We start from the raw sequence: 72,089 nt of genomic DNA on the forward strand, positions 1-72,089 counted from the left end.
TAGAAAGCGAGAGAGAGAGAGAGAGAGAGAGAGAGAGAGAGAGAGAGAGAAACAGATCCTATCATTAATATCCTAGCTTATCAATGAAAAATCCATCAGGAGAGAAAGAGAGAGATCCATCATAAAATCCGTGCGAAAGAAACGGACGGCATTTGTGTCGAAAGACAAAGAAGTCGATTAGAGCACGCACGTTCGTTGCGGAAGCAAGGTATGGAAAACTTTGGCGCCGTGGCTAAATGAGTCTCGCGGCTAACCCGGAGGAGAGGTCGGAGGTTGCAGGTTGCCGGGGGTTGCGTCAGTGTCGCGAGGGAGGGTGAATGAGAAAAGGGAAAGGGGGGTGGGGAGAAGCGAAGGGACGGAGCGACCACGAGGCCGTGGATACGGTGGACAGAGGGGGTCCTAAAGGGCGAAAGGACCGTCCGACGCAGTATTTCTTGCCCGCTCTACGCTGTGTATGCTCCCTGGTCAAACGCTGTGTCGCCTTTGGTATTTATCGGGCAAGTTCTCACCTCAAGCTCATTTGTCTTCTCGCCGCGGGGAGTTATCCAGGAGGGCTTCAGCCAAGAGGTGAGTCTGTGACGGCGCACGGCTGAAGCGGAGTGACGAAGGCCGGAAGGGTGGAACGGAGAAAGGGAGGCGGAAAGAGATCGTTCCACCGGGGCTACCAAAGGCTCGCTGATCGCAGTGGTCGATCGAAATTTTGCTTTATAAAGAACTAGGTTTACAAGAGACGTAGGTGAAAGTCATCGCATGGATAAGTATATTTAAAGTAACGTTACGTTACGTTTCCGCCAAAAAACTTGCAACTTTGCGCGTACTTTGATTGCGTAAGGTGGCCCATTTGGCAACAAATTCCTCGCTCGTTTCGCTCGTAATAATTTAAACTATTTAATAATTTAAGAGCTCGTATAACGAGCGGAATTGTAGAGGTACCAAGGACGCGATTTTTCTACGGATTTGGTAACGGAGGGTGTACGTGTATATAATGTATATATACGGTGTTCGCGCGCAAAGAAAAAAAGATTGCGTAGCACGGCTCGGCGTTATTAATGACACGTTCTCCGGCCGCATAATATTCATTACCACAAATAGTTGATTATGTACGTTGGCTCATATTTTACGAGTGGCCGACAAAGGACGTTGCTACGCTGCGAGGCCATGACGAATTAATCTACTGATTAAAGCAATCCCCCTGACACCAACGGGCGCTACCACACATTTAATACGTCACCGAGAATCAAATTCCGGCCGCCCTTACGGCGGCCTTCGTCTTCTTTTTGTAACCATCTGCATCGCTCACTTTGATATCTCAAGAAAATTTCTCGTCGAACATCTCTCGTGTTTATCCACCACGCAAGCTGGCTACAATCGCGTCCTTAACAATTTACTCTCGCGCGTTATTGAATTAGAATCGTTGCAAAGATGTTTTTATATCGATTTAATTGAAGACCATTTTTTTATTTGTGCACAAATTTATTATTATTAATAAATTTAATAAATTATTAATAAATTTATTATTATTAATTGTATAGAACATATTGCTTGTGCGTGACGTAATATCTTGAATTTTATAATTTTACGAAAACTTAAGAAAATAATTAAATTGTATCAAATGTACCGAAGTGGAAATTGATGAAAATCTCGCGAAGAATGGTAGAATATTTATTTTTAAATATTCTACCATTCTTATATCCGTTTCAAGGCGTATAATATTCATGAACATTATGTACTTGAAACGGTATCTCCAACGCTAGAGAAAGAGCGAAACAGAGAGAGAGAGAGAGACGCATGTTATTAAGACACGGTACGGGATAACTAAATAGGATACACGTAACAGATTCTGTCAATGTTTATAGGCAGCGATATACCATCCATCACCATTTTTCAGTGTATCTGCGATCATCCATCACCAACACTCCGGAATCCTGGGGTGGGCCTGACGCGCGCTGCCCTTTCGGGCTAACAACTTGTTTCTGTTGACACTATCGAATGAGTTACCACTTTCGGATGGTTTTTGTTGACACTATCAAACGCTTTACAGTTTACGAACAATTATGCGTGATTTATCACCGCGTATCAGCGTACCAGCGCCAATTCGACGATGCGCTTCCGACATTCGCGCTAGGCGTATTGTACGATTTTTACCGAGAGCACGGTCGTTTTACGTCCGCGAATCGAATAACGAATCATGTAATGTAATAACCGACTCGAAAGCGTCAATTAAATCTCGTTTCGGGATCAGAACTTTCCTCTACAGCGCTGATAGTAAACTATCACGCGCCCGTGCATGTAGATCTGGAGATTGGAGACTGTCGGAACAGACGAAATTTCCTTCTGGCGGTTACAAGTGCTGTCCCTATAACTTCGCCATGAGAAACGACGTACACGCGAAGGCGTACTTAGCATCGCGAATTGATATCGAAGCCGGACGGGTCACGTGACCTGAAACATCAAAGGATCTCTATGCGCGAGGTATAAATGTACCAGGGTGAATTCTGTAAGCCGATTGGCCGACGTTGCCGATCGACATAGCGTGTCATGTGACACGCCTACGAGTCACGCGAATCGTCTTTTGTTCTCATGCTGAATTTCAAATCTCCGAGTTTGCTTAACGCGAAAAAAAAAACTGTCTAGGTAGTCTCTTAAAATTGAATCAATCTGTAGTAATCCGCGAGGAACTAATGATACTTGAGTTTTATGGGAGTCTTTCTTACGTAGGTGGAATATATTCTGATGAATTTTGAATATATTACGATACCAGAGAGGAAAAAGCAAATCGATCACCTTAATATCACCTTATTCCTTTCGATATCGTCTCTAATTATTCGAAAATATATGATTAGATTATCACACGTTATAATTTTTACAAAAGCGAAAATATTTATTATTGTAGAAAATATCGTTGATTTTGTTAAATATTTCGATTTTATCCGCCAACACACACACATTATTCCTAAACTGTCTATCGCACTTAATCATCCGACATTATCTCTCGATCGAAGGCACTGTCTCGCTTCTTGTCGGCTCGACTTGGTGGTATAATAAACGACGGCCGACTCGTTTTCGCGGTTGCCAACAATGGCCCAATAGCGCCTAATATACGCCTACCTACGAAACAACCCTACAACGATACGCACTTAATTACATAGCGACCAGAACTCACCCCCACAACATGTAAACGCAAACAAACGCATGCGAATTAGGAGCGCAATATAATTCGATGAAAAAAAGAGAAATATTAAAATCATCATATATATCATCAAACAGATAGAAGGACGGATAACAGTGTCAGAAGACCTAACCTTGATTGTAATCGTCGGTTACAACCGATTGTTACATTAACGAGATTCGATTTATGTGTGTTTTTCACAAATCATGTCTCTATTTTATTATCGATATAATAAATTACTGCTTTTTACGATTGTTCACGTCACCTTGATTCGATGAATATGAAACTCACATTGTTTGATAGAGGTAAGATTGAAAAAATTAAGTACGCTCCTCTCGAAACAGTTGCATTCACCACACAATAAAAAAGGACATTCTTGTTTTGAAAATATATTTAGTTTTAACATGGAAATCTTGAAATGAGATTATATTACGTTAATTAAAGAAAAATATAATTGCTTGAATAATTGCTTACTTGAATGAAGCCATCTTATATAGTTCAATCAAGAAAAATATTTTCTTATGATTTAAGATTTAATTTGAATGGAAAGGAACAGTGTTAGATAGAAAATAATATTTTTAAATCAAAGATTATAACTTTCTTAAAGTAGAATCAAATAATTATATATTCTTGAGGTGACGATTACAATATTAAAATAAGACTATAATATTGTTAAAATTTAAAATTATTAAATCCTTCTAAGAAGATTATAAATTATTGCGTATATACGAAACAATGAACGTGTTAGTTTAATTATATAAGTTTTGATTTGACACTTATTTTTTTCTGTACAATATTAACGCAACGACACGCATATTTAAATCTCTATAAATTCTTGAAATTTTCGCAATCGAAATGTTTATCGCGCATTTACAATTTTCTGAAGCTTTCGAGACTCTCAAGTCTTGTGAATTTTATTTTTAAATTTAACGCGGTTGAATCCACTTGCCTAAAAGAACTCGTCCTTGTAATTATCGTCGTCGCATCTGCTTGTCCGAAGTCGTATTTATCGCGCATCCCTTCGCGCCATCCCCCGTCATCATGATGTCTCGCAGCGATCGTCTCCGCGGTGGATGTCTTTATCTCGTATACGCATGAAATCGTCTTAATAACCCCCGACATGCGCTTACGCACTCACGGCAAACTGCCCCTCGTAATACGAATCTCGCATGCGATGCGTTTCCTTCGAAAACGGACATCTGCTGTCAAATTATATATTACGCGAATAAAAACTTGCAATCCACCTCATACCATATTATATTATACCTGCACTCGTCTACCATCAATTGCGCATGCATTTGATATTCATCTACAAGGGTCCGATCTTTTATACGCGTAATTCGATAGAATCAAAGAGATATTGAACTTGACAGATTGAGTTTAAAATTTTTTTCAAGTTTTCATGTAATTACGCAGCCAGTTCGACGAAGCTTCCTTTATTTGACGTGTACGCTACAAGCGACAGGTAGCTAATAATCGCGAAATAATTATACATTTGCGTACTGTAGGGCCGAGATTACCTCGATCACATCTTAAAAATTTGTCGGCGTACGATAGCGGTTTCCGTGACAACCCTTATCCGAGCGGTTAATAGAATAGCTCGTAGTCGCGGCTGCGTCTTCGAAAAGTTAAGCGGACCGCCTCGGGCTGTTCCGCCGTGGCTTTCCGTCCCCGTTTTGCGGCATTCGAATTGCAAATACCAGAATGTTTGCATGTTGTTGTCACCGCATCGGTACCCGGAGGGGAAAAGGTAGAATGCCGCGAGACGGCGACGCTCGGAGGCGACGCGAGGAGGCGGGGGAGGCGGAGGAGGAAGAACTCCTCAAGAGGAAATGGAGAGGAACCGACTCAAGTCTCAGATAAAGACGAATAAAAATAGGCGAGCAAGCGAAGAGATAGAGGGTGCAGGATGGAGACGGCGTTTCCTGCCTGGGGAACATTAGCGCCCTCGATACTCCCCCGCCCCCGTTGCTCAGACCGTCCAACCACCCACGTTAGGAAAGGGGGGGCCACCGCACATTCCCCTACCCGACTATTCACCTCTTTCGTCCATATGACAGACATTGTGGGTAAGAATCGAGCAAACATCGCCGAAAGCGACTGTACAGCTCGTGTGTGACTTCCTTTCGATCAAGGTTTAACATATGTCGCTAGTTCGACCAGTATCGGTCATCTCGGTAATAAAGAGAGAGATATCTGTCATTCGTACTTGTTTTATTTAAAAGTTGGCGAGATGAGAGAAAAACAAATAAAAATCTTAAAAATGGGGAAAATGAAAAATATCTGGAATATTTCCTTAGCGTTCAGTATACCTAGAAAACTGAATACTATACATGTCACGAGATTCTTAGCCGCGATATCTCTTAGCGTTATGAGACTTCTTATCTCTTTGGGAATATACTTTGTTCGCTTTGTATCGCGAGTCTTGATCTCGCGTCATGCGAAAAGAATGCCGGGATAAAGATCTATTCGTCATAATGCAGATGCTCGCGGCGTAACACGAAGCAGTATAAAAAACAGCTGATAGACCTCGACCGAGAAAGAAGGAAAGGCATAACGGAAATTTCATTTCACTTAAGCTTTTCCCAGCTCAATGCAATGAGTTTAACCTTCAATTCAATTTCCATAAACTACGAGGAATACTAAGCGTCGCGTTCTTAAACACCACGGGCCGCTCGAGGACAAAAAAAAATCATCACGCGATAGGAGAAGCGAACCGATAGAAAGAAGAGAAGGAGAGAGACAGACTCGTAGACGTGATTTCGCGATCATCGTACACGATGATTGCGCGCGAGGATGCTGGGAGGTAAATGTCGGATCCGACTGTCCCTATTATAGAAGCCATTTCGTTGGCTCCGGACATGGTGGATGGCGCATTACGATAATACAGCCTAATAATAGAGTGCCGAGAGAGAGGTAGAAGCCTGAGAAACTCCGATTGGCCGCCTCGGGCATCGTAATTGCGGCCGTCCGATGATTATTGGTGGCAGAGGGGGCTCGATCACGATCGAGAGTCCGGCGTCTCCGGATCGCCGACTGGCTCGAGACCTTCGGGATACTCGATCGTGCTTCTCCCCTCGCGCCTTCCTCGCTTGTATCTCCCTGATCTTTCTCCGTCTCTCTCCGACAACTTGGACTAAACACACCCATTATGCTGAAAATGCGACTTTGATGATTGGGTGCGCGGCATCTGAAGCGAACGCCGTTCTCCTTTAAATGCGGTTTCCTCAAGATGTCGGACGTCAGCCTATAGATTTTGTCTTTTTTTTTCCTCTTTTTTCTTAATTCGGCTGCTGATCGCCGCTTACGACTATCGCGAGGGAAGTCGAGAAGTTTGAGGCTGAAAAATCTTGTCGATTTTTGTCGGATAATTACATATGTATGTGTGCAATTAATCTCGTGCTTTAACTCATCAAAAAATTTTCCAACTCACGATAGAAAACTACTGTTTTTATTATTAAAACTCTCCATATGTTATTAGTATAAAAAAAAATCAAAAAGAGTTTCTCTCCCTTTCTCTTTCATTACAAATTATAGATATGAAAATGTAATACAAGTATTTTTTTTTTAATTTTCGAATGAAATCTTATGTCTTCAATTCGACTAGATTGTTGCATGTAGGTCGCGAGACGCTAATGAGGAGAGCTCTGAGATGCATTCTAATGAATCTAAGCAGGTTTTTTGCATTATATTACTTACACGAGGGGTAAGTCACCATACGGTCTCGCTTCGCTTCCATTTGTCCGTGGGGCGACTTCTGGCATTTCTACTTTTATTGCGGGTCGCGCAAGCATATGTGTGCTACGGTGGTCTCAACATGTAATTAATTTCAATTATAAAAATATTATTGTCCTTTATAACGCTGGCAGGTGGTTTGTGGTCAAAGGTTAGTTTTCATCGCCGGAATTTCATGGTTGAAATTTCCTTCGTATCTTCAAAAACCATCTAGGTGATATCGTTAATCACCTCGAAAACTCATCGTGTCAAACCCGTCGTATCGTTTTCTAACTTTCGAAAATTATCAAAAGACAAACACACTTCAACGTGTGTTTGTCTTTTACACGCGATAAGGTTTCGGTTAAATCCGGTTGAATGGTATAAATTGCGATAATATTCAAAGAAACTTACGGATTCGGTTAGCGTTTACGGTTACAAAGGCAAAGCTGGAAAGGGATATACTTGTGCGCTTTTCGCGCCCGTGCCGCAGATATTATTCAAAATTAGCGGAGCAGCGAAAGTCGGAAGTCCCAATTTCGCGGAGGCAGCGAAGACAGCGGAGCCCTGCCAACGCTTTCTCATCGTCATTACTTCGGCGAGTCCGCCCGCACAAAAGAGCGAGAAACTTAATTAGGATTCTTTTATGATCCGATTTAACCGATCACCGGTCTTGTAAAGCGCGATAGCCTCGCGCGCAGAAACGTCTGACGTGAAATTTCGCACAATGTGTACGGGCAAGTGTATTATCGACTATTAGCAAACGGACAATGGCAGTGCCCCCCTTTTTTCCGTCTACGGAAAAGGCGCGATATCATATATTCCGACGAGTTATATGCGAATGGAGCGCATCGGAGAGACGTAATTTACAAATAGGGCTCCTTTCTTGACAAATTGCGGCGAAACCCGCGGTTACGTTGCCCGATGAGAATACGGTATCGTTTAACCTACAGACTGCGGGAGCCTTAAAACAACGAAAAAGAGCCGTCGAGCTATTGGGAGCTCGGGAGCTATTTAAATCTGTTGAATGGAAGAGCGGAGCAACCTTCTCTTTCAGCACGGGGATTCGGCAACAAAGGCGGAGGTTTTACTTTTAAATTTAGTACATGGGACCGAGAGCCTCTTCCCCTCCTCCCCCTTCGCCCCCTCCCCCCCTCCCCGTCTTCATCCCTGCCGTCCTTCGGTAAATAAAATAGGGATTTAGTTCCACCTTGAGTTTATTCCGAAGTCGTTCACGAGAGAGGACGGCGGGATAAATCAGCCGCCAGAAGAGTCGCGTGTAATGATCCGCGCGCGATTAACGTAAACCGCACTTAAGGCCAAACCATAATTGGATGACGAAAATCTGAACTAACGCGAGCTGATTCTAAAGAGAAGCTTCTCATTCACGATAAAGTATATATGATGCCCGATGATTTTGCAAGAGAGAGAAAAGGGACACGTTAGAGGGGGAGGGGGGGGAGGTAGAAAATATCGCGCGACAAGCAACACGGCGTTTCGAGCGTGGATTTCAGCGTGGAAAGGTAAGCGCAACTTTCGGAAGTGTGCTGGATTGCTCGTGGCACAAATTACCTCTTTAACGGAGGGCTACCTACTTCTCTCCGAGGATCCGGTTTCGGGGAGGAAAGATGGAGTGGTCCCAGGAGAAAGAGGGGAAAGGGAAGACTCGCCGGTAAAGAAAGACCTACGTACGACGTGGTGTCGGACTCTGGCCAGGCGTCACGACGTCCCATTGTCTTTCCAAAGACGGTCTGCTACGAGGCGGTCCACAAGTGACAAATAGATGTACGTCTTGACCGGACGATTTACTCCTTGCCAGAGGATAAAAGGTTTCTGACAAAATTCTTGCTGCGACAGCGTTATCCTATTGTTTCTTCATAAGCAATCGATTCTTCAAATGGTATTTTTGTAGTTTCCGTGCATAATTTGTGTGATTTTTGCTTAAAAGGATTTGCCGCTTTCTTTTGTTCAATTATGTTGTATTTAAAAGCATAAGTACAAAAGAATAAAATTTATTTAAAATAAATCCTATGTTTGTTTAAAATCAAGGAAAACCTAGAAAAAGAAAATTCGACAAAAAGAATATTTTTTTTAAAAATATGTTTTGTAGCTTCATTGAATATTTTTTTTCTACAAAAAGAATGAAATTCTTATTTATTCTCTATCTCTATCATAGTATGATAAATAATAAAAATGATTTATAAATATATTTTGATTAAAAAGATTTACTGCTTTCTTTTGTTCAATTATGTTGTATTCAAAAGTATAAATACAAAAGAATGAAACTTATTTAAAATCCTATGTTTATGCGAGTCTCAAATGTTTTATGCCCAATAAAAATATTTAATTGAAGTCAACTCCTAAAATTTTATGATAAAGATACATCTCGTTACACATGTGTATCTATTCCAAAAAAGCATTTATTTTTATTTACATCTGAGATATAAATGTTTCTGATTTTCTGAAATAAGATAAAAATTCTTACAGCAGTTCTCTTCGATCTCTCGATAAGTTTGACGCCCTTTTCTCCCTTTTTACATCAGTATGGGGGAACGGGCGTCTTCTTCCGGGACTCCCGCCGGTATCCTCCCACCTACTGCCAGCCTCACTTCCTCATACCCACTCTCATTATCTCAAGGAAATTAAATATGTCATCTGATTCTTAAAGTTAATTGAAGTTTCGGTCCGCCGTGAATGCTCTCGCGACCAATTTCTAATTCATTAAGGTAATGTATTGAGTACGTGCCAAGAGCATCCTAAGCAAGAAGAAAAATTTGAGTACGATAGAGTAATGAAAATCTGGTTTATTCTTACTCATATTCTTCTCCAAATTTAAAATGTATGTAATGACCTGATGTAATTTAATTATTGCAATGATTATATAAAATAGCAGATATAAAGCATTTTAAATCTATGATTTTAAATTTCAGATGTTTCGTAAAAAGCATGATATAAAAATAGAGCCATCGTATACATATGCTTAATTATAGATATTTAATATTATAACTATAAATTTAATATTAATATATTATGTGTGTATATTTAAAAAAATCAGACACAGTAGCTCTTTTATTTCAATCAAAATTTGTTCCTTACACACACACTAAAATATCAAAATACATATCAAATAACATGTAAAATATCAAAAATTCATTTTATAAATCGAGATGTATGTCTAAAATTGTCAAAAATATAAAGTGTTTATCTTGACTGTAGCCTCTATTTTTCTAGTTTTAAAAGTAAATGGATATATGCGATCCGAACACAGATAACGATTTAGGATGATGAAACACATCGTCTATTGCATACGCAGGTAAGGGAGATTCACGCTGCGTGCTCTGGATGCCTAGTCACGAATATGCAAGTCACCGGGTTCCATAAGAAGGGGGAGGATGTGATGAGACGCCTAAAGTTGGGATATTACTCTGGAGGTGTTCGCGAATAATGTGATACACCTAACAGCAAATACAGAGCATGGTTGTATGAATTTGTTCTGATCGATCGAAAAGAAGCATTGTTTTTTTCGGAGAAAAAGTAAATTTTGTCCCTTTACCTATAATTCTCACGAAGACAGAAAAAGAGTGATATTTCAAATTAAACAAAACAATGCGCGGAACAGAAATAATTCTTGGCATGATTTATCGTAATCATGTATTGAAATCGAATCATATGACAAATGTGCCGCGTATCTTTATACAGCTCGAATTATAATGGCATTATGATTCGAGAACCTGCATGCAAGTAGATTAGAAAGCAATCTTATCATCTAATTCCAAGGTATGCCCGTGTAAGGTATATACTTTGTAAAACCTTAGTCCGAAAATTACGTAAAAAACGATAACATTTACTGATAGCAGATTCGAGATGCCATTAATAGGGCGGCTGTAATAATATGTAAATTTTTTGAAAATCCTTTTCTGGATAAAAATAAAATATTTCTGTCCCATAAATTGTTATGAATCTCATTTTACTATAATATTATAAAATAATGTCTACAAATTTATGTACCATTTTATAGAAATTTTTTAAACTGTTTTTGATCTCACAAGGAAACTCAATAACTAATGCTTTTAGGCATACATATATTTTTATAAGCAATATTATCTTTCTACTATTGGTAGTAATAAACATATTTATATATATTATATGTTATATATATTATATGTTTATTATATATTATATGTTAATAGTCAATTATTTATATTTTCTTCCGCATTTTTTTCTAAAACTTTTATTGCTATTTTGAATAAAATCAGAAATGTAAATTAAAATATAAACATAATTCTGTTTACAAATAAATATCATAGCTCTCGTGTAAATACTTTGTGATATAATTTTTTCAATTTTTATTATCTGTTGCGAAAAGCAACATAGATAAATGTTAAATAGCCGCAATTAATTATGCTCGATCATCGTCAGACATACAGTCCCATTCGGAAAACCCGCGTCGACCTAATCGCTGCCAATTTATTTAATCGAATAAAGAAGGGCTTGCGCTCGAGATCCCAAATTCCTGGTGTGTGCGACATGGTATTCGCATTACGAAAGACCGGGGGTCTGGCTTTCTGACCGCCCGAGTAGCAAGTATGTGCAGAGGTTACAGTTAAGGTGGCCTGTTAAGGGCGGAAGGGTTGGTGGAACTCATTCGAGAGGACGAGTGGAATATGAGAGACCGACTGGGAGTGGGAGAACAAAAGCGTTGTACTCTTTGCCCAGTAGGCTACGGTCATCTTTTCAAATGTACGCATGTTGTACTTTCTACATCGCCTTTGCTTACTTTACATACATATTGTACACACGCGACTTTTATTAATACAGTCGTAATTTCTACTAACGTCTGTCGCACGAAAATTGTCGTATGAGCGAGATTAAAAGTATTAATAGTGTTGACTTTCAAAAAAGAAGGGTATTATGGCAACGATAGGTTTTAATCAGCGTCGATCTGCGATATTCAAGAGTAAACATGTATAGTCAGGTGGAGGAAAGAGGAATACGGAAACGTGAAGAAGGTCTTCGGACATGCGGCATGTCGGTGCGGAGAAAGAGAAGGTTTACGAGAAATGCGGCCACCGCAACACACGCGGTGGCCGAGACCAAACCAAACCAAAGATTAATGTACTACACTTACTGGGGCAATTTGCGCCAAGTGTCGGCTGTAGAACTGGGTATACCTCGAGTTCTGGAGGTAGATTTGTTCCATTCGCGCAGAGAATCTCCCTCCCTCTCTCTCTCTCTCTCTCTCTCTCTGTCTCTCTTTTCCCATCCCTGAAAAATAACTCGAAAGGAAAGTCCCGAATTCGACCGGGAAAAAGTAGGGGAATGATAAAAACTTGTTACAGACTCTCGCAAATTTCAAGTTTAATGAATGTAGGCGCTCGATTATCGACTCTCCCGGCGTTTATTAAATCGCTATTGCAAAATTTTTCGATTGAAATCGGAAAAGTCACCCGTTACGATCCGCTAATTAAAAACGAATGAATGATCGTCGTCGTGGAAAGCATCCGCAGTTTTGCCAGCGCAACACGCGCTCGGGCAGGATATAAGCAAATTAAATATGCATAATTAAAACGAAATAGCGACGGGAGAAACGTCGCTCGTGCGGTTCCGGCTGGCTCGAATCAGAGGGAAGAGGACTTAAGGCAAGGAACATTCTCGTAGCAACATCTGGTCGCTATGAAGTATAAAGAGGCATGCGATATCATCCGCAGTGAATGCTTAATTAAAACCTCAGACTCCTCAGCCACGGAGTTCCCCTTAGTCGCGCGCTAATCGCAAGAACCGCCGTTGCTGTTCAACACGAACCAGCTCACTTTTACGTATATGTATATCCTTGCGGCGTGACAATCTCTCGTTGACAATCTCAAGCTCGCTTTACGAATGATTTTCATCTCCGATGATCATTTAATCGCGTCTGCTTCTGTTCACGTCTTGTATTTAATTGAGACATTATCATAATCAAACAATTATTAATTATTATTTAACTGCAATTTAAGATTTTGCCTTGACAAATCACATTTAAGAGAAATTAAATCCGATGGATTTTTAAATTATACACATTGTACACTTGAAGCGAAAGTCTGCTTTTTGTCGAGAATTTTTTCGGATAGAAGTGAGGAAAAATTTTTTAACAATCTTCGAAGCAACGCGATAATCGATAGACGAGTTTAAAAAGCGGTAGTGAAAGTAAGCGCTCTATAGCATTTCCGGTGGCACACTAGCCATCCAACGGGACGGGAGAAAATTTCACTTGGAGCGTCTAACGAGTTCGCTTTTACCCCAGACGACGAGGAAGAAAAAGTTGGAAGAAGAGGGGTCGAGTGGGGAGTGGAGTTTTAGGTACGAAAAGCAAGCCTCTCCGTTCCAGTGGAGCAAGGACCCGACAGAGACCCGTTTCAGTGATCCGGTGAGATTGACAGGTCGAGCCCTACTCGTGGACTTGTGCCGGTTGGCATGTTAAAATGGCGATGAAAGATGGTTTACTTTTAATGGCGGATGCGCTACTTTCGGTATGCGTTTCTTTTGATAACTAATTATAACGACTCATCAAACGATGAATCACAACCTAGTCAACGTGTCAAGTCGCTCTCTCTTGTATATGAAACGCGTTTGATAAATTTTCCATCGTGTACATGATGTCGACACATACGAGCATTACAAGCACGCGCTATATTAATCCGTTGCAACAATGAATATTCGAATTATTGCAAAGACGCAAGACGGCAGGTACGCGTTTCACCCGTGACACCCGATATATCATGCATCTCGTCGCGGGAGAGGCAGCAACGTCAATATATATGCAAACGCCAATATAACGATCTATCGGTACGTAAATATACAAAGGGCGAGGACGAGCGTGGGAGAAGAAGCGATGGCACGAGAGAAAAGGGAAAAGGGAGCGGCGAGAGACTCGCTCGCGCACGCGAAATAGGAGTGTGAGAGAAAAAGAAAAAAAACTCTGAGCTTAATATAAAACTTCATTTCGCAATCGGCAGCAGCCGGAGGAAACGCGAAGATCCGACACGCAGAAATTCCGCAGTCGTCACAAAAAAGGGGAACTTTGAAATAAAGAGAGAGAAAGAGTCTTATTTTTCCGGCATTAAGCTTTTCGCGGTAGGAGGCATTGTTCCAAATATAACTTTTTACCTTCGACAAAATTTTGCAGTACGACGGGATAAAAAAATTTTGGCGACAACTTTCGTAAACGCCACGAGACTCGAGACGGCGAATCGTTTTGAGATTAATAAATCAGAATAGAAAATCCAAAAATTGCCTCTCTCGGTTTCTCTCTCTCTTTTTTTCTTCGCGCAAACAAAGTAAAATAAAGAATTCGCCGAAGAAAGATAGCGCAGAGTCGCTTTTATCGCGCGAAGCGCGAGCAACTGTGTCGATCTGAGGAGAATCCGCCCCCTTTGCCTTCCTCTCCCGAACTTTTCGTTCGTATATATTTCGGGCCTTTCTTCCTATATATGTTTTCGGGGTGAGACGTCCGAGGGAAGGGGGTCGGAGTTCTGCCGAACATCGGTGGCGCGAGCGAGGCGCGCGCGATGAAACTTTTAATAAATGGCAGAGTCGATATGAAGTATAGGACTTTGACATATCGTGTGTCTGTAATGTATAGTTAAATCTGGTGGCAGATGTGGAGGGTGTTCTCTCCGTTCTCTCATTCTCTCACCGATACCTCACCCTCGCCCTCTCTCGCTCCCACGGCCTCCTCTCGCAAACCTCCCTCTTAACTACCCGCGTCCGCTTTGCGCTTCGGGATGGTCGACGTTCTCTCCCCGCGGAAATTTCCTTCTAACCCACTGACGCAATTGAATATATCATTAATACGATCTTGGAGAAAAATCCGAAATTAAATCACCTTTTGCATATAAACGCAAGTTTCGAGAAAAATTTCGTTTAATCTCTTTTATAGATTTTTCATTTTTATTGGATTTTAATATTTGTTTCATATTTGTCGTTGAGAATATTTATTTCAAATTTTTTCAACATTTTTACTAAGATTTACTGGCTATCCCAAAATTTATTCGACCAAACTGTGGAGACAAGAAGAAAAAATGTTTATATGAACATAAGTCTGTAAGTTATTTATTAAAAGAAATTAATAAAAATATGAAATATTGATGTAATGATGACAAATTTAATATATAATACTATTTTTTATATAATCTGTGGCTATGCATCGTACTTGACTTAATATCTGAAGTCAGTTGAAAAGTTAATTTATTGTCATTTCAACTAATAATGTGTATTACGAATGTTAATAGAAACTATACATTGATTAAAAATCTTTAAATGCAATAAATAGAGTAAAAAAATTCCAACTAATATTTAAACTATTATTATAGAGCAAGTTTGTCATCATTTTCTTTCAATTTCGTGTTTTTATTGTAATTTTTTAATAAAAATTTATAAACTTATATAAATCTTACGTGTAACATTTTTAAAAATTTCTATTCTGTCATAATTTAACCGTAAAATCCTGTACAAAATCGAGAATAGCATGTATAAATCTAAACGTTTATTTTATCGTTATCACTCTGTTGCAACGTGATACACATACGTGCCATTTATTTAGTTTAACGATCTACAACACGTTGTTGTAGGTATTCTCACGCTAAAGGGGATCGATTGAAACGAGTAAACGACTTTGCTTCATACGGACCGCTCGATGAGGGTAGTGCCACGAATTTTTTTTTCTTCGGTAGCGACAGTGAACTTTTCAATCAAACTGCCTGTCTAAATGAAAGCTCTTCCACAAAGCGAATCAGGGTAATCTGTCATCAAAACTGCTCCGCGACGAATACCAATCGGCACCCCCAGCAACCCCGATCGTTGCAACAATGACACGGTTGCATTCAAGAGATCCATGAACCGATCCAATTCAAATTCTCTCCCGAGGGAGCATTTTATATATAATATCATACTTGCATGATTTAAACGCATATACATGTACAAAGCGATGAAGATGTGAATTGTCAAAATGGGCAGAAATATGCTTGAAACTTGTTGGCATATCACTAGAAATGTGCTACTGCGTTTTCCTAGACGAGGAAACAATTGAATACGATCGCAAGAAAATTGGATACGTGCACTATACCTGTGACGGGGTCAAAGTCAAAGTACGTCGAGTGCTGCGTTCGCGACATTCCCGTGATCGTTTCGCGGACGAATTCGCGGTATCGCGCGCATCGAGCCGTTAATAAAAGCGAGAGACTGTCGCACCTCGATTCGGACGCTCATCCGAGGCAGGCGAAGGTGGAGGACCGCGTGGCTGAGCACGTGAGAAGGTTCCCCACCACTCGAGCGGATACTGAATGATGCGCTCGCGCGTACCGCCCACAGTTGCGCCGGATAACCGTGGCCGCCCAAACGGACCTCGTGCTCGTCCGCACCAAGAGAGTCGCCCGCCTGCACTCTCACGGCACGGACCTGGCCGTCGTACCCTCCTGGTTCGCGTGTGCCCTCCGAGTCCTCCAAGACCACCATCGTCACGACAGGGTAGCCCGCCTACGTCAGCGGAGGGCTGTGCCTCACCGGGCGCGTTACCGCTCCGCGATTGGTCGCCCCGTTCCCGGCGAGCGGTGTCACGTGACCGGGGCTGCCGCCGCATTAAAGGACGACTTCCACCTTCGATGCCCAAGTGGACTAACCACCCCCTCCCGGAACGGGGAAAGAGACAGCGGTAACAACAGAGACACCGGGAACGTCGGGTGAGGCGAAAAAGATCGTAGGGAATTTCGGTCGACTGGAGACACGACCGTCTCTTTCTACGGGACGTCCTTCGGATCGCCTCTCCTACCGCGCCTCGTCGGCGAATACCTCCACCACGGGCTGCTCGGATGTCGGACCCCCCACCCTCCCGTGGCCGCTATCTCTCGACGTCCTCTCTCTCTCCATCGTCACTTAGCGAGTGTACCGCGGTATCGGTGACTGCTTGGCGGACCCTAGCACCGGACCCTAGCCCGCTTGCCTGGGTTTCGGCCGATCGGTACGGCGACGGTAGCCGTGCGATTCGGCACGGTGTTCTCCGTCGATCGTTCGGACTATCGATCAAACGTCGTCGCGACTTCGTGTGACAGTGGTGATCTGTGTCCCGGTTGTTCCCGTCGAGATCGCGGCTCCGCGATCTGCCGTACGCCGATCGCGAGTATGCAGTGTCATGTCCGTGCCGTTCGAGAATCCGCTTCCTTTTGGCACCGAGGTTAAACATTAATGCCGCACGAGACGAGTTGTTTCGGAGCTAGTTCGGAGATGAGCACGGATATGTAATTTACGATGACGTACCGTGGTGAATGCCGTAGTGTGCAGTGAATATGTGGTAAACAATTGGCATTTGCTTCACCAATCCATGTGCACGAGTCAGGCTCGAGCGATAACACGAGTAAATAAATAAGTGTTTCGATTAAGAAAGAGCGATGCTGAAGAAGAAGACGGATAAAACAGAAAAGTGATCGGTTTCTGTATCGTTAGAATAGAGAATGAGTAGAACCTTGCATCGTACGCTAATCATTATATACGAAAAGAAAGATAATAAGCTATCGTAATCAGATTCATGCTCCTTTTAATCGTCTAAATAAATTTCTATAGTTGTTATAATGACGCGACGCGTTTTAACATAAGCGCATAGTACACGCTCAAAGTTGAAAAATAGACGAAAGTTAAGCAGTGAAACATTTCTCGAGCCGGTTTCGGTGAACGGTGCGTTCTTCAAGATCCGTAACAGATCATCCTGAAGACGATTTATCGCAAATTGGCAATTAAATCGTCCCCTGGTTATCACGTTTCTCACCTCGGAAGATCGAAGCAAACACCGATGCAAGTGCAAGTTAGTGCGTCCTATGCGCAGTAAGCAACAAGCGTTGGCACACCTCGAGGAAGATTTGCGCCAACCGCAGTTGCCCAACTCCAGCAATCTGCAGCTCGGCAATCACCTTCAAAATTTGGTCCACGCGAGCAAAGAGCTCTCGACCGTGAAGACGAGGCCGACGACACCCGTCCTGGCGAACGACGGAGGGGGCGGCTTCTGGCTGGCCACAGTGGCCGCGGGGGCGAGTACCCCAGCCGGGCTGCCCCCGCACGGGACCCATCATCCAGCCATGGACCCGACATGCGGATCCGCCGAAACCGGCTTTATCAACAGCCAGCCCTCCATGGCCGAATTTATGACGGCATTGCCGCAATTAGCCGGGGACAGCAGCCTGCAACATTCACCGGGGACCGGTGGATCCATCAGTCCTGGCGCTCATCATCCCGCATATCACACTATGATGGATCCCCATGGTGTCGCTGACCCTTCAGGTGTCAATGTTCCTGAGTATCCTTGGATGAAGGAGAAGAAAACCACTAGGAAGAGTAACCAGCAGGGTAAGTCTCTCATCGAGGAGAGTCGTTTTGTCTCGCCTCGATCGTTATCTGAATACAGACAAAAAAGCTTTTCAACATGACGAGGAATTTCTCAATACCTGAATATAAAAATAAAGAAATATCCCTGCAAACCAAAACACTGAATCAAATAAAACGTATATTAATGATTACAATATTATATAATTATTATAAACATACAATGCATATTATGTCTCTCATCAATAATCGTTAATTGAAATAAAATGTGCTTTTAAATCTTCTTTAAATCTGTGAAGGATGAATAATTAATTAATCGGAGATTAAATTAAATTTTTTTCAATAAGTTATATAATTGAAAGTCGTATCGGCGGAAAATCTTGTGGAAAATTAACCGTTCACGCGTCATTTTTATCGAGATCCATGGATGGACACAATTACATTGGAAATTTGTCACAGATGTAATGTGACAAACATGAAAGTCAATTAATGGTGGCTGTTAGGATTCGGCGCGCCGTTTACAGCATTAGGAGTCTATTGGCTTCTCGCCGCCACATTGTGGCTCGCCACGGGGTGCCTACTATCCGACGGCTAATGACAGTTCCAGGCCTCTCCTTTCCTACCTAGTAGTAACTGCTGCATATCTGGAATGCCTAATAGGCGAAAACATTTCCGGACATTTGCAAATATTAGAGAGCAAATTGTGACGTATCGTCTTTTCGTCGAACAAGAAAGCATTCGGACTTTTCGACCGAAATGCAGCTAAGCAAAACCGCATTTCATAATTCATACGACTCATTTATATTGTGTGTGCTCGCGCGTAATTTATAGTACGTTGTATAATTTACTGAAGTTAATGTTTCGTGTATTAAGATATATATATACTTTATTATCGCCTGCCCTTTATACACGTAAAAATTCGCTGAGATTTTGCACAATACGACAAGTTTTGCGAATTACCTCCGCTACGTTAAGTCAGAGAGATATATGCGAGCATTCTCGTTTCTCCAATAATTTGTGTCGGCTATCGAGAGCCAATGAATCTGCGGAGGGATTCGCGGTACAAATTTATCGGTCCTCGATAGCCCCCGCAATAGCCAACAAGTTGTTGGAAAAGTGGCTGCAAATATTTTTCCGACTCAACGTTGCGAAGATAAACTGTCGCGAAACTTCCAGTAGATAACTCGTACTCCACTTGTCATGCATAAATAAACGCAACAAAATAAAGGGAACGCGTGGAAAATGTATTTTTAGGGCGGATTAATTTTACACGTGAAAATCGCATGATCACTCGATTCATCAACACTCGCACTCGTATGATGGTACACGAAGGGTCGGTTAACTTTATGGGCCACTAGAACCCGCCAAACGTCCGGTAATCCTACGTCTTGGTCCATTTATCTATCCCCCGGTTTCTCTTTCTTTCTCACGTTGATCTCGCGTCTACAACGGCGATTTAACGTCGCGCCAGCTCCAAAACGCGGTCGGACCGTCCGCAGGACACGTCGGAAGATTAAGTGTTTGGCACGGAGGTTAACCAGCCTCTGGCCAGGCGGTAACACGCGGAATCATCTGTAAATTGAGCCCTGGACTAGCGGGAGAGAGCGTCGGGACGGCCATAACTCACATGGGGTGCCGCCACCGACGCCTCGTACACGTCGGCTCTTTGCTTTCAACTACCGTGTTATCCCTTATCGTGGGCTGCCTCGGTCATCTCTTTGTGATTTGCGAGCCTATCGTACCTCTTTATAATTATATTCTTGGGAGCAAACGAAAAAAATTGCTCTACTGAAACTTAAATCTGATTATTTAGAAATGCATGTGGACGATTTAAATATTTGCGTCTCTCGTGAAATATTATTCAAATGCGATTTGTTATTAAACGCGATATTGTAATGTAATTACGGAAATTTTCCATCTCGGCTTTAGTTTGACGAACTCGTGTTATCTCGTTGAAATTATTTCTTCTTTATTCCAAGCTGACATTCGTAAATTGTAATAAATTATAATCAATCGGAATATTAAACTCATTATCCCTTTATTACGGGATAATGATTTTAATCGTCGAATTCATCCTAGGATGAATTTTCGCACGCGGCGTCCTATCTCCTCCGCCGATGAACGGTGTGTGTCCTACGAAACCTTAAGTAACATCTCGTCTTTCCGTATGTGTCACCATACTGCGCGTATTAAATTTCAATCTGTTACATCTACGTGCCCTCCAGCTGAGATGTTTTAGTTCGGGGACGCCGCGGATGGGACGATGAACGAGGACGAGGTCTGATTAGTTGAGTTATTTGCCAGGAGAAGAGGCGCGACACCGATGCTTCCATGCTTCGTCGGTAATTCTTGCTGGATACCTTTTCTACAAAAAAGCCACGAATCTACGAGTGTTTTTCCCGACGCCTTGTTCCGGGCGTCTCATCAGTCACGTCGCTGGGTGCCAAAGCGGAGGCGTCAGCCCAGCAGACTCCTCCAAGACGCCGATGTGTCAATTAATCCCTGCATCCCTCGGGATAGGACTAGGCTAGAAGCTGGATTATCATCATCTCCTCTCTCGTCGCTATCTCCCGCTATATCCTCCGTCTTACACCCTCCTGCGGGACGGCCATTTTCATGGCCGAACTGCTTCTTACTAAACTACTGTCTCGGGCTACGTTTCCGTCATTAATTAATATAGCGGTGATACTCGACGCCGTTAATAGTTTAGCCCGACTCGCTCGCAAATTTGCCAAATAAAATTATCGTAGCTTTATAATCCATACGGACGGAGTTGAAAATAAAACGGTCGCATAAAAGCGAAGGGTTTCTTTAGAGGAGAGCCTACGGCAAGACACAAATAAGCGGAGCGATGCCGAAGGGGATGGCGTAAAGGCTCGATAACGAAAGAAGGGTGGAAGGAATTGACTATACTCGGCGATTCCATGATATAGGTGATTGAGCGAGCGGGACTTTACCCTCCGGGGAAGAGCGCAGTACGAAAAGAACGGAGCATCTAATTTAAAGATTCATTGGCGAGTAAATCCTTGCAGAATTAGAGATAACTCTCCTAGAAAATCCCAGTTACTATGATACTCCGCAGCCCGCTGTCGCCGCGGTTACTCGTGGAAAGAAAACGAGTCTTAAGGCGACGATATCCATGAAAACGAATTCAATGTACGATAAGAAGTGCGATGGAAAAAAAAGAATCTTCTCGATATCCACCAATATAAATGATTAATTTATAATGTGGTCTCATCACTTGAAAATATTGCGAAACAAATCTGATTATTAATTGCTAAGTATTTATCATCAGTTTATGTCGATATACTTCATATTGATATAAAAAAAGCGCATTGTTACAATGATTGCGCAATAACATCTCATCAATCTTCTGCTAAAAAAAAAGTATCATTTAAATCATTTAAATCTTTCAATGAATTTGCCACAGATTAAAGAAAACGTGACACATCTAGAACTTATGCGCTGTCAAATATTTTCAAACACGTACACAGATATTATATAATCGTCATTATATTAAAGTAACGTTAGCGGCAGTTAATAGAGGCACGAAATGACTATAAATATTCGACACGGTGCTTGTCTGGACCTGGCAAAACGAATTATGGAGAGGAAGAAACGCGCAGTTCTCTCTTTCGCAGTTCGTATACAGTTTTCCCAGCTCGTTGGCGCAAACATCTGGAGGAATAACGCCGCATAAAATATTCCAAATTATCCCCCAAAACCGACTAAGAGTACGACACTTTGCAGCTGCGGGGGGTTTCGAAGCGACGAAACGCGAGTGGTTCGCCGAGAGATGAAATAATAAACACGCTATAACAAATTGATAATCGGAGATCCCATAATCGTACGCATGTTTGGTCCCGGAATCTGTAGCCCGACACTAAAAGAAGTTTCCACGCTCGTTGTTACGTCAAATGGACCGCTATAAAAGCGTGGGGTTCGTACCGCTATGCTCCCTCTTTCTCTTCCTTTCTTTCTCGCTCCTTCTCGTTCCTGTGGCAAGATTATATCGAAGTAGATCGTGAGCGAGATCTCTGATTTTCGGGGGCGAAAAGAGAAATTCTTGTTTATCCCGACATCCCGACACAACATGCACGGTGGAAATAAATAAAAATAACCTACCTATTATTAAACCCATTAATAAAACCGTAATAGATGTATATGTTCAGAAATATGTATGATAAATATATGATCAGACACATAATGCGAGCCAATCGCATCGGGGATACTTGTATAAAGAAAGTGAAACAGTCGCGATTTTCCGCGGCGATAATAATTTTATGCAAATGTTCGAAGTTGATGCTCTCTGGAATGGCGACGATATCGTCAGATAGACATCTCTCGCTATACTTTTCGTATCTTCCCCTTTCTAGCGGGGAATAAAAGACGCGTTGTGGGGATTCCTATATCTGTTCTTCTACACTCGTAAAAGGAAAGTAGGTGTAAAAATTTGCAGAAAGAACGCGATAACATATGCCGATGGGTTAACCATAAACGATCGTAAAAAGAAACACTTATTTCTTATTTAAGCGTGATAGCAAGTCAACGATAATTTTAATTATTGTATGTGCAGCTCGACAGTGCGGAAAATTAACTCGTATTTTTTTAATCACATTAGTTGGAAGTGAAGCCTGCTTTCACTAAGTTTCTCCGGTTTTACGTGATATCTTATATTTTTTCTAAACAATCCTCGCGCTTTTGCCTCATAATCTTCATATCGGATGTATGTTTATGCATATAAAATGTATTAATTCAAGCAAAGTATATAGAAATTTTTATTTAAATATCTAGAGATAAAATATGCTCTAAAATTTTGTTTCATACAAGCACAGATAGATTCACTTCGCAGTCTAATAAATTGCCAGACTGTTTATAAATGGTTTAAATATTAGCAGGTTCCACGATCCCGAGATGCGAGTGAGAATTTGAAAGGCACTTGAGGCGGTGGAAGAGAGGGATGGTTAACAGATGATGAGAGCAATGATGGATGGAGACGTTGACAAGTCACGAACTCCACGTGACAATGGGAATCAAAAATTATTATCTAGTTATCTGCACTGCTCTCTTTGGATTTTAATATGACTCTAGAGAAATTCTGTATAATAATATGTATAATAATATTTACGTGCCTTTCAACAAGAAATAGTTTTTCAGTCTTAGTCTGATATCTCTTAAGCAATACAAATAAACTGTATCGTAATCATGATAAATTATCTACAGCCGTAACTTTTGCAAGCCATTAGATACTTCCTATCGCGAATTCGTAGATCTGGAGATAGGCGACCCGGGGCAGTTGCCATATTCTTTTTGTCACTGCCATCCCGGAAGAGATCTCACCCCCCCCTGCGTCCGTGCTTTATATTAAAAATGAACTGTCGCTTCCACTGACGACATGGACGGGTATTTGACTGTACTACCGCTTTTATTTGATAAATCGCGCCGCGACCTCCTCTCTCGGTCATCTGAATTTCTAATGCATTATTTTTCCCGGTCGGAACCATCCGCCTGGCTACGTCGAGTCGCGAGGGTGAATCGCGACCGCGCCAGACGGGGATGGCGGGCGGCTGGAAGAGCGATTAAGGATAAAGCGGTGGAAAAGAGCGATCGGGAGATAGCCGCGCAAGAATATCTCGAAGACGCCTGCTTTCTAGCAAGCGCGACGATTACTATTAACATTTATCGAGTATCACGTAATCGCTGAGAGAAAGCGATGGATTATTTCGACCATTCGCTTGGCACGCTTCACGTCTGATTGGAGTTTCGCCAACGTAAGGACCTTCTTTTGCTAGAAAAAGGGAGATCAACAAGTTCGCGCAACCATTTTAACATTTCATAACACGTAATGCACTGTCTTCAATGCTACCTCTCATATTTCTCCGAGATTCGCTGCGGTCCACTTGGATATTTCACTGTACTTTCTAAACGATTAATCAACTTCTAAAATAAAAACTTCGAAAAAAGGCAACAAATATTATATTAATTTATTTTACATTACAGAATGTAAGATTGAGTTTGATAAAAATATGAATGGCTGATATTGTTATTTTAATTTTATGCATATATATATACACGCGGGTATAAAGTAATTTAGAAAACGCTCTGTGCTTCCTTCCTACCTGTTAACCCCCCTCTTCTTCCTGGAGTGGATCAACCAAAACCTGTTGCCTGTAATGGGCCTCACAGAGCGATAAAAAGTTTTCAACTCTACAGGAGCAAAAGCTTACATTTCTTCTTCGCCGACAGTTTAGCTTCATAATGCAAAGTCGCGAGTCATTCGGTGATCAAAGTGCCGCTCTCTCTCTCTCTCTCTTTCTCTTTCTCTCTCTTTCTCTGTCTCTTTCTGTTGGAGTGGGTACGCTTTCAAAAGCCAGTCTGACGTTTCTTTGAGTGGCCATCGGACGTAACATCAGGACATTGACACAAGGAAGCACCGTTTTGCGAGACACAAGAGACGGTAGGACCACAGCGGTGGTATGACACGTCTTTTCTATTCGTTTTAACGACGGAGAATTGCATCCTCTTCAGATGAGTAAACTCTCCTCTGAATCATCGGACCTTAATCTATAATTTAGCAATTTCAACAGAGCGCGTTCAAAGTTATCAACGACAGGTTACGCTATTCATCCCGGGAGATACAAATCGTGTTTCACAACGAATTTCGGATTCTTTAATCGTCAAAAAATAAGACGCAATTATTGTAACCCGAAAGAAATATCTCGTGGCTTACTACTCGACGCATTCACACGCTTGTTAATACGAAGAATTGCATTCAATTCGATCGCGAATCGCTTTAGACTCGGATTATTCGAAATTCTTTTCGCAAAAAATTCGCCGTTCCGCGAGTAAATATCGCATTAACACAGATTTAAAATTAACTTTGTGGCAATCACGCGGACGTTTACAACCATCGTGGACTAAGTACTTTAGGGTACATTAGCCCCGAGAGCAATGGAGAGCTCACCCTACCCTATCGTCTTTTCTTTCGCGAAGACAACGCACAGTTACGCTAGGGTGGACGCTGTAGGTCTAACGGAAAGAGAGAACAGGAGAAAGAGAGTGAATAGGGAAGAGGGACGGAGGGGAAATCGTCGGAAGGGAGCGAAGCTGTCTGGAGTAATTAGCTAGCCAGGCCAGGCCAATATCGCGCTGAAAGATTTTCAAATCCCCGTCGTCGAGTCGGATCCAGTCGCGACGGGAAAATCCAGCCCATGCCACTCTGTTTATAAAATGTCAGGACGCCAATAAAAAGTCATGCTACATCAAACATCAATAAAAAAGAGAGAAGAAGAGAAAGAGAAAGGAAGAGAAAGAGAAAGAGAGAGAGTACATTTATTATCAACTCTTACAATGTAGAAAATTTATTATCAACTCTCACAATTACCAGTAAATATTTCCGGCTTTTAGTATTATTTTGGATGACTGTGTACGAGGGTGTCGTACAAAAAATAAGAAAATCATCTCTTGGGGTGGTCTTTTTAATGTTTTTCGAAAAGAGTAGATTTTTTCTTGAGAGGAGATACATATAAGATTACAATATTTACTTTGTTATGTAATTCTGTTGATAGAAATATATAAAAATGTGTAACTCGTAATCGAGATGTCTCAAATTTTCTCTATATATGAAGAAAAGAAATCTTATTGTCGCTGTGTGAAATTTTTTCATAAAAAATATGCAATAACAATTTTCTCCATCACGACTAATTATTTAATATTACATAATATATCGCAAAAATTTCTTTCAAAATTTTCCTCATTATTATATAATTTAATGTTTTTGATCTATCAACTTTAATGATGAATTGAAAGCCTATACTTAACAAAATACTCCACCTTTGTTCCCACATGTCAAATGCCTCGAGACAGATGTGTCGCGTTCTTATTTTCCTATTAATAAACGAAAACTGCACATTTGTATCCGCAGAAAGGCCGAATAGAATCCTCAGACTTGGCAAGATAATGGAAAGAACAATTCCGGAGAATTGGATGTTAGTGTTCAGCTTCAATCGATTGTCAGGATGACAGTCCAAGCATGACTCGCGAATTCGTAGGAAACCTCCCGCGCGAAACTCTGTACAACGCTGGACGTGGCTGACCAGCCGGCCGACTGACGGACGGCTGACTGCCTTTCTGATTGATGATCGCTACTGGACTCTCCGCCGCCATGCATACCCTACCAACACATCCTCGCGCCGTCCTTCACGGGCGTCCACCATCCCCCGAGCGCGAGTGCCCCAGCCTTCACCCTCTTCGTTCGCTTTGAACGCGTCGACTCATTCCCAGAATCGCGCCTCTACCATAATCTCTTTACACCGCTTGAATAACACCTTGTTCTCGAGCCGAGAATTCGCTCTGCAGAGTCGCGAATCTCGATAAATCTTAGCTCGATCTTTGGCGCGCGAACGAAAGCAGCTACCTCAGACGGCCAAACCGTATCGTCTAGATTTCAAAAATATTTCTAGAAAATTATTAACACTGTAACTTGACAGTTTTATTTGTTAAATATACAATTAATCCTTACATCAATTTATTATACAAGACAAATTAAATTGTATCTTATTGTAATTTTTAATTGAAAAAATAAAAACTAATATCAGAAATTGATGAGATTGCACCGATCTTTTATTGATTGTTCGCACGAAAAGATACTTTAGGATAAAATTGATGATTGGATTTTGAACTGTAATAGGCTGTAGGGGGGCTGTGAGACGGCAGATGATTCCAAAGTGATGAAAGTGACTAAACATAATATTGCTCTTTCGATTCCCGCGTTTATCAAATTAGAGTTTAACTTTTTACATACATTTTTTTAAATAAAATATTTTTAAATAATATTGAGAGCAAGCGCAGCTAATGCGACTCTAAAAAAAATTACAACTGAAAATATTTATTTATTCGTGATAAATAATGATATGCATAATGTTTATGTTACATTGATAAAATGTGATTTATTGCAAAAACAAAAAAAAAGAAAAAGAAAATCCCGGAAATACGTGGTCGATTGTGCGACAAAAAGCGCATCCGTACTATTTAACTCTTAATCGAACAGAATTCGCGTATGGATGACCCGACACGACTGGCGGAGGAGCAGTTACAAGTGAATGGATTCATCCCCTCGTACTCCCGCAACATTCCCTCCCTCTCTCCTATCGCCGTGTAGCCCACTTCCTTTCATTGGGAGCAATATTTCTTTTCGCGAGTCCCCTCGTAGGGCCTTTATCTAACAAGGAGCAAATCATTTCCCTATTATTTGCTCGCTATCGCACTCTCGCTCTTCCAGACTTCCTCTTCTGGATTCGTTTTACTCGACCGAGTGTTCGGGCTCTTTATCCTTCTCCCTTTCCCGTCCCCGCTTCTGCTCTCTTCCACTTGTCGTTGCGTTTTCCGCCGTCGCTATATCTCTTGGAGACCATCCAAACCCTATCCATTGTGGTGCTTTCGCTCTTCGCGCTACTTATTTCGGAGCTTCATTTCATATTTTCTCATCTATTTTCGTCTCTCGTTCAAACATTCATTATTTTAAAGAATATCGTAGAATGCACAATGCTTTGTCGAATTTTATTTTGTGAAACAACATGGAGAATCTCTCGATATTGTACTGTAAAATAAATGCATCTCGAGTTTTGTTACATTTATATGAAATGTCTTTCATTTCAAGAAAATATTAAATAGAGTATTGTTGGTGGTGCAGAGCTAGAAATTCATTGATCAATCCTAAAAGATAACTTTTCGTCCTCGACGTTTCTCCCTCGACTAGAGTTTTATAAAGATATCTAAACAGATTTAATATATTTTTTTTTACAAATCTTTTAATTATATTACAAACAATGTTGTCTCTATGGTATCTTCATGCAGTGTATATGTGTACATATGTGTATGTAAATATGCGTCTATTTTTTGAGCTTTGAATCAAATTCATAAATAAAATAAATTCATAAATAATTTTCTCCTTTTTAAAAAAAAGTTTTTTAAGATTTATTATACTAATGTAATAGATTTACAACCGTAATTCAATCGTAATGAAGTTGCTCTGTACGCCCTATAGAAAGCAGTACACGAAGCTCGTAGAAGCGAATAGGTCTCAGGTTGGTGTTCGAGTCGGACTAAAGGGGTGGCCAGTGGTCGGTTTAAACAATTATCACGAGGGTTGACCGCGTGCACGAGTCGACACGGGTGGTAAATTATTACGCGCGGGGGTTGCTTAGGACGTACTGGACTTTAGAACTCTAGAGTTCAGACTACATTAGCGCGCCATTATCACTAAAGAGTAATCTCTTTCAAACGAGTCTCTCAAAAGTCGGACGTATTTAAAATATAAAAAAAAAATAAATACATCTAATATTCTTTAAACTTTATATTTTTTTATTCGATTCAATATATTATATATATGAGATAACAATAGCTCTTTTATTCATGCATAAAATTTATGATATTTTGCCGACGATTTTTCATGATTTTTCTCGCTTAAATTGCAACAAAATATTCTGCTAAATTCTTACGCATGTCGAGATCGACTATGTGTTATGTAAGAATCGCACGGAAAGGAGCGCTCGTAAATCTGGTCGCGCTAGAGAAGACCTGTACCCCGTTCCCGTGATGAAGGGTAAGACACGGGGCGAGTGTCCTTTATAGCATTGTTAACAACTAATGTATGCGGCACGGATCCCTGAACCCTCCCGCGTTTAACATTCTTTAACATTATTATACACATGGCGCCCGTCTGAGTATCCTCCACGTATCCGTTCTCTCCCTAACCCCGTCGCCCTCCCAGCCGAGAGTCCCGGACCCTTCGTGCCCTCCGGGGCCGATTTTTGTCAGTTTTATTTAACTGCAACCACGGAATCCCTTTTCCACCCCTTTCCCGCTTTCTTTCTCCGTTCGCACCTTCTATATCTTCGAGACGAGACGCTTTTTCTCTTTCTCTCTCTCCTTAAGATGCCGGGCACGTTTTAGGACTTACGATCAGCGCCGTAATTTCGACGAGCAAGTGCCGCTTACTACTTTCTGATGCGACTTTAGGAGCGCGCAACACGAGAGACACTTGGAAATAATATATCCCATAAATAATCCAACAAACGTTATAAACTCTAGATATATAATCAATAATAATTTTAGATGGAAGCTCGTTTCGAGCGGTGTTTACGTTTTCCTAAAGAATGCGGAGAATGAAAAGGAAAAAAGAAACATAGCGAATTAAGAGGAATCTCGCACATCGTTACCGATGCGTTCTCGTTCTGATTGTGAGATAATAGTCGCTTCTATCCTGCCGATTAATTAATCGCCACGTTCAGCGGAAATTGATAATTAAAACTGCTTTCGAAACGGTTCTTTTGGCGTTTCGCTGTAAGTCAATCACGTGATTTTGTAATTACCTGAAATGCCCGGCGTACCGGTATAACGAACGTTCTTAAGAAATTCGTGTAATTAATAATCCGCTCGTCGTGGTAAAGCGAGGAAATAAAAAATCAGAAAAGGAAACCTCGCGGTGCCGCTGGGTCGAGACTAATTAAAGGTAACTCGTAATATTAGTTAATTTATTGCCGGCTGCGTATAAACGTCACTTCCTATTGGCCGCGCGGACGGCCTGATGCATGCTTAGAACCAAACTTCCCTTTCGGTAGATGTTTTCCTCGGCTAATTCGAATAATCGGCAAGATTTCTGTTCATTCGTTACGTCAGGCGCAATAACTCATGGTAACGCGATTAATGAAGCGTATGCTCTCTCGGCTTTGTTTTGCTGCCACACACGCGGGAGGTAGGTAAAGGCAGGTAAATTTCGACGACTTACGCATTACGCATCATTTTTATTCGCGGAAAATACATACGCATCTTTCATCGAGCTACTTTACATGCTGCTTATTGAAAATACTGATCCGATCTCCTCGCTCTTTGATCCCTTCACCGCCTAATACAGTCGTAATAAGACGCAATTATTTCGACTTCTTGTGTCGAGAAGGGAAAATGTTGACGTTTCAAATTTTCAATTAGAATTATTCGAATAAAATTCTAAGATTAATCCTAAAACTGCTTATGGCGTTCGGATAGCTCATTTATTTATGGAAAACGACAGTAATATGTGACACTAGTTAATGATGTGGCCAAACACATTTATAAGTACGATAGGTATAAACGCAGGAACTTGGAAAAGAAAACGGCGTGCACAAATTGCTCGCAGTTATCGACCATGCTCCTCTTTTCAGACGTGAGTCGAGCCAGCTGACAGACGCCTAATTACTGCGATATTGATCCGTCGAAACACATCGCGTACGATTCTTCACTCTCTCTCGAACGCGACCACGCACGAAATACGTCGCCGCTGTTAGCTAATGTCATCGCGTGATATTTATATTGATGTAATAATATAATTACATAATCGATACTTTTAGATATATATTGAATTAATTTACCAACAAGTTATCAATTTGTTACACATTAAAATACGTAGAAATAAATATACAGATATCTGTATAAGACATCTGTATAAATATATCTGTATAAATACGTAATATCTGTTTAAAGCAATTAATACATGTAAAAGAAATTCAAATTTAAATTCTAATAATAATGATCGTTATGTCGAATATAGATCCGAATGAAAGTCACATATTACTATCGACAATAAATAGAAAATTTATATTCCTTCATATACATACAATTCCACGTTCTTAGGTCTATATTTATAATTAAAATTCGAGTATACCTAGGGATATACTTTAGGATTCTATCGATGAGTTGGCGATTTAAATAAGTAACGAGCAACATCCAATGGTATGAAATAAAGAGAAAAATACGTATTCATACAAAACTATAACAACTATACAATAATTAAAGTGAACGTGAATAATTAAAGAGAAACAGGACAAACTGGGACATGAAAAACACGACATCGCCGTGAAATTGCCGTTGTCACGTAACGAGGAAATTTTTTCAAAGTATCCGGTTAGAATATCAAGGAGATACGAGATTTACGAAGCGGGCGGAGGGATTGCGGAAGATGAAAGAAGTAGAGGGGCTAGCTCTCTTGTTTTCTGTCGCGACGGTTTACGTGGACGTTGGGGTAAGCCGCGAAGGATTTAAAATTTGTAAAGATTAAAATAAACTTTTTATCCGGCTGCGCGACTTCTCGGTCCCCAGAGAAGGCGGAGGGAGTTCGGAGACGAACGGCGGCAGACAAGAAGCTTGCTCCGGGACAAGAAGCTCCGGGAAGAGCTCGGGAAAAAGGCGGCCGTAACGCGAATGGAGGATGTAATGAGAATCTCTCAACTCGAACCATAATTCAAAAAATTGTTGAAGGATTCCACGTTCCACGCGCGCGCAAATTGTCGTGAAATTAGTTTCGAATTCGCTCCTCGGGGAGAGAGAGAGAGAGAGAACCGCTCGCTGAACGCGATGGAAATGTCCTTAAATATTTACGACGAACAAAACTAAAATACTAACGTGTAAAATTATTACTAATGTCCATTTCATTATTCTCCCCGTTTGCACATGCGCTCTTCTTTACTATGCATACATATCCCTCGAGAATCTTAATATCCTCGCTAGCTTAACGGAATTCAGCGCGCACGTATAGTTACGATTTATTTTTATCTTCAATTTAGCCACGTGGTGAAGAGCCGGAGGTAATTGATCCGGGAAAATCAGGAGCCGTTATGTATTTTAATCATCGCCGGATTATTTTAATCACATTAGTGTTCGAACGTCGGGGCACACCGACATCTAGTTACGAAAAGGTGCGCTCACAAAATCAATCCCGCGTCTAATGGAAAGATGGCTTTTCATCCTCCCTTCCCTCTGGAGACCACTCCCGTTTCGCCCTTTAACTTTGAGTATCACTGCTTTCTCTTGCGGCCGCTCTCTCTTTCCGACACGATGCTATAATTTTCAAGATTTTTTTAACACTACCACTTTTTCGCGACGCATATCGTATACAGGAGTTGCGCTCAACTTATAATCAGGCTTCGTCGCATTCGGAGCAAATGTCCGTCTTGATTTTTTTTTTTTTTTTTGGAGAGTATTATATTTGTCCTCGAATACTTGGAATATCTATAAAATTAGACATGCATGTAATACTTGACATATTAACGACGCTACAAATTATGCGCTTGGACATTGATATTCAATTCGCGAGTTAAGATAATGAAGATATGCGCGTTGGAAATCGGTTTCTTTCGTTATATAACCCGTTATTTAAATTGCATGTGAGACTAGTAATTATAGAGGAAAAAATCACATGTGCAACGGCAAAATACTCAACGCGAGTTGTACGGTCTTGGAATATATGCGCGAATATAATTGCGGAATTAACCCCGGCCAATTGCGAACCGCGGAGTAAAATACCAGTTGCCTTGGCTGTGTTAGACGACCGCACTTATATATATATCTTATCGCATGATTGCTGAGGCTTGTATCGCAGCCGAGCACATGCTAAACAGAGATTTGTTACAATTAAAAACGAGACGCTGTCCTTTTCTTCCTTCAATTATACATATGTTCGCGAAATAAGTATCGAACGAAAGTGTCATAAATGTAGCATATCGCGTATACTGGATCATGTCTAATCGACGAATTGGCTTCCAAGGCAAACGACGATGGCTGTCACGAAGTGTCGCGCTCGAGTCTCTTTATTATGAAATAACAACTATAGAGAGTGCCATCAGATAAAGATATCATTAATCAAAGATCGTATCCCTCCAATTATGACTCATGCTACTGCAACTTTTGCGAGCATCAATTTTTGAACGCCAGGCCTCGCACCTTTGTAACATAATCTTTTATCGCAAATCAACGGTGAGGCGAAACCCAGCGCTCGTACGTGCGTCGATGAGGTGCACGAACAAGTTCGAATGTGTGCACCACCCGTCGCACCGGCCCGATGATTGCAGGTTGCATCGGCACGCCTTCTGACGTACATTCAGCCAGTCTGAACCACGCATATACGCGCGTCTTGCCTTTCTTTCACCGCGGGAGAGATCCCTACGTCCAATTTTCTTGCACGAAGGGCCGCTCGCCGTCGCGCCCACCATAATCACAGGTTGGCGAACCTGTGCACGGCCGCAACATGGCCGCCGCGGTCGGTGCTGAGCACCGATGTTGCCGTGTCTTCGGCAGCAATGGCACCAGCACCGAGCCAACACCAGCACCGAGCCGGAGCACCAGCACCGAGGCCAGCCAGCGCGCGGCTCGCGGTGTTGCCAGCAACTTTTTTCGAACACGCAAATCTTCGTGCCGCTTTTATATCTTTTTCCTACCATCATCCCGTTCTTCCGTTCTTGTATTTCTATCCTTTTTTTTTTATTCTTCCTCTCCTTCCCTCCGTCCTCCTTCCCCTCCCCCCTCCCCCAGCCTTCCCCAGCCGCCTTTTCTTCTTGTCCGCTGTACAACGCCAGCTAGCTCGGCGACTGCTCTCTTTTTCCGTCATTACAACAAGATGACTATATAAAAAGTTATGCTAATATCTCTCGAGTGCTATTATGCCAGGCAAGAACTCTCTCTAAGTCGAACAGATACAGACATACGGTCACGAGTCAAAGTAAACAAATATACCGCGATAAACAAATATGATCGTGTTACGTGAACGAGAAAAAAAAGATAATTATATTATTGTTAATTCTTTAATTATTTAATTATTAATTATTTCAAATTCAAATATCAATGGCTCAAATTGGGGGTAGAATCAATGTCCTAAATGGTCGTAGTACAAGAATCAATTCCTTGGGACAATAGCCCTATCAGCGAGCGAGATAGCCACTTGAACGAAGCGATGGGGGTTCCAGCCGAACTGGAACAAGGAAGGTACGAAATATTTTGCGGCCGTGTGGTCGGCCGCGGTTCTTGTTTTGCTCACTGTTAATTGATTATAGCTCGTATCCAGCGCAGAGCCCGCAACCCCCGACAGCCCACCAAAACCAAAGCTGCCCGAGAGAGCCCTTCCTGCCAGCCATTCCACTTCGACTCCCTTCATTCTGGTTCTCGGTGCGTTTAGTTTTGTTCGTTGCCCCATCCCCCCCTTCTCCTCACCTTGCGGTCGGGTTCGTACTACGTCTTGCTGTAAATCTGTAATGAGCCACAGTTTATGCCGATTCCACGCTTTCGAGTCTTCTCTCCCCCTCGCTTATCCCGCCACAAATTACCCAATGGCGCATTAAATACCTACTTTATTCTTGCGCGATGAATAATTCCTCCGTCGCTTCAAACAAGCGCGGAACATATTATGACGTAATTTTTAGTAGTACCGCTTTTTTTCAATATTGATTAAATCTAAATTCGCAAAACGGAAATTTTATTCTTTCTTCGATTCAGTTGGAATATTGAATTTTTTTCAAGAAAGTTACGTACGAAATTTGATTTGTTTTTCACAAATATTATAAAGGAATACATGTTGAAAAGAGCACGCAATGTATTTAATACATTTTTAAATTAAATGTGATCTGCAGTCGCAAAAGTTTCGAGGCGGTTCACAAGCCTATCTCGATATCATTTTTAATAAGATGTCAAGAGATTGCTGTATTTTAAAGTAGATTATTTCCCAGAATCCCAGATTTGTAACGTTCGATGCGCGGATATAAGAAACGCCCGAAGGAGTCCGAAACGATCAAAAAGTTATCGATCACGGTTACCTTCCTCCCTGACCTGCCGTCTACCTGTTTCGGACACGTCAAAGCGCGGACATAGAACCGGCTGTCTTCTCGTTTGTTTCAAATTCTCGTCACTCATTTTTCATACGTTTACACCGCTGACGCCGCCGCCGCAGGTTTCTCTCGATACTAAAAGAAACGAGAAAGATAGAGAGAGGGAAGGAGGACAGGATGAGCAAAGGGGCGAGATAGAGAGAGGAGAGGAAGAAGTTGGGAACGGAACGGAGAGGAATAATCGTTCTCTTCTCCGTTCGAGAAGTGCTGGTTCTTTCCGCCCTTTGTTCTTCCTCTCGCAAGTTTTCTTCCTCTATGCGCGCACGCGGGGGGAAACAAAAGACAAATTACAGAGACGCCCGTCATGTGACCCTTCCCACCTGTCTATAAACGACCTGGTCCAGTCTGGAGAAAACGAGAGCGCGGCAAAGGCTGAAGGGAAATCCATGATCCGGACGACTCGGTGTCGCGCGTAAACTACTTCTGGACTTTGAAGAGACCTTTTTCCATGGCTTCAACGGCCGTGCTTCTCCAAGACATGCTTCTTTATTGCTCGTTACAGTTTGATAATATCTGCAGATTAATCATAAGTATGTGTGTGCAACGAGATAATACGAAAATTAAGAAAGCGGAGAGCATGAGAGTTTCACCAGCTGTTCGTAAACATTCCAGCATAGCGAAGAGCGGAAGAATGGAAGGGACATGGATCGGAATTGAACAATGGCTTGCGTGCGAACCGCTCTTTTCTGCTTCTATTTTCTTTAATTATGTTTCATACGACTAAAAGTTTCTACGCAAAATATCTGGGAAAGTCAGAGTGTGTATAATAACATATTAAATATTCAGAATTTTACATTACTTATACTTTCTGGTGACAAACAGCATCGTTAGCTTTATCATTGTACATTGATAGCTTTAAATTAAAGAGGAGCCGAAAATATTACGTTGAAGTTTACGTAACGTTTAAGCGCAAAAATGCTTAAAATGTTTCGATTTATATCGAAAATATAAAAAATGAATAATTTTTCGTATGTTGATGTAACTTTCGTTTGATAAAAAGTTTGCATTGAGATTAACACGTGTTCTTAAAGAAATAACGAAAAAGCATCACGTAATTGAAAGCTCATTCTTGAAATTATATTTCGTCAAAAGGATGTGTGATCGAGTGTAAACTCGTATTCGCGTCTTATACACCTATAAGAATCCGCGAAGCGACGGCTGTCAGGTTTGTCATGGACATCAGCATCTGCTCCATCGACAATTGACAAACTATTACATTATAACAAGTCTGTTATTCTAAATTCGAATGTCGCTTTTATGCTTTTATTATTTCTTCTACTTTCTCATTACTAATAAAATTGACAATTTTTTATCATCAAAATATGTTTATTATATATTAAAGCGCTTATTATGACAATAATGAAATAAGATTCTAACTGTATATATGGAGTATAAGATATAGAATATATATTATAAAAAACAGAATAAATTTTGAATTATTATTAATTATTATCGTTCTGCAAATTTTCTATTTTGTATCTACATCTATATTAATTTTACACATATATTAATTTTATGCACATCTTGTCTCAAGTATAAAATTAACTTTCAGATGTAGAATTTAAGATATTAATTTTTAAATACGTAAATATATATTGCATTTATTAATATTGGCATTAATAACAATATATATTTATTCGTTTAGACGCTATTTGTTTCTTTAAATGAAATTTATGTACATTAAAAGCTTTTTAATAATTCTTTTTATAAAATATTTTTATAGTAGTAGTCTCAACCGGATGAACCGAATAAACGAGGCTTTCTAACAGCGTGATATACGAAAATACAGATTCTATTTTCGTGCTCTATCGTTCTCACCTCGCGTACAAGATCTTGTCAGGTCGCGCTCTTCATTTTGACTACGCCTTGACAGTTCGTCATCCGCTACATCGTCTCAAGAATGAGAAGCTCGCTAGCAACGCCGACACATTTTCGCGTCCAGTCTCGGCAAAAGTTTTTGTTACAAAGCAATAATGTTTGTCTAATTTAGATTAAAGAAATAGTAATATCGTAATTATTATTATTTCACAAACGAGAAAGCAATATTTGATTATTCTTAATAAGATTATTGACACTTATATAAAAAAAGCCTTTCTTTAAAAATATTTTAAATATTTAATTTATATATATATATATATATTTATCGGCAAAAGTTTCTGTTACAAAGCAATAATGTCTGTCTAATTTAGATTAAAGAAATAGTAATATTGTAATTATTATTATTTCACAAACGAGAAAGCAATATTTGATTACTCTTAACAAGATTATTGACACTTATATAAAAAAGCCTTTCTTTAAAAATATTTTAAATATTTAATTTATATATATATATATATATATATATATATATATATATTAGATATAATTATTTGCCACCCCAATATTGCTCTACATTCATCGTCGGATTGAATTAAACTCCTGGAACGATTGAGCAGATACAGGGCGTGGAGTGGAGTTTGATCGACAGTTTCGTCCAACCAATCGCAAGACCGAAATGCTGATGAGGCCCACGTCAATCATGCGATACTTTCATCTCGCCACCGTCGCCCTCACCCTGTGGAAACTCCACGTGCAGGATTTGCTAGGTTCAAAGCTTACTACATCTTCAGTCTACATCCTTCTCCCTCATCCCCGTGAATATCCTCTCTTTCTCTCTCTCCCTCTTCCTCTCCCTCTCTCTCTCTTTCTCTGTCATTCTTCCTTCTCATTCTAACCATCTCCATCACGTATCTTTTCCAACCTTTTTCAGTTACTATATCTTCTCTTTTTATCTTTCGTCGTTTTTACATCTCTTTCCCTCTGTTTCGTTCAATCATTCTCCTTCTCTTTCTCCTTTAACCCCTGACGACTCATCCTACTGTCGAACCACCCCTCAGGCACCCCACATCCGCTCGCACGCTATGGGGTAGTTTAGCATCTCGGCCCTACGAAACGAACCACCGCCCCCTCTCCCTTTGCTGTCTCCCTTCGCCCAAACTGCGTCACGGCGTATCGGTTTTTTTCTTCTCTCGCGATACGGCGACGCGTAAAAAAGTGTAACACCCTTGTGATCCTTGATAAAAAAAAAGAAAAAAACTTCAAAATCCAGGTGGCCAGTGACCGATGGAATAAGATATTGGCGTGAAATAGTTCTCTCTTTGGAGGTCTGCTTAGGTCTTTCTCTTATGTTCTTAGGTAGTAAAATTTTGAACAGTTCACAAACTCTCTATTCAGATAAATGAGGAGTCTACGAGGTTTTTCCAAAGAGCCATGATAAAGTATACATTGTTCCTAGAGAATTTGTCAAGACACGTCTTGTAAACAACGCAAGCCAGCGGAGAGCCATCAAGTTTGATTGAAATATTACTCCTTCGGGGCATGCGGCGAATTCTCGTAATTACGATAGGCGGCTATTAATAATTGTTTACGGCAGTTGGGTAGAAATTACTCTTACGTCACATGCCTCGACAAAATACCGTGAGATACTTGGTCGCTACTTTCTAGATCAGATCTGCCCCCAAATATAAGCCCCGCGGTTCCTTTCTTACATCATCTCTCTCTCTCTTTCTCTCTCCATCGCCTGCGCCCTCGCGTCTTCTCGATCCCGCGTGGCATTCCTCTTGTTATCGCGGAACAAGTTTCTTGTCCGATAACAATTAGGAGATGTTTCGTATCGACATGGAATAGCGCTGGTGGGGAAACTTGCCCAAAAGTTTCTAAGGAGCCCAGTAACTCGCCGGAACAAGAATAGGCCTTTTCGTTGCGCGGGAATCTTCGCTTATGCATTGTTAAGGATGTCATGTCGCAAGTACCTTCCCTCCCCCTCTCTTTTCCTCTCTCTTTCTCTCTCTATAGCACGCTTAGGTTGCTTAAATGATCATTAATTAGAATACCATTTACTTCGTGTAAGAGACAAAAAGAGAGTATCCTTGTGGTAAAGATGACGCGAATATCGGAGCGCAAAAGCTTCGGCAAAATATTTATAGAACATTAAAATAAATCCTTTATACAATATGCTTCTTCCTAAACATATTTACGATATTTATAAAATATTTAAACATGAAATATTTCGTTTGAAATAGTAGATACGAGAATAATTTGAATTCCATATTTTTTATATTTTTCTAAATATTTAATATAATTATATCGATTGAGAAAGAGTGGATTTTTTATTTTGCAGAGAATGGCTTACCAAGAAGATTGCGAACGGCCTACACGAATACCCAACTTCTCGAGCTGGAGAAAGAGTTTCATTTCAACAAGTATCTTTGTCGACCGCGAAGGATAGAGATCGCAGCATCACTGGATCTTACAGAGAGACAGGTAACAATAAAATCAATAATGTAATAAAAAATAAATTGTCCACTACATCTTTCATTTCTACTTGAGATCTACTTATACTTAAAATATTTTTATATAGTTTTGAAAAAAATGTAAGACATTTTTCCTTTATCTATTGTACCATTCTACAATCTATAATTTTTTATCTATAATTTAATTATATTTTTTGTATATATAAAATGCAATTAATTAAATAAATATCGTTGTGACAGGTAAAGGTTTGGTTTCAAAATCGGCGAATGAAACACAAGCGGCAAACGCTCAGCAAAGAAGATGGCGACGAAAAGGACGGTTCTACGTCGGACGGCATGGAGAAGCCTAAAGGCGACAAAATGTTATCCCCCGACAACGATGAGAAGAAGAGCTGTCATAACTGTGATATTTCGGGCGTAAGTGATGTCGGTAGCACTCTAACCGGCGACGTTACCGATCTAACTTCTTCCGGCCGAAGAAGCAGCAACAACAACAATACACCTGGTGCGACTAATAATAATAACAACAATAACAGTAATACCGGTTTCAACACAAATAGCAACGGCGCCAGTAGCGTCGGCAGCACCAACAGCGTCTCCAGCTCGTTCGAGAAGATGATAGTGGACGATGATTCAAGGTCGCAGGATGGGAGCGAAGTGACATCACCGAGCGTGACGAAAAAATTGTCGGGCGAGGTGAGAGTGAAGGTCGAGAGCGATCACAAGAGTCCGAACGCCGCGAAGCAGCAACAGCAGCAGCAGCAGATATCGGTGAGCAAGAAATCGCCATCGGCCAGCGGGAAGGATATGTGCTCGGTTAACAGCAACGGCGTATTGCTGGCCATGCCGGACTCGACGGTCAGCACGCCGGTTCTGCCCGGTCAGAACTCCACGAGAAGTCTTACGCCCTCCTCGACACCCGGCACCCCCGTCTCCGTCCAGCTTCAACAAGGCAGCCCCCTCGGTATTCAGCAAACGACTCACGCGGCTTACATGCAGAGACCACGTAGCTCACCGTCCTCCACGACCGCGTTGCCGGCACCGATATTGCATGCCACGGCAAATCCAGGCACGATGTCGCCTCATGGCGGTCGAGGCATCTCGGGTAATCAGCAGGCGCACTTTCAGCAGCAGGGTGTCTATCAGTCGACACCGGCTGTCGATTATCGAAACGGCGTGCCCGCCAACAGGCAGAACATACCTACAGCGACGCAGCAGACGCAATCGCAAAATAGTTACTGCTCCCGGGACGCGTATCAGCAACCAAGGATCTCTTATCCGGGTGAGGTGAATTCTCTGTACGTCAGACAAAACCAGTCGGTGGGCTCAAGGATGACGCATCACGCTCGAACAACGACGTGCGCGACGTCAAGGTCGATGTACGGTGCCGCCAACATGCAGCAGTTTCATCAGCAGCAACTGCAGTACGGCAGCACCGGAGAATACAATGGATACCCGCAGGCTGGGCCGCCTTATCACGCTTATCATCGAGGTATGCAGAGTGCCGCCAATGCCTATGGCACCGGTCAAGGGTACTCGGCGACGCAGAACGAGCAAGGCACAAACGACTACATGACGCCCGGGAATTACTCAGGTTACTCTGGCGGCAGTTATCACGGCGGGACCGGCGAGAATCTGGCGACGCACGGCCACGCCGTCGTCCCCGGTCAACACGGTTACTTCAACGACATCCAGCAACAGCAGCAACACCCGCAGCAACATACCGCCGAGAGTTACGTCACCCATCAGCCGCCGATGCATCCCAGTTCCGGTGACTATCGGCCAAGCGGCAGCAAGTGTCATCCGGGCGCGTATTACGAGCAGACCGGTCAGCTGCACGTTCATCAGGGAGGGGAGGCATCCAGCATCCCCAACAGCTACGTCTCGTCTCCCGATCCGTTCCCCGCACCAGGCATGACGACGACGGCGACGGCGATCGCGGCTGCCACTGCTGCAGTTATCACGCCACCCGGGAGCACTGGCCAGACCGACAGTAACAACGAGTCTTACGGCAATTACGGCAATTTCTACGGCGATCCGGTACACTCAGCAGCGACGGCGGCACCGCCGCCACCGTCCGCCGACAACAGCAACAGCTCGTCCGACTTCAACTTCCTGAGCAATCTGGCGAATGACTTTGCTCCCGAGTACTATCAGCTCAGCTGAGTCCACGAGACCGAGAGCTCTTGCCAGCTAGACTGGGGCGACGAGCAATGCCTGCTCAATGCTTTGTACTGAAGCACCACCTAATCGTCGTGATAAGAGCCGCGTGTAAGAGTCCACGTGATACATACATTAGTACTCGTGATTTATTAGGATTATGTGTAAATGAATATTGTGTGTAAAAATGCAACTGTGTCGCGCAGATTAAAGATACCGTCAACAACGTGTGCGTCTAAACGTTAGGCACGTTTGACCTCGATTATTGAAATAGTTTGAAATCATTTCTTTCGCGAATTTGTGTCGGGATTTATTTCAAAACTAGCTGCGCTAATCAAGATTTATGGGGGACTGATTTAGAATAATTGTAAATATAAAACCTGAAATATATGTGTGTGTGTGGGATTTAAACTGAAGTTCGACAACTGCAAGCATATCTCAAATAATTCGGATTACCAGGGAAATTGTCGACTTTTCTCGGTTGCAAGTCTGGATTATATTCCATCTCTCGGTCCATGTTATAAATAAAATATCGATTTTAATATTTCTTACTATCGGGCAGGATGTCAACCTATCAATTTACATTCCAAACGTTCAAGTATGTTTCGGCAAATTTAAAACAGTGGCAACGAGTGCAATGGTTGTGTTAATTTTAAATTGAAGCGAGGGCAAAACAGAATTCTCTCCCTTATCTTCTAGAATTTTTTATAAACTGTGACTGTTTCAAAGTGAATTTATCGTCACCGTTTCGATTCGCGAAACACTCTTAATCGCAGGAGACGAAAAGTGTGACTTGTAAGTGATATTAGACTGATATATAGCTGTGGATTACAAACGTGCACGAGGAATAATGTAAATATGTCAAAAAGTTCGCTGTCGTGGGATGAAAATTTCGATTTCCAGCGATTCTCGTGAACGAAAACACGAGGTGTAAGTGCAATCTCTTCTTGTGGCGTGGGCGGTCTCTACATTAGCGTATCTCGTTAGGGTGTTTGAAAACTAGAACGTATAAATTACTGAAATACCGTTTTTTTTTCGATTTCGATATAATTTTATTGGCATTGGTTTGATTCGAGCGTTTAATCATATTTGAAAATCTTGAAGAAAAAACTCGAAGAAGTTTCTCTAAATTACGCACCTGCAGGTATTTTAATTTTCACATGATAATCAATAACGCGATAAACGAGAGATTATACTTGATTTCAAACGAAACGAGACGAGTAGATGCATGAGCAATAATTAACAATGACACAACGTGTACATATATAGATATATCATATGAAAGATATGCTAGATTAATGGAACACAAACAAATAAGAAAATCGCATTTATACACAGTTACGATTACTATACCGAGTACACTTCTGAAAAGTGAAATAGGTACAATTCGTTAGTTTTAATTAAACACAGGAAATAGATGTCTATCTCTTTCTCTCTCTCTCTCTTTCTCTTCTCTCTCTTATAAAAATTATCCTCTTATTGAATACGGAGAATAGTTGAAATCGGTCACTATTGCGAGAAAAGACAAATGCACCTGTAAAAACTTTACCTGCGCCATTCGTTTTGTGAAAAAATGAAACGAATCTGTAAAATTAACTCGGATCGATATGTTGCTCCACGTGGATATAATGTTATTTGATGACGTTGGAACACATCGTTGAGCAATATATCGAGTGATAATCTACATCTCTCCCTACGATGAGGAGTGTAATGTAATATCTAATACCTATTAAATATATATTAATACATATATCGGTTGCATTATCTCATTTTTTCACAAACCGCATTTCTTTTGTAATATCTAGAGCGCTATTTTAAGCGAACCAAATAAATTATTGTCACTCACACGGTAGATAATTGTAAAAGTAAAAAAAAAAATAGATAGGAACGTAACTTTAATTTTCACCTCGCGGCAACATATTTAATATACGCAAATCTTTTTGTATAAAACATTATAGGCGCCGTCGTTGTTCATATAAAGATTCTCATGTACATAATGCGCGTACGATAACCGTATATTGTTTATTCATTCTTAACTATATAATTGTGTTGCAAGTGAGCCCTCGACACGGTATAAACAAAAGTTATCATCACACGTGTACATTCACTCACGGATACATTTGACAAATACAGGTCATAGCAAAAAGTAATGAGTGTTTTTATTTTCTTTTCCTTTTTTTTTTTTAGCAGTCATCTTCTTACAGTGTCGCAGTCTCTCGTCTTCGCTTTCGATGTTGAGAGCGGTTGAGAGAGCCGAAGCGAGGGACCATATGGAATCGGTAAACATCGTACATAAGTCAACGAGTGATATGGAAAATCGCAACTTTAACGAAGGAGTGACCATGAAGCGGAAGCGGAACGCGTAAATTTTGATCGTAGATGGCGCGGTTCGTCGTGTCGGCGATGAAAGTGACGATGATGGATGACCTGAAATATCGGAGCAATCGAACTGAAATATTATTCTTAGCAGTGTATCCTTACACCGTGTCAACTTTATATTCTATTCAGAGATTACGCGCCATTTGTTATGTCAGAGAAATCCTTGCATACGTAGAGATTGATTTATCACGGTCGTATAGTAAAATTAGAAAGATCTCACTAAAGTTTCTCTCTTCGATGCATCCTGCATGCGACTTGTATATTCTCGCAAAATATTGTTCGATGGCAAGATTAATTTAATTATTAATTCAAAGATTTATAAGAAAATAAAGTTAAAATTGTTAAATAAGCATTATGACAATTGTGTGTGTGTGTGTGTGTGTGTGTATGATAAATCATAGATTGGCGAACATTTCGACATTTTGTACAAAATCACAACTTTGACGAAAGAAACTCAAATCGAAAGCCCCGAGTGCGTCGGTAGGACGGACGGCTGTGTGTCAGTGAAGAGACTGACAATGATGGATGACTACGCGTGATGCGTGTGAGTCAAGCCCATACGACGCCATAGCTCCGAGCTCATATGTGACCTCCGGTTCGAGCCGGCCGAACTGTTGCTATCGTTGCATCTGTGCAGAACACCCTCCCGAAACACGATCCCCGATCAACGATCCTCCCCACATTGGCTAATTTCTCCAAGCTATTAACTTTTTCTCCGACAAAGACCAAAGGTCCTTACGGGCGGGAGAAAGAAAGGGAAGGAAGAAAAGGGAAAAAAGGAGAGAAAAACGTCGAAGGACTAGAAAATTGCGCTTTAACCCGCGCTCTTGTATCGCGCAATCGCTTTTCGTGCCACGCTTCCTCGTTTTTATTTTTTTCAGAACCATGCAACGAGATATTTCGCGACGTTCGCCCAGATCCAGCGAACGTCGAACGAATCAAGTCTCAATGGAGCAACGTCCAAGCGTTTTGCAACGTATCTTTATCGTCAATCATGCAGCGCTCTATCGTGGTCATACCGAGGGTGGACTCCGGAGTCTGGGTCAAGGGTTACTAGTCCCGAGATCGTACCGACGCTTGCCCTTTCCGCCCAACCGTCGCGACCATAAATCTTACGATCGTCAAGGGACAACTCATTCACGCCACTTTGCTTTCCATCCGATATCCACGGAGCGGAAAACGCATGAATCTCTACGATTTTTACCGCAATCCGCAACACACCGTACAGCTGTAACTCGCGTCTCTCATTCCGTTTCATTCCTTCAGAATCGTTAATTTTCACAACATTGTGTCTCGTGGATATTTCACGTCGCAGAGAGATTAATTAACGTGTCGCGCGCGCTCACAAAGATTTCTGGAATTACCGCGATTGTTTCATTTAATCGATTTCGCGGCAGTATTTTTTTGAAACAAAGAAATCCCACGTCCGAATCAAAAGGAGGTAGAAGGCAAGCAAGATACGAGTAGCCGGCAACGGTTCTTGCTTCTTTTTCTTCTGAGACGCGCGCGCGCAAGAGAGACGGAAAAAGAAAGAGAGAGAGAGAGAGAGAGAAATGTCGTTAACGCTTAAATGTTAATAAATGTAGATACGGAATGAGAGGGGGAGGAGGGCGAGGGAGAGGAGGTCTGCCTGTATATCAGGCAGGTAGAGACTCACCTGAGCGCCCGGTGACTAAGTGAAGAAGGTAAGAAAGTGCTGCTACGCTGGCGGCTGCTTTTGAGACTCGGTTTGTCATGGTTCGCATGATAGATGAAGGAAGCGGGAGCTTCGGCTCTCTCCACTGTATATATGGCGTTGAGTTTTAACCACACGAAGAAAGAGAGAGGAAGAGGGACACCTTACGATCATCTCGTCCGTTAACTCGCGCTCGCCTACCGCAAATAGAATCTCGCATCGTCTCGTGCTCCCGTTGCCGGCAAATGACGAAAGACTGTGAGAAACTTACTTCCGACCGATTATACTTTCGCCTCTTCCGCGAGTGCATCGACGATCGGCTTCCAATTTTAGCTCTCCGCGCCTGAAACTGGAAATCAGAACGTGTTAGTCGAGCATGGAAAAGATGAAAATGGATTCTCGCGTTGAGAAAAGTCGTCACTATCCATTTGTCGGGGATAGCTTTGCGATATGACGAGAATATGCGAAGGTCTCTTACCACATTACAATCGTACGTAGGTGTAAGCCGTATCTTGAAGAATAATGAGGTCTGTAGCGGAGGAAATTAATAAACGTAAGTAATAAACGTTAGTAAAAATTGCTAAATAAGTCACGCGTAAAACTCCTTACATATATTAACGCAATCTTACGACCGTTCCCAGTATTTTCCATTATTATTCTACCAAGCAATTTTTGCTTATTAACCAAGCTATAATTTTGCATTTAATGCAACGTAAAGCACAGACTTAATAATGATGAAATATCTTCTCAATTAAATGATTTTCAATATAAATAAATTTCTCATCAATTATTTCTAAATAATTCTCATCAATTATTTCTAAATAATTATGGAATACAGATTCAATAAATAAATTTATAATTTTTTCTTCATTAAATTGAGATTAAAGGTATGCATAATTTAACATTTCAAATTTAATAACAGTATAAAGTTATTATACTCTGATCTTACGAAAAAAAAAATGATTTCAGATTGAAATTATTCGATCGAATTTTAGAAACACGAAGCAATCGATATCGTCATCTAGAGTGTTTTGAAAAAGGTACATATGGACATATGTTATCATCGGGATGATGAGTTGACTTTCGTCACGCCACGCACATAATATTCGAATTATAATAGTCATATTACACACCTAAATGTGGCATATTCCAATGAATTAATTACATCTAATATAATCCATTTTTGGATAATGCAATACCTGATATTTAATAACAAGTCTCGATCAACAAAGTGTATCTCGAACGATCTAGTGAAAAGGATATTTTAATAATTGGATTAATCGTAATCGGCGAGCTTACTAGTCTTTTCGGTCGATAGACTTATGTCGGGATGAGACGACAAATCAGTCGCGGGAGCAAATGCCGCGTACGCGTGTAACGGAGCAGAACGGCCCTATAAAATGACTAATGATGTAAGGTGGGTGTAAAGTGAAGCGGCTATTGATTCGTAGACGCATAAATGACACGTCTATCGGCTACCGAGGCCACCAGTCATGCTGAGGTTTCAACTCTTAGCACGGTGAACCCCCAAATCTCCTCACTCAACGATCCGGTAGCTATAGAGACGATGATAAACGGTCCATAGTAGCTCTGGAAGCTGTGCGGTTTACAATTACCTAGTAATATCTTCTCGCTTCTAAAACCGCGGGGAGAAGATGTATTAGTAATCCGTTAATTTTTAATCAACACAGCACATCCCGCGACGAGATCTTCCAGCTTTTTTGCGAAACACTTTCCACGTAAATATCGTCGGGCGTAAAAGGCAAACGAATGAGCTATTACAATATATATCGACGACGTTTCTATGAATTATTAATAAGCAAATATAAATAGCGATTTACGTCAGGCTGTCACGACGCGTCATGATCATTAGTTTCATGATCAATAAATGCGAGATAATTAAATAAAATTTAATTTCGCAATATATGCCGACGATGTGGTTGAGAAAAAAAAGGAAAGAGATAAAAGAGCGTAATGATAGGAAAGGTGTTTACTTCTGGTTTGACGTGGAATCCAATCAACGTCTCCATTGCGACTTGACCTTAAGAGAATTGGGTCGAGGATCCACTCGAAAGATTAATGTTTAGTCTGATTAGTCTCAGGCTCTTCGAGACCTGCACCTTCTACCATTAGCCGATTCGTGATCTTTGCCCGTTGCCTGTAAAACAATTACAAAATCAAAACGATTCTCTCTTTCACATTTTATTTCGTACAAATTTATTATTATTTAATAAATATTAATGAAATATGATTTAATCAAACAGCGATATTCATCCATGCAACAAAGATTAATAAATGAAGAGTACAAAAATATCAAAGAAAACTATCAAAGAAAACAAAATCAAAATGATTCTCTATTTTTTTTGCTTCAACATTTTATCCTATGCATATTTATCATTATTTATTAATCATTAATGAAATATAATTTAATGAAACATTGTGATATTAGTCTCTCTAACAAACATAAACAAAGCTATCAAAGAAAAAATGATATGCATTCAAATAACATATAGGGAAAAATATTTTAATTAAAAAAATATAATATAGCTTACATGGATGAAACTTTTAATTAAAACTATGTTAATAATAAAATAATCATATATAATCTATATTTTAATAGGTCATTTAGAGTAAATTATATCGTATGTAACTTTTTACAATTATATATTAAATAAAATATTACATATATATTTATATTTACTTTTTTAAAAAATATATGCGAAAAACAGTTCTGACAGATACAAAGAACTATAGCTCTCTGCTGGGATGAGATCGCTTGTTACATGTTGCTTCCGCCGTTTATCAGTTACAATGCGCAGGGTTTGTTTATGTATGTTAACATGGCGTCGGCTTGTATCCCTCCTATCCATAGGTTTGATTTATAGGCGGAGCATCTGACAGTAGACACCACCCTCGGACTGACTGCGGAAATACAACAGCTGTTTCATGCGGTGTCACGAGAAACTCAGCCAGGTTTATGACATCTATACGAGGCACGACGGAAACAAATTTTCTTTCCAATAATATCGCGCGTTGGACGATCCGTCAAATATTCTGGCGGCGGGAATAATTCAAATTGGTTCTCTACATTATCGTTTGTAGATGTGCTTTCTTATCATCCGTAAGTATATACCTATTGAAGGCAGATAAAAACGAGGTCTGTTTTACTACTACTGATTAAGTGAAATAAATATGTTATATACATCTAAAATATATATAATTATAGGAATAATTCACTTTTGTAAATCATTCACAAACTGATATTGAATATTAAAGATTATTATTATTGTTACACATTTATGTTACCATTCGGTGTTGTTTTCTCTTAATGTTTTATCATACACTGATAATTTAAGACTTATTTAACTACTGTAAATAATTTAATATTAATGTCGACGATAAGTAAATTACATTTTCTATTTAACAACAAATAGTGAAGTATAATAAAACCATCAGTCGAGCGTAAATATTATTATCTTAACCGGAAACTTTAAATATTGCTTCATGCATATTAAAATTGCATTTCAAACATATGTGCAAATTAAAGTAAATCGCTAATTATCCAAGTGCTAATTATCCAAATATCATGTAAATTCTTAATTTTTATAATAAATTTATTATTGTTTTATAAAAAGTTTTTATATTGTTTTTTACATTCCTATATATTTATTTATACTATTTTATTGTTTAACATTTTATTTACATTTTTCTAAATTTAGGAATGATGTTCTAGTGTGATAATAATATATTATTGTTTTCAATTTATCTGAATAATATTACTATATGTTTGCAAATATTATATAAGTAAACTTTTATATTATAACATTAATAGCATTTCTATGTAAATGCATTTCTTTGAAATATAAAATTGACATATAAAATTTAATTAAAAAAAAGAATTATTGTAAAAATAAAATATTTATATATTTAATAAAATAAATGCAATATTCATCTTGGGCGTATATTTATTGCTAAGGTTGTGAAGTGCATATGTGTGTAAACTACAATTTAAAAAAATATGTATATAAATTATATAATATATATAAATTATTTGCAATTATATATTTTGTCATATCATCAAGTAATGACATTTCTCTATATCTGCATTTCTTTGAAATAGATATAAAATTTAATTTAAAAACTATGATTATATATTTAGTAAATTATATTATAGGAAACACATACATACACACATAGCAAGATAATTCCTATTCCTTTGCAAAAACTTTAGTAAAATATCTCATCGTTACTTAATACATAATTTTAGATGGTTTGAGTGAAATGGGATTTCTTAATAGAAATTTCACTTGGGATTGGCAGCATCTGCGAGAAAGTGGCAGCGAATACGACCTTAGTCGGGCTAGTTGGGAGGGGAATCAGCGATCCGGTGTTGACGCCTGAAATGCTGTCCGATCGATCTTCGTCAGACTTGATTTCGCAGCAGTACAATCATCCAACAAATAGAACTGTACGTTGCCCTATGTGGAACCACGTTCCCCGAAAAACTTCACAACTGCCGTCTGTCGTCAACGGGCCTCGCCAAACTTACGCCCAAAATCCTTCATCTATTCAGCCCGCGATTCGGCTTCATTGCTTGTCTTCGGGTCGCGGCAGTTTGTAGCACAAAGAATTTCTATTCGGTGAGATCGTACACCGTAGCGATACGACCAAATAAAAGGCACGTACGAAAATCTTGCGGTCTTAGCCGCGCCGATTAAGACGTCTCATTGAAGGCAGCCTACCCTACAAAACACGTACAAGATACGCATTTTATCACGTAACGATCAGCGGACACGCATAAGCAACATGATTGATCCTCCTGAGCGTTGCCGTATTTACCGACGACGACGTCGTCGTTTTAATTAAAACGTTACTGCCCTTAGCAGTAACTGCCGGAAACTGGGCTAATGTGTCAGTTACAAGTGACATTTCGTATTATTTCGTGATTACACGCCCCTCGTTTAACAAATTGACACCTGGATATTTAGCTATCATTTCTGCGCGTATATTTTATCATTTTCTTATAATTTCTGTCGCTTCAATCTTGTCAATTCCTGTCAAATCTATACAAGTTCTCCAAAATTTGAAATTAATTTAAACATTCTTATTAATTTAAAATTAATTTGAAATTAATTTAAACATTCTTATTAATTTAAAATTAATTTGAAATTAATTTAAACATTCTTATTGACCAGAAATAGATGAAATTTTTATATATTCTTCAATATAAATGTAATTGACAGTTTTTTCTCTTCCTCTCCTTTCTTATTTATTTTAATAATAAAATTTTCTTGTATTCCCTCTTTTAGCATTTGACACATCTTTCTTTCATCTCTCTCATTTATTTATTTAAATAAATATCAAATATATTATACCTTCGAATAGAAACATCAATGCACAGAATATTATCGATCAACGGATATCTTGCTCTCCGATGAGCGCAAAGAATCAGAGATTCGATGAAAAGGAGTGAATATCGTCTACAGTAACGGATATACGAATACGCGAATTGGTATAAAGGCGAATAAAGGCAGTGGCAACGAGAAGAATGTCATAGCTAGTTGTTTCTGGGCGAAGAGGGAGGCTGACACTTCCGTGATGGATGGTCGTCGCCCGTTAAAGCTGCAGTTGCCGTTCCCGCTACCGTCGTCGCCGTCGGTGCGATCGCTGCAGCTATTGCTCGCTGCTGGAAATGCGGCTACGATTTCCGGAAATCCATCGGAAATTATATTCCGTCGGTTATTCCTTAGCGTGACCGGATAATGGCGAAGCTTGCTCCAAACGTAAACAAATTAATATTACTGTTAGTTAAGTGCTTAATTATAAATAAAATGATTTTTAATATTAAATTCTAAGCTTTATATTAAATAAAAAAATTGTTAAGTTTCATTTAAGATGTTCGGATATTTTCAAATTATACAGAGATAATTTTGGTGCATCTCACAATCAGATTTTCATTAACATGTGTAGTAAGTTTTCTCTTACATTTCAATCTTTATATTACTTTATTTAGTATTCTGTGGTTTGCAAAGTAATCATCACGCTCTTATTAATTTTGTCAGCATGAAAAAGTGATGATTGTCCGAGAAAACTTGAGAAAGTAATTTCGAAACGAACGAACGGGAAGGGAGACGAGATCAAACAAGTGGAAAGTACGCATCGAGAGTACTTGCGCTACGCGCGAGCTTTAGACACATGAAGCCGGGGCACTCTGTGCTCTGTACGCCGGTGGGAGCGTGCTAATGGCTACTGACATGCAGTTTTGATGGATCGAGCACCACTCTTCCTCTTTCCCCATCCCACACCGACGAAATATGCGACTCTCGCGATACTTTCTCGTCTAAGAGAGAAACGAACGCGAGAATCGTGAAGAAATATGGAATTAAAAGGTCACGATCGTCGAAAGGAGAACAGCGGATTATGCGAATAAAATCTCGCGTGAGGATTAATTTTCTGAAAAAAGAATACGCAATTGATAGTTAATTCTGAAATTATTAGATAGCTATAAAATTTATTAGAATATTATTTTTAACAATGCTTAATGCAGATCAAATAAGCGATAGAAACGTGCAGTAAATGTGATATGTTTTCTTGTTTAATTAATATACTAATTTATATAGATATCATTTAGATATAATTTATATAGAGTTATTATACGAAAATGAGATACTTTTTTTCAAATTTAATAGTAATGATTTTAATTAAATAAATTTCTGCGAACATATGACGATTTTCTAAATAAATAAATCAAGCACCGAGATATATAAAATCCATAAAATGTATAAAACTACAAAGAAACGCCACATGTATAAGTTTCCAAAGATATAGAATAACCAAAATTCGATAGGGAGGTCGCGTTAGTCTGAATAAAATCGCGTAGTACGATCCCAAACAACTATAGCATCCATTCGCGTTGTCCACGTTGACGTATCTGTCCCTAAGGGTACAGCTCTGATTCCTAAAGGACCAGACGTCTCCGTAGGCTGGACTCGAAATTCTCATTGACAGTCTATGTTCACCTTTGCCAACTCGACGCGAAATATTCGCTCGAGGATCGAGCCAACTGATTCAAAGATGTATCGAAGATATCCTTTTTTTTCTAGCCGGAATTATGTGCGAGGTTGTATGTGTTAATTAATTGTTGACTTTGCGGACATTTCGAAAATATATAATATTCAGTCAATTATTTTTTCCAAGAGAGTGAATGAACGGAATAAAATTTTTTTATCAATTTTAAAAATTACAAACATGATCTGTATGTATATATTTTACGCACAAATTTATAAGCGCGAATTTCTAGATATTTCGAAGACTTATGCTTTCACGAGGGTCTCTCCGATTTTGAGGAGCGACGAGCCGGATGCATGTTTTTGGAAGATTAAACGCGTGACTAGGAATATGAACCCTCGGGGACATGACGAGAGCTCTCACAAAGTGTAGGATCGTGTAGGTACCTTCCGTCGAATCTCCCCCGGGACTTTCCTGTATACCTGGGCCGACGCGCCCGAAGGATTCGTGAGGACCACGTGCTCAAAAATACGCTATAGGAACACGGCTCCTACCTCGAACCGCGCATAATTAGAATTTTTGATGGTTCGGAAATATTTGCCATGAGCGAGAAACGTATCGTCTTTCTTGCGCATAAATCAGCAAATTTTGTTGATGTAAAAAAAACGTGCAATTTGTATGGGTTTCTTGAATAAGGAATTACAGACTACTATATGCAAAAAATTCTAAGATACCTTGGTCTCGCTGCAACGGAGCGTGTATCGCGATTATGTCAGTTACTGTCAATAATTACGAACTGACAGCTCTTCAAATCCGGATCACTATCTACGAGGAAAAGATGCGCGTTCTTCTTTTCCTTCGTGTGTCTCTGGAAAGAATTAATTAACAGCATTGATAAGGATCTTGAAATGGGACCGAAGTCAAATTGCTGAATAACACGGCGGGTCGAAACGACTATCTTCTCGATTCGCTGACTCTACTATTCTTCATATTATTCCGAGACGATTTCTATTCGTAGATATTGCTACTCCGGCCTACCGTATTATTTATTGCATTTTAAAAACAAAGCAAGGTAAACAAGCATTAATCACCGCAGATAATCACATCCACGTAGACTACGAGATACGTCGTTCAGAATATTATCGAGCATTGCACTCGTTGCTTATGAATGACGAAACAAATGTCATTGTTGACATTGACGACAGAAATCAGATCGATTCTTTTCGTTTTATCGAATATCATGCATTGTCTCCATAATCGAGGTAAAATTGTACTTTCTATGAAAAGATTATCAAGCAAGTATAAACCCTCAATCTATTTCCTTCATTAATTTCATATAAAAGTTCTCAAGTCGTATGTATTTCCACAGTTTTCTGATGTGATCCTTACATGTCATTGTTTATTATTGAGCAAAGGATACGTATAGACACGATGGTCTCTTGCAGTAAGTCTAAATGGCTTAAGTGCAGGTATCTGTTCTTATCTCGTGGTCCAGTTGCGGCCAAAAACGAATTCCGTATCGGCCGTTCCCGGGTTGACGGCGTCGCTAATTAGGAGAAAGGGATCCGAGGCAGGCGAGACGAAGGGGGCTGAATGACACGGTCACCGAAAATGACAGGTACACGATCTCACGGAGTGAGACTATGTGGAGGAGAACCTGATATCGCGACCGCATCTGATACAAACGAAACCTCGAACGGTCAGTCCCGTCGTCTCCGTCGTTCTTTCCGCGGTCCTCGTGTCTGCCTGCCAATATGCCTACCTGTCAACACACGCTGCATTCAATTAATTCGGGACCAACGCCATGAACGGGCGTAATGATGCGGAAATTAAGTCTACTCCCCCTTGTCACCCTCTCTTTTCGTATTCGTTTCTCTCTTTCGACGAATCGAGACTCTTTTCTTCTAAACTCTTTGTTCTCTTCCATTATTTTTAGCGACTAATGTATGCTTCGATGTCTATAATTGTGGAGGACATGCTATTTTGTTTTCTTATCGAGAGAAGAGCTTTTTAAAAAATTAATTAAAGATGTCAGAGCGAATCTATTCTTTGAATAAAATAATAAGATAAAAAGATAAATAAATGTCTACTAATATGTTAAACATTTAATGAGAAACAAGAATGATTCTAAAACATTGTAATTTTTTACAGAATTTTTAATGTGTAAATTCTTACAAGCGTATTGATTTATTATTTGATAACGTTATTATAAATCATTCATTATCTGGAATAATGTATCAAAAAATGAAACAAAAAGACGAATCATTCAATAACTGGAACATGTGAAAATCCACAAAGATCTTTGATATATTTACTCGGATAAAAGAATCACCTGAAATCAATAACTACGCCGCAAAATTTAATAAGATATAATAATCTTTCATTCTATACAAAACATACGAGGAATGCGGAAAGATTCGTAAAGATTTCTCAAATTCTGATAGTCTTATCTTCGGTAAATATAATTCAAGTCTCACCTGACGCTATCAACAGAGAATTAAGAAAGCTTAATCCATACATACGCGCGTTACTGGCCAGTTTAAATAAAATTAAAAACATTCCTCGTCACAAAAATCCGCAATACGTTTACTATCATTCTGATATCTTTTAAGAGTACGTTTATAATTCCTATTTTAACAGGAATATTAAACATCGCCTTTGTTTAATCGTTTTATTATTTATTACTATTGTGTAATTAATATTTTATTTCTATTTTAATTTTATATTTTAACTTCTTAATTACATAAGACTTTTAATTAAAAAAAACGAATATTTATAGAACAATTGCGCTCAAGAATTTACAAAAATACAATTATTAATGATAACAGAAGACAACAAAAAAATCCATCTCTTTCGAATGGATAGATTTTCAGGTAAAAGATACCAAGCTGACACGTTAGGTATATGTATACCGAAGCCTATTTACAAACGAAACAGAAATACACGATCGTACCAGCCACCCCTTGGTTCGACGCGTCCATTCATTAGCACTTCATATCCCGTAGCGACGTGCTGGTAACGAGCCTGTCATAATTACCGTGCTAACTTTATTACCGCGGATGCACGTTCTCCTTCATGCGGCTATGATATTCGTGCGTCCATAGGGCAGATCCAAGTCGTACCTTCTCGTTGTAGAAGGGCACGAAATGTAATCCCTCAAACATCAACTTTACATGACACACACATAACGATTTTACGATCGTTATAAATATGATAGAAAATATTACGCGAAGATAGATAAAAATATGTATAGTATTCTCGATAATGTCTTATAAATATTTTAAGCCTTAAATTGATACAATGACGTTAGTAAATTGATTAAGCCTTACTTACACAAGCTATAAATGTTTGTAATTAACAAATAATAAAAAAAATAATTAAAAAATAGAAAAATAAGTAAATAGATAAATAATAGAAAAATAAGTAATAAAAAAGAAGTAATAAGTTATATCTCTGTAATAAGTTATTATATGTCATTGTAATTATTATAATTTTGAAACTACATACATATATTTAATTCTGTACTAATATTTTCTCGAGTTTAAAAACAAAATTTGAAAGAAACTTATCAGCTTTGATAAGTAAGGTAAATAAGGTTTAATTTAGCGCTTGTTCGTGCATTATCACGTAGATATAGAAGTTACATATTCATCAGGATCACTCGAGTGAATAAGAGTGCTACTGCGTGCACACGCCCTTCTAACACCAGCCTAATTACATTTATTCAATATTTACCACGATACGATCAACACGTAGAATAGACTAACTGTGAGTCAGGTCGAATGAAATGGCATATCGAGCATTGCAAAGTCATTCTGCGTCCGCTGAATAGCTTCCCCGACAGAGCTGCGTTGTCTTGAAATTTTCCGTAGTTCTAAAAATTAAAATATATGTTAGATATATTTCAGATTAAATGAGCTACACGTGTAAAATATTTTATTTCCTCTTCTTCAATTACATACGAATAATGAATCGTATTATGAAATTCCAATCAAAAATATAAATGTAAAATTTTTATAATTATTATTTATATTTAATTTTCTCTATAATAGTTTCTATTAGACTTGATATTTAGATTATTGTTAATCATATGTTTCTCTCTATTATAGCTTCCTATCGTGCTATCTTTTTTTTATCAATAGTATTTTTAATATTATTTGTAAATGTATTGGATTACGTTCACATTCATGCCCGACTCGGCAAGACTGCGCACAGTTAGAGTAGCAATCGAGTAACTCTCATACGGAATGATTGATGACTCTATTGTGCAGAGTTTCCCATGTCCCTGGTACGATTTCGTGCGAGCGGCATACAAAAAGCCAGGCGCCATTTCGAAAATGAGCAGAATTATGGAAAATTCTGGCTGGAAGATCGATTGGATAGCAGATTCCGGAGGAAAGTTGTGCACATACCATAGTCAATATAATTCGATATTGCAGAACTGGATCGTTACATTAAAACGTTCTTGAATCTCGTATATTGATATTTACTCCTACAATATATTTACTAAATTACAGATATTTTACATATTTGCAATATGAGAGAAAGGAATATTTTTAAAGAAATTCCTTGCGATATTTTTATTTTGTCAATACACAATCGAGAGTTTTATCAAAGTTTTGCATTTAAGTTTTACATTAAAAAAGGCAAACTCTCTATTCTCTCTCTATTAAATATGACAGACAATGTTAAATGGAATAATTGTAATAAAAAATGGGACACGCATGCAAAGTATTTCTTTTCTTGAAGAAAAATATCGAAAATTTTAATCCCGATTCTCCTTCCTATTTTTATTTTACGCGGTTCTAAAATTCACATTTTTCTCGTAGACCTGACACCGTTTCAATAGAGTGCATCATTTTATAAAGACGGAATCCTTCAGGAAATCCCACACGATTCTCTCAATAGACAGCTGTCTGTTCATCAGTAGACTCCCGCTGGATTGTTGTGACTCGTTCTTTGATGGACAGGCCAATATCCGAAAAGTTGCTATTTAAGACGAGACATCTAGTAAGCTGGACTACTGTTGAAAACACTTCTCAAATATAATCTTAAGCAGTTGACAGAAGTCAAATTTATATTGCGTTTCTCGAAAAATAAACATTTCTCAGTGAGTTGACACAAATTGAGATCTTCCTAAGTTTTCTTTGCTTCCGTTAAATTGTTTCTGTAAATTAGCTTCTTAATCTCTTTCACACTTCACTGTCAACGACGCGTTATTCGATATGATTGTCGGTGTTTCTTGCTTTGATGTAATATTATTTCGTCATTTTAATTATTTTAACGTTGCTCGAAAAAAATGTTCAAATTTAAATAATACACGTATCTAACAATAACTGTATCAATTGCTAAACTATAAGAATTAATCACAAATAAACAACAAGGGAGTGGAGGAGTTTTAATACGCACAATAAAAGAAACGACGCTTTGGAAGGCGATGGATTATTGTAGCTTGTGCAGATAAAAGCTAGCACTGTAACAGAACGACTGGAGCTCAGCATGACAATGCAGGTGCCTCATCCCACGTCAAATCACAGCATGACGCCGCACGGAAAGATGGGTACTGGACCGATTGACAAGAGTAGACCATAATTGTTTAGCGGGATTAGCCGCAAACAAACTTTACGTGTCGATCCGGAAAAAAAGGCGACGATATTTATCCAGTATTAGACCTGGCTAAACTCAAAATTACCCATCTAATTCTTGTTCCATTAAAACACATCCTTCAAGTTTATCTGACAAATCGTACGTTTCATTGCGGAAAATTGCACAACGACCGGCTTATCTCTCAATTCTGTCATTATCTCATTAATTATAGAGATTCTTGATAAACGAAAAACCAATTTTATGCTGATTAATTAAATTTCCTGGTAGATAAAAATTCATTATTTTTTACAATCAATTATAGCAAAATTGTACAATGAAGAAAAGGAAGTATCTAGCTCCTCAAAGTTTTTATCTGAGGTTCAATTCTTAATTAATAATATTAAATATAAAGTTCTCCCGAATTTGTTCCAAGCACAAGACACGACATTAAAATTAAAATTAACGATCGAATTAACGATTAAAATTATCGGTCGAATTTCTTTACACCGATCACGATGTAATCTCGATTGTAAGAAGCATGATGGTACATGGCCAACATTCACGCAAATACGAAAAGAGTCCGAATTACATTCCGATAAAGATAAGGTATGTAACTGCGCGTTCGGGTGAAAAAGATTAGCCGACAGCGGGAATCAGAACTATCAAACGTCACTGCGGCTCGATCAAGATGAAGATTCCCCGGGCTGATGTACGAAACAGGACGGATGTCGCGGGTGGCCGCAGGTGGCGCCCTCGATATAAGCTCTTCTGACTGAACTGCTGATACGGGACCATGCTTCTAAAACTCTCACGGTGGAATGTGTCATCCTGTCACTGCGCTCTCGCATGGGGTAGGAGATATCCCATGGGCCGTCACGCGTCCTGCGGACGAGCGAGCTCTTGTCACTTTTTCAGATCTTCTTATTGCCAAAAAAATGTTCACAACCCGTCCATTAAACAATAATTGGAGAAAGCTACTGCTCCGACTATCAATATAATCATCATTCTTGATATTGACATACATTCTTGATAATATTTAAATTTTTATTAAATATTATTCAATTGCAACATTCCGTTGTCGAGTTATATATCAATAGCAGAATCTATGTAGTTTATTTAAAATCTATTCCGTTTTAGTAAAAATCTTTAAAAGAAACCGTGCGTTTATGTATTTATATCAAATTATAATAAATTGTTTATTAAGTAGAGAAGCAAAAAGATCTTTAAAATAAAGGAAAGATTATAATATATAACTAATCTCATATATATTAGTTCTTCAAAAGCAAAACTAATGAATTAAACTTTTAATAAATTTCTTAATTTTAGTCAGAATATTAGTCACATATATGCTTGATACATAAAATTTAAAAAATTAGAAAAAAGTAGAGTTAATCAGTCTCGCTTCTGACAATGAAAGATTCACATATGAAAGTGATCATATCCCATATAACATCTATATTCAAAAGACATTCAGAGGACATCCTGAAGATGTCCAATAATGTTTTCACTTGACATCTTCAGGATGTCTTCTAAATGTCTTTTAAACATAGATGCATGGGCATCCAAGATACCCAGAGATGTCTTCGGGATATCTTTTGGACATGCTATGTGAGACACTATATTCTTTCATTTTTTTACTAATGTTTCCCAGGTTTTTCTCTTTAAAGTTTTCTCTTTTCAGTTTATTGTAATTTGATAATCTTGATATTTAATAAAAGTAATATATCAATACATATGAATAAAAAAGATTTTCAATAGTTGAAATTCTTAATGAATCTTAACAAACTTTTAACATTTCTCTCAAAGACCTGGCATCTCGAATGTGACCTAGTCCTTCGTTATACCTTTAGAAGTAGTGTATTGTCATGTCAGGGTCTCGACGACGTGAAGATGATGAATATCCCAGCAGTCTGAAGAGTCACAAATTGTTTCGTGCGTCTCACGTCTCTGTGACCGAAATATCTTTGTTATTTATTAGCGTGACACAGCTACCAAATTAAATTATCCATCTTCACTTCTTTCCTAGACAACACAAAGCTGCACGGAAGCCATCTGCAAGGAAATGTATTTCATCTTCTTTGCGTATATGATAAATAAACATGTTCGCTTGCTTATCTAAAAAAAGCATATTGCTGAAAAGCAATAAATTTAATAAAATTTGACCATTAACCCGATTATCAATTTGTTGATAAAATTGTCAAACATCTATACAGTAAACTATAATTAAACCATCAACTGTCAAGTTATAATAAAAACGCAGGATGTTGTCGTATCCTGGTACCTCGAGACACGCAAGTACATAGAAGGACCCGTCAAGAGCGTAGAAGGAAAAAAAGGCAGAAGGCACAAAACAACCTAGGATAGAAGGGCGGAGGTTGCTTGCCTCCGGATAGCATAGAAGGTGGGTACCGAGATATAATACCCCAGCTCCTACCCTCCCGACGATAAGTGTCAACTGCAGCGTGCCAGATAAAAAGAAGGAACGAAAAATAAAATTCACAGCGGTGATCCATCATGAGGTAGTGGACTCGGGGCGCGCAGACTCGTCTAGGATTGGCTGGAACCGCCCAATCGTCATCACGTGATCACTTTTATGGGCCGCCCATCGATAATGGAGACTCCCCCGGAAACTAACCTCATGCAGCCTGATGCCACCACTCTACATCTGGGTGGTACGTCCGAGGGAGAAGGAGAGTGAAAGAGAGAGAAAGAAAGAAAACTTGAACACGCCAGACCACTGCGGGTCAGTCTCACCTGTGTGCAGCTTTCCGCTACGTTAGTCTACCTAACCAGTCCACTTCAACGACCCACGTCAGGCGGATCGACTGCATGAATGACCGTATGGATTGTTTTTGTGAGCGACGGTTAACCTTTCGTAGTGCCTGCGAATTGACACTTTTAAGTGCTCGCTGAGAACTATCAAAGGAATATATTAAATACGAATTTTTAAATCTTGGATATCTGTAGCAAAATTTTACAAATTTAAAAACAATACCACACATCTACATCATTTTAGTGCATAGTGATAATTATTTTTTGTGGATAGACTAATCTTGTGCTTATCTTGTGAATTTGTTTAACTGAACAAATGTAAATTTTTGTTTTGTAGTATTTATACAAGAGGATTGTAAAGTATACCTATATACCATGTTGAAATAATTAATTAGGAAAATAGTGTATGACTCTTGTCATAAGTAACATGTCTTCTTCGTTTCCTCTTCTTCTTGGGCATAACGCATAACAATTAGCAAAACAGTGGGTCAATTGATTTGTCTCTCCGTTACGAGGATGATGATGATGGACATGGGCATGTACGGTAACTACGGCAAGTCTGACTCATATCCTAACTATGTGTTCTCGGGTCAAGGAAACCATCATCACCATCATCACCATCATCAATCGTCATCCGTCGGCGGTCACGTGTCGGTACCTCCTTCCCCGGAGGTAGCTCCAACTCATTACTATCCCCAGACTGCAGTGGCGCCATATTCTTCATCGTCCTCCGAGAGTTTCCTAACTGCCGATTCGGGCGCGTCGTCCAGTACGCCGCCTCAAGGCTTCTATTCTCCGACGGGTGCTGTTCTCCACGAGAATGGTTCCACCACAGCAATAATCTCTTCGGAGAACGGTCTGAGTTATACTAACCTGGATTACGCGTCATCCTCATACGCGAACCAACAGCATACGGTAACATCGGTGGATCCACATCAAAGTTATCATGTTCAGCAACCTGCTTACAGAGAAGATCACCACCATCATCATCACCACCATCCGCCCACTGGCGGCAGCCTCCATCAAACCACGGTACTTCAAGCTAGTCATTCAAGAACGGAACACGATCAGCAACTTCATCATCAGTCCTCTAGTCATCACCACCATCACCACCACCATCACGAGCCCGAATATCAAATAGCGGTCGGCGGCACCTCGAACTACCTCCATCAACTGCCGTCTTCGGACGAATCCTTGCACTATCAGACGCAGATTCAGCAGAACGAGTTCTCCACGCATCCGCCAGGACATTATAAAGAAGAGAATTCGGATGCGACATCCTATCACGTCTTGCAACAGTCCGGTCATCTTCAGCATCCTCATCAGCACGGGCACCATCACCATCATCAGCAGCAGCAGCATTCGCATCATCCGCAACAGCAACAACAACAAGCGCAAGTACCAACCTACAAATGGATGCAAGTCAAGAGAAACGTACCTAAACCAGTTGGTAAGTGCATAATTTCAAAGTTCCTGTAGAGTCGACGCCTATGCGCGAGCAAACTAGCGTGAAATTAGGTATTCTATGGGCGCGATCCAGTAGCCACTCATTAAACCTCGTTCATCGTTTGATTAGCTTCAAGTACGAAGATGCAAAATCATGTCTGTCTATCTTATTTGTCTATCGTAGCCTCGTTATTTGAGTAGCTATTATTGTAGTTATTTTGTCAGATAGCATGTTCTCAGTTTGAAAATTATGTCGCCCTGAAATTCAATTAAATTCACATCAGATATATACACGATACAAATATTTTCCATAAATCAGAAATTATTATATGTATATCTGTGTTTTAATTGATATATTGTTAATATTTTTTGGAATCTATGATTGTGAAATACTCTATTTAATTTGTGCATTATCCCATTTAATTAAATGATTAATTAATTTTATTTCATTACATTCTATATTCTATACATTTATGTGTGTATTTTGAATATAATATATAATATTTTTATAATAATTATATTTTATATATAATATGAGTATATTTAAAATTAAATATTATTTTCTTTACTTTTATAATTTTATTATTAATTTTTTAAGAACGTTTAAAGTTCGTAGAATCTGCTGATCGTTAACAAAACAATCTCAAATCCTAAAAGTGCAATTTAATTCAATTGCGTCTTGTTACTTTACATAAATTCAGTACATCAGAGAAATGCTCTAAATCAACACTTAATCAAAGATCAACAATTTTTACGAAGATAGACCTCAATTAAGATTGACAAACAAGGCGGACAGTTTGTCAGAGACAAAATGTAATATGCTGCTCGGTAATCGTCAAGTCAGTGGCTTTCAAACAATTTGTATGTATGAGAATTAATAAAGTGCGACGTAATCCCGGTTTGTCATAATCATTAATCATGCGCGCACTGCCCAATAACCAACCTTATACGACCTTAATGTCATTAGTCTGCAATTTGCTACCGTATTTCTTATTGATTTTTTTATCTTAAGTTTTTATCTAAAGTTTTTAATATATATATATTTATATCATAAATATTAATTTATTAGTTTTAAACAGTTTAACTAAAAATTTGTTTAACTCATTGAATTAAATTTATCTGATAATATCCTTTCGGCTATTTTTAAAACCTGCCTTTATTATTAACGAATTATATTTTTATCGCAATTACATTTTTATCATAAATGCAATCGTAATAAATGGGTAGTAAATGGATTCATAATAACAGACTTGTATTATCATTTATGAAGTCTACTATACACATGAATTGCGGGATATTCCCTAAGATATTTATAACGAAAACTTATCAGCATGTTATCTTACTCTACACTTTGATTTTCACTTACGCTTATGTGTCATAAATTCAATAGATAAGATTGTACATATATAAAACGAATAATAGAAAATATTCGATGCTATGAAAATATTTTTTACTATTAAAAATATGAAAGAAATTTTATAGGCAATGTGCATGTTTTTAAAAAACGACTGTTTTTAAAAGACGTTTTATCATCCTTTACATCTTTAAAATGTCTTTTGGTCTTTATATGCTGGATGATTCATAATATTAAACTATATCGTTATATATGAACTGTGTACTCTATGACAAATATTTTATATGTACTTTTGCTTATTTAATTGGATATATAACAACTCTTTAACAATACGGACAAAATTTTCATTTGATTATATTTTAAAATTTGGACATAAATTTATATCGAGAAAGAGAGAAAAAGAGAGAGAGAGAGAATTCGGATATTATTCATTGCAGATCTAAGAGTCTCTTAAATCGCACGAGATTAATCAAAAATGTTTCTCTGTATGATAAGCGAATTATTTACAAACGTGTTTATAAATACCAAAAATCTCTGTGCAATCTCGACGACAATCTTTACGTGTTTAAAAACGTGACGTATTGGATTTAGATTGTACAATAGTAGCGGAAACATTAACAGATTACGATAAGACTGTGTTTAAATAAACCCGTCTTACACTCCAATTTATCAGATTAATTCCTCTGACATTGATAAGATAATTCATTTATTAAACAAGTATATGCGAAAACTTTAATATCGATTGATTACGAGGAAGGCATTATGAAGTGTCCGTAAAGATCAAGATCAAATTTATACAATGCGTTAATAATAGATTGAGTAGGTGAAAAATGTTTATATATCTGAAAATACATTGTGTTAGAGGATAGCATTCAAAGATTCATAAATAAAATTGGTCTTATAATTTATTAGACAGAATCGTTGACACGAAAATAGATAACAGTCAGTTATTATTTATATATTTTTATTATACGGTCTATTTTACGGTCTTTAGATTTCTATCATATATCTTTACTTTTGTTAAACTTTTTCAAGTTAAACTTTATTCAATATTATAATTCTGATGTTTGAATTATTCTAATTTCAATGTTATATATAATTACAATGAACTTTTTACCAATTATGTGATTAGCATAATATCCCAACAGTTCCATCTAATAAAATATAAGAAAAATTTTGCTCGCTTATTTTTTAACGTTTATAATATTTTAATAAAGTATTTTCGGACATAGATTTATATTTTATAAATTTAATCCTGATCTCTTTATGAAAACCTTATATATTTGTCAATTTCCTCTTACATGTATTTATTACGATACATATATGTAAATATCTTTATTCTGCAGTAAGAAAATTATCGCATTTTATTTGTGACAAATTAATTGAATTTTAATTCGCAGAAAGATAATTTTTCACATAGTTATAGTTAAAATATAATTGACACACATATAAGCAATCTTATTAGAAACAAATTGAGATTCAAAATTTATAAATAATGCTAAATTTGATCATTATAATTAAAAAATAATAATATATAATGCATATGTGGCGCGTATATTATAATTAATATATTTTTGCACAGGAAAAAGGGGAGGCGGGGTACAAAAATGTCTGCGAACTGTTATCAAGTCAAATTGATGACCACGAAAAAGTGACGTAGCATGGCTCAATGAAAATAATGCCTAAAAAGGCCGGAACAGTTCCCCTAACTACACACTAATTTGCTTAACGGCTACGGTGCTCCCCGCAATCTCCCAACTTGGAGAATGAGAATGTGAGCTTAGTCGTTTGGATGGAGCTTGTCGGGATTACCAGCGTTTCACTTAATAGCTCATTATAATCGAATTAATAACGCCATCGTAGGCGTTAGAGGGACTGACGTTTATTGCAGCGAAGCATGCAAACCGAAATGAAACTTTGTCACCCTCGTTTAACCCCTTTCGTTTTTACTCCTGCTATTATGTCTCGATGTTTTTAATACGATTCAATTTTCTCTAACATGTCTATCACAATTTTGAATAACATAAAATGCAATTGATCGTAATATTATACACGCAAAATTGAAAAATAATCTTTAATTAGATATTTCTGTGTATCATTTATAATTATCATTTGCAATAAATATAATAAATGTAATTATGTACATTACATATTTTTATCAGTTTTATATTATTTGATATGTTTAAAATCCATGCATATTCTATATTTTAAGAGATTCCTCTTAATGAAGTTGTATATAATATATTAATAATTTTATATTTCATAAATATATAATTGATTATGTACTTATCAATCAAATAATTATATACAAATTAATATATTATATACAACAATATTAATATATTATATACAACATTTAATAAGATGAAGATATCTCTTAAAATAACATGAGGTATATCAGACTTTAAACATACTAAATAATAAAAATAATAAAAAACAAATAAAATAATAATTCGAATAATATATAAAATTATACATTCAATTACATGTCACCATAATCTCAACGTCACTAAACAAGAGCGAAAAATTATTTTCTACAAAGTGAAGTGTGAATAATTAAGCACAATTACATTTCACAGCCGATTGAAAAGAGCACGCAATCCGAATATGTTTAGAATGCGAAAAATTTCGGATGAAGAAAATAACGAGATGGGCGGAGCAGAAGTGGGGTGATTTCAGTAGATTTTGGTTGGTTAACTTTTTTGGTTGGCCAAGGACTTACAATAGCGTTCCGTCTTCCCTCCGTAACATGCTCTGGGGGTCCAACATAGAGGGTCTCTATGGGGACGCGCCCGGTGTGGACCACCCTTAGTCAAGATTGGAGCGAGACAGCATCACGACGGAAGGACCGTCGTGTGATGCTGTCAACCCGCCCAATCTATCATACTAAACTCGATTTCTTCTCTCTATACTCAATAGCGAGATTGGCAATACCGCGCGGAAAGAAATGAGACAAACGAACATCCCCTCGTAACACAGCAGTAATAATTTCGTATCTTCGTCACGATAAAATGGAGAATTTCCTATTCCTTTCAAAGTCTCGGTCAGAGTGTTGTAATGCCTCAACAATGTGTAAAAATAATGCAATAAATGTAATCGATAAATATTTGACATCATAAAGTACTCGTATAATCTTATGCAAGTGCCATCAATAAGAGATAAGAATCTTATATTCTATAACTACTCACTTATGCAACTCAATGTGATGGTCATATCGATGATGTAATGTTGCAACGGATATTATGATGTATATGTAATAATTACAATAATAATAAAAAATAGTCACTTAAGTTAGAAAAATTTATTTAAAGAATAATATCTATCTTCCTATCTACGTATTACTCTAGCATATTTTTATCTTCTGATGTAAAGCAAATACGTCATAGAGCAAAGGTCGGCGTAGACTCTTGTCAGATTCTCTCATCACAATTATAATAGTTCTTATGTCATCACGCAAATACAGCGAGTTACATCTCTCGACTTCACATCTCCTATATTTGCAGCTTTGTTTTTATAACGTATGTTTTGCATAATATATGTATAAAAGAAATTTTTGATGCTCATCGATGAGCTCATATAAAAATAATGTTTCTCTTATATGATATCAAAATATTATATAATTCCTTCAAAATTCTCTCTTGATAACGAATCTCAGTTTTCGAGTTAAAAATTAATTCTCATAAGATTGTGAAATCTAAAATCTATAAATAATAAACAATACTTTAGCATAAAACATGTAAAATATTTTTTTTTGGATACTATTACGTAACACGATCAGAAGAAAGGCTATATTTCATGTCTATATTTATTCATAGCAAATATGAAATAAATAATATTTATTGGGAACACTTTATGGGCTATTTCCTCGAAGACTATCACCTTTTAGGCTGACTTAAAATATGCATGTCGTTATCGACGCCCTGACCGAATATATTCAGGGGCGGCATCATGACGAGACTCGAAACCTATAAAACTCACCGCTGACTCGTTAACTTTCTTACAGTTTTGGTCACGCGCTTAGATAACATAGCCAATATTGTTCATTATTATATAATATGTGATATGTAAAATAAGTATTACAAGGAAAATTGCAATGTTTGTCGATTAGAAAATAAAAGTTATAATAAGTTCTATGAAAAAAAAGACAGAAATTTTATTTCTTATTTATATTTAGAACAAAAAACTTCTTTATTTTTATTGCATATTACTTAAGTGTCTAAATATATTACGTAACGTAGCGTCTTATCGATTGATAAACAAAAATGCTTCGTGACTATGCTGGCACGAATGCAGCAATACACTATCGGGTACGGATTACCACAAATTAGCAGACGCAGTATGCGCTTGTTAAACGTAAAAATTTCCGGAAAATTTCTCTGCGATCAAACTATCCCGTGGGATTTGAAGCCGCAAAGCTGGGCGTCGACGGTTGTGCACGCCAGCCCTGAACTTGGGAGAGACCGAGACAACGTTATAACGACGGGAATAAAACGCGCGAATAGAAGGGGAAAGTGAAGGAAAGGCGGCAGACAGGAGATACGTCTATGGAGACGAAAAAAGGAGCACGAGACATCGGCTAAAGATAGAGAGAAGCATTGGATCGGGAAAGGAACGAGATAAATACGAAGAAGGAAGGCATGTCCGATCGAGAAAGGAGAAAGAGGAGGAAAGTCGAGCAAGATAGAAAGAAAGAGAGAGAGAGGGGAGGAAAGAGAAAGACGGGGAAAAAATGTGGCAGGGCACGAGAGACAGACAAAGACAGAGAGAAAGAGAGAGAAAGAGAGAAAAACAGAGAGAGAGAGAGAGAGAGAGAGAGAGAGGCAGAGATTGTGTTGGTAGAGTCGAACAACTGGCTGGGCATGTTGCTCGCCGCTCCACTAGGGTCGCCGGCGGACGCGTGAGTGAGTGGCCCGATATCTCGCGAGGGGATCAGAGGATCGTTCGCGTGTTTCCACCCGGGCTGCCACCCGCCGAACCCGGCAACCCCGGATCCCGCAACAACCCTGGCAGCAACTGACCCTCCTCTGGTCGGCCGTCTCTCTCTCCCCCCCTTCTCCCCCCCTCTTGCCGCCCCTCTTCACCCCTCCTTCCTCCCCGTTCTGTCCATGCCGCTGGCCGCCACCGCTCTACTCCTATCCTGTCCGAGCGCGGCCCGACAGATCCGCTCGGCCGGACTCTGACAACCGCCGCCAACAACGCTGTCCACGTGTCTCGCCTCATGGTGATTTTCATTTCCGCGTCGCTCTCCGAGCCCGACGGCCGGTCGGCCGGCCCAATCTTCCTTCTCACGCGGCTCAATTGCCCGATCGCGATATTTACATGTTACTTTTTTTTGGTAATAAAAGCACGATGTACGTACGCGAACGTTTTTTTCGCGCGCACATTGAAGGATCGTTAATGATTTTTTATTTACGATCGATACGATCTTTACCCGAGAGGCTTGTCTACGTAACGAGAAGTTGATGCGGCAATTTCTGAATTGAACAAGAGACTCAAGTCTTATGAAAGAAAATAAATTATAGTCTTATTAAGGAAAATAAATTATAAATTAAGAATAATAGATCATATCAAGCTTTTCGCAATTAATTTTCTTTTCGCATGCACGGAGGTAATTGCAGCATATAACAAGTTTTCACGTATCTTACGTATTAAAAGTATAAAAAAATTTCACCGAGAAGCGTTTCATACGTCCCGAGGAAAAAGGCAATGCAAGCACCTGTGCGAAAGCTCGGGGCGAGCTGTTGCTCGAAGAAAGCGCGCGAAACTTATCAACCACCCTTGCGAAGTGTCGTGCTGAGCCTAATTTCAGCGGGAAATGCTTCGGGCATACTCACGAACGCATACACACGAACGCGTTCGCGGGGGAGCCCCGGGGGTGTGAATGTCGAACGTGCTGCACGCAGCCCTTTCGCGTACGCCGTTATGGTACACAACGTAGCCTTTTCGTACTCGACTGTGACTCAGGATATTACCTATCATAATGCTGAAATCAACGCGGCCGACGGGGCATGACGATGACTGACAAGGGGTTGCGAATGGAAGTAACTGTGCCGACGAAATCGTTTTGTCAGTTCTTGCGATAAATCGCCCAGATGGATATCCTCGTGAAAAAATTTCGAATCAGGTGATTCGGAAAATTTCATTTGTGTATTTCTTAAATTCTTCCCGACGTGATCGGGGGTTGAAATGTAATTTCCGTGAGTTTCAATCACGACAATAACGCGCGAAAATAATCACCATAGGAGAATATCAGAGGAATTTTTTGCAACATTGAGATTTTTTCATATCAAAAGAAATATTATAAATATCGATTGCAAAGGTATCAACTTTGATTGCATAAAAAATATAATTTTGGAAGAAGATCATGATGTGTCAAGTGGGATACAGCCACATTTTTAAAAAATCTTAAAACTTTGTGAAATTTTTGCACGCCTGTATCGTTCGCAATTAAACTTAATTAATACGGAAATTACATCATTGAAATCAAGGGTTTCGATTCTTTCGCGTAACCTGCGTTGCAACCATTTGTCGGCAGGTAGCCGGATGTGCTAAATCACGTATCTTGTAACACTTGCTGATACATCGTCATTCTGTGCTGACTACCAAGTTACTTCTCAATGGTGATTTTATCAAAGTCAGTCTACAAAGTCAGCACGTCGATACGACATGCAACTGGAAATGTACATGAGTTCAAAAGTTTTTGATATTAGTTTTAATATATTTTCGTTAAAAATGTTTAGAAATAGAAGTTTAATATTATTTATTTCATAAATTCTATTTTTGTATAATAAAAAATATTCAAACTGTCACATTTATAATGATAAATGAGAGATCGATAAATGTAATAGAATATTAAGAAAAATACAAAAATTGTATCTCACGAAAATATAATGCAAGTATTACTTATACATGGGCCGAGTATACGAAATTCTAGTTTATTGATATTAAGTTAACAACGCGTACGTAATACTTTGAAGCATACAAATGCATAAACTCGTGTGAGGGTGTACGATGCTTAAGTGTGGCTTGGCTTCTAACTAACCGCGTGTGCATGCTAATCTACCTTCGTTCAAAGCTACCGCGTTGATGAAATCTCACCTGGCTTAATATTATTATTTATCAAGGCAACTGCGAGAGAAAGGAAAAAGATATTTGCTAAGAAAATATATTGCAACAAAAAATTATATGAGAAGAGAAAAATTGCTCTCTCTCCAAAAATATACGCATAGAAATTCGATCATTTGCGCTCTTGCACGTCACGGGCGATTATCGAACCGCAAAAGCCTGTCAAGAAAGGAAAAGGGGAGATTACGAGATTAGAAAGATTACAGAACCTGAAGACGCACTTGTATTAATAATGTTTTATACAAAGAACGTCTTAGATTTTCTCTTTTTCATTAATTTGTTAATATTCACGCGTGTTAATTATATGTCGTCTCTCCTTTTAAAAGTTTTATTATATATTTCTGATATATATATAAATAAAAATGAATTTTTAATTATTTACAAGTGGCAGCTACTTGCAAAGTCAATCCCTTGATCATACAGGATCATCTGCTCTTAGGCGTTGACAGTCTCCCCTCTCTCTTCAAGGAACATTACGCAATTCAAATATTATTCAAAGGCTAAAAGCCGTGGGGACGTTCTACGGATGACGTAAGGAAAGGTGATGGTAAACACACGCAGAAGAATACATGAGATGCTTGTGTATTATGTTACAAAGAGGATAGAGATATACGGGCGCATTGATGCTTTTCCTAATTCAGAATTTTCTGGACTTTAGATGACATAACATATTTGAAACAAAAACGGCTGCGAAATATTGTAAAGTCGTGTTTAACTCGTCAAAACTTTTTTTTACCGACGTAAAACGCACGTACCAAAATGTATTCAGGATCCAGCTGTATTTGATTTGTATCTAATGTCTGGATTATACGCATCAACGCCAGTTACCCAAGTTCCTAAATAAATACATGCATCGTGCTCGATAATCCAGTTTATAATTAAAAACAAAGAGCGGTATCTTATTGAAAGAATACCTAGTTGCTGTAACTTTCTCTTTCGTTTACCCTATTATCCATGGTAGTTTTTAAATCTATGACTGCAAGTGATATTAATAATCTTCTCGTAATGTCTTCCTCTTTCTTCAGAAATCCATGCAACAGCCCGCATCGCGACTGCACGATTAAATCTCCTTCACGTGATTATAGAAGATTCGGTAGTGACAATATAATCACAGTGGCGTAAAAGGTGATTCTGAGGGTGCACCCACATGTCTTATGGAAGATAATTAGAGGTGTCAATGCGCCTTCCCCTCGACTCGGCGTTATTAAGGACTTCCCTGCTCCTGCATGCCGACCCTTTTCCACTTCCCACTTTGTCGATATCACGAATTTAATCCGCGAAACAAATGTTCCCCCGCATCGGCAACTGTACGTAACTATTAATTTCTGCATAGTATAGCGTTGAACTTAGGGCATTACGGAGGCCACTGGCTTAAGGA

The 72,089-nt window shown here is 39.1% G+C and overlaps 2 protein-coding genes across 2 annotated transcripts in view; both read left to right on the top strand.

Moving 5' to 3' along the window:
- The first annotated feature begins 16,877 nt into the window (after nucleotides 1-16,877).
- On the top strand, nucleotides 16,878-43,503 carry LOC105259533 (homeotic protein proboscipedia). Its single transcript, XM_025410331.1, has 3 exons — nucleotides 16,878-18,250; nucleotides 39,074-39,216; nucleotides 39,447-43,503. Exons 1-3 carry the CDS (start codon nucleotides 17,725-17,727, stop codon nucleotides 41,370-41,372), a joined length of 2,595 nt encoding a protein of 864 aa, XP_025266116.1. The 5' UTR covers nucleotides 16,878-17,724; the 3' UTR covers nucleotides 41,373-43,503.
- Nucleotides 43,504-60,756: 17,253 nt separating this feature from the next.
- Nucleotides 60,757-72,089, top strand: part of LOC105259532 (homeobox protein Hox-B1a) — a 13,957-nt gene continuing 2,624 nt past the window's right edge. The window contains exon 1 of the mRNA XM_011271515.3: nucleotides 60,757-62,236. Coding sequence (XP_011269817.1) covers nucleotides 61,303-62,236 — 934 coding nt within the window. The 5' untranslated portion in view covers nucleotides 60,757-61,302. The remainder of the gene's footprint in view (nucleotides 62,237-72,089) is intronic.

This window comes from Camponotus floridanus, unplaced genomic scaffold (assembly GCF_003227725.1).
Source record: "Camponotus floridanus strain SB8 unplaced genomic scaffold, Cflo_v7.5 scaffold31, whole genome shotgun sequence".
Classification (NCBI taxonomy): Eukaryota; Metazoa; Arthropoda; class Insecta; order Hymenoptera; family Formicidae; genus Camponotus; species Camponotus floridanus.

Bases quoted from the DNA above. Each gene is read 5' to 3' on its own strand.
- LOC105259533 (XM_025410331.1), top strand. From the start codon at position 17,725: ATGCGCAGTAAGCAACAAGCGTTGGCACACCTCGAGGAAGATTTGCGC. The intron at 18,251-39,073 runs GTAAGTCTCTCA...TTTATTTTGCAG, and splicing joins TAGGAAGAGTAACCAGCAGG to AGAATGGCTTACCAAGAAGA. The intron at 39,217-39,446 runs GTAACAATAAAA...TCGTTGTGACAG, and splicing joins TGGATCTTACAGAGAGACAG to GTAAAGGTTTGGTTTCAAAA.